At 37.8% G+C, this 72,089-nt stretch overlaps 1 long non-coding RNA gene across 1 annotated transcript; it reads right to left on the reverse strand.

Annotated features, from left to right (window-relative positions):
* Positions 1-18,784: 18,784 nt before the first annotated feature.
* Positions 18,785-56,639, reverse strand: LOC127468341 (uncharacterized). The gene is made up of 3 exons (XR_007903527.1): positions 56,524-56,639; positions 27,079-27,140; positions 18,785-19,593 (listed from the first exon to the last, which is right to left on the reverse strand). It is a non-coding gene; the product is annotated as an uncharacterized LOC127468341 (long non-coding RNA).
* Between the last annotated feature and the right edge of the window lie 15,450 nt (positions 56,640-72,089).

Consider the following 72,089-nt stretch of genomic DNA (forward strand, 5'->3'; position numbering starts at 1 on the left):
TGTGAGAATTAAAAAAAAAACAAATACAAACAAGAAAACAGATTGTGGCATTGAATCCATATTTTTCTGTTTATTATACAGGAACTCCAGTTTACAATTTCGTCTTATGTTATTGGTTAGCCTCCCTTGGATATTTCTTAAATATATCTGCAGCTCACAAATATTCTTATAAATTTTGTTTATTTTACTCTAAGCTCCTTATTCCTTACTAGAAAGAATGTTTTTAGTGACACATTTAGTGTAGGCTTGCTGCTTATAAACATGAAGTTGTACATGCAGAGACAGATTTGCCCAGTTTCCAAATATAAAGACAATAACAACTTATACTCTTCTGTCATTTTCTGTTAAGTTCACCAAAAAGCAGTTGAGTTTTTTCCCTGTAGATCACCAGGAGATTGTATTTTCTATAGCCCAATCCACAGAATGATGTCACCTCATGTTTTGTTTAACACCTGGCATGTTGCACAGTCCTATATATGTTACACATAACTGGACAGTTTTAACGAGTGACTGTCTGAGTGTGTTTCAGTGGTGCAAATGTACAAACTGCAATTCTTGTTAAAGTTACTTCTCTTAGTGAATTTCTGCAGGAAAAAAAACAACAGCCTATGCTGGTAAGATGATAGTGCTGTATATTTTTAATAGAAACTGCAGTGAATAGATACTGCAAGAGAATGGAAATCTATCAGTTCTAACCAAGAGCTAATGGTAAAATTTTCTGGTCATCCTTTGGCATAATTTGGGGAAGTTGGGGCCAATTCACTTGCCATAAGGCATCTCTGGCCTTTAGGTCCACTAGCATTTTTGACACCCATCACCTTAGGGAGCCAGTTCTCACTTTGCCTTATTTACTTGTGGCAAAAGCCCCATTTCTCATTCTATTACACTGCAAGGGGTAAGTGCAAAGCCCTTCTCTTCCTCTTTTTCTCCCATTCATCGTCATGTCCCATAGCAAAGAGCTTGTGCAGGGCACTATTGCTAGAACCATCGGGAACTTTTGCATCTGCTGCCTTCCTGAAGTAGAAGGAAAATATAAATATTTGGCCCCAGGATAATTTATTTATATGGGAGCAGAAATTCTTTTTAGAGAATCCATGTCAAGGACTCCCATGAGTCTTTTAGACTCCCCAGGATTACCTCCAAGAGAGCAGGGACTTCATTTCTACTGTAAACACGCTTGCAGTTCACCACAAACATGTCAATAATGGTAACAAATGGCCCCACGATGTGTCGTACATCGGGAGCCAGGGGAAGCGCGTGCGAAAGCTATTTTTAGAGATGAAGCAGGAAGACTCGTTTTACTTCATGAGTAACACAAAGATTAAAACAACTAAATTGTTAAAAAATTGTACCCAGGTTTGGGGGGTAGTGTATAAAAAATCTGTGGGAGGAAAGGGGGAGAAATAGGAGAAATGAAGTGCTATTTATCCTGTCATTATCTTACCAGTCTGTGTTTCTTTGGACAGTAATCACGGGACCCAGATGCTACGGGTAAGTGATATTTTCCCACAAGCAGTTACTGGCTCGTTGGCAGCTTTTGTAGGCAGTTGTGTTGGCAGCCTTGGAGCTGCCTCTGGCTCTGTTTTGTGGCTTTGCTCTTGATGGGCTGCCTGGGCTGCCCTGTGCTGCTGGATGCCATTTCCCCATGTCAGCCCATGGGCTTTCTGGAGCTTTACACTGTGCAAATCCCCCGTGAAATAGATAAATGGGTTCTTCTGAGGCAGAAAGGGAATCTGTTTCCTGGCTGTTGTAGACATTAGGTGAATTGCTGCTTCAGGTACTTGGGGAAACTTTGTCCGTTTTGCAATTTTTGGCTTCCCTAAACAGTAATATTAGTCACAAAGGCACAGCCAGGTACAAGCCCAGGTGTTAGTCCTTGCTTGTTCCACTCCTCTCAACCCCACCCCAGTATTTTTTCTTTTTTAACTGTCTTTTATCTCTGCTGCTGTATTTTGTGGTCTTTTTAATTGTACCCTATTTATGATATATTAACAACACCACACCATCCGAAAGTAAATACAGTGTCTCAAATATGACTATAAGAGTGAAAAAAAAGATGAGTTCTGTACTTGGCAGCAATGGCAGATTCCACCCCCACCCCACCCCCACTTTACCACTTTACCTGTAACTTGATCATGCTTTAAAATATAAAGGTATATAAAATACACTGTTTGTAAGTAATTCTGCATATTCTGTCTGGAACATGTAAATACAACTATCTTAAAATGTTTTTAAACATTATTCTGTCTTTTAGATACATGTGTGGCTGTGCAGCCAATATACAATATTTCTTTTACATATGTATTATTGAACAGAATTGGAATAATTATATTTATAAAAGAGATATATAAGTAAGACTCCTGGGCTTTTTAATAAATCAGGTAATAATACTATACATGTTTTTGTATTGTTTCCCTTTTTTCCCTGGTTTGATCTACTTCATTTGCAGCTGAATTGAAAAAAGTACATTTCTTGAGTACGTTAACTTCTCCTTTGTGGATTTCTAATTTCCAGTTTATTAATTTTGGAGATTTTTTTTATAATTAGTAAATTGCGTATTTGTCCAATTATGACAAATAAAATGCAGAAAATTCTATTGCAGCTTCACCTGCAAAAGCAGATCTGTAGAGGGTTTTTTTCCCCCTGAGTTCTCTGTGTGCTTTCTAGTCTGCTAGTTCCCAGAAAGCTGTCAGATTACTTGTTAGATTTGACTGGAATTGTGTATCATTTTGAGATTACTTCTGTCCATGGAATCATTTCCTGGAAATTCATATACTGAAAATGTTTATTAATTGGTTGTTCATATCCTGTTTGTTTGGATTTTTAAATAGAAATAATGAACTCACTAGAAATAAGAAAACAAAAACCCTCTCAACCAATTTGTGTGAGCTCTTTTACACTTTGATGTCACCAAATCTGTGTAATTCTATCTGTGTCAGGAAATTACCACATGCCAGAGATTCCTCAATGAAATGCTGATAGTCCATATTCCTAAAAATGTATGATTCTTAAAATTTATTTTTATTAGTCTGACATCAAAGACCACTGTGGATTTCTTGGCCATTGTGAACTGATTGGCAATATTTTTGTTCAACATTAGTTCTGCAAAAATCTAAAGGAAAAAATTAATCCACATGCAAAAGTGTGGTCTTGAGTTAAATTTGCAAATTTTTTTTTTTCTCTTTTAAGTCAGACACCAGTAAAGGCTATTCTAAATCCAGACATATTTAGAATATGTTTTTCCTACAATCCGGTTTTATCAATTTTCTTTCAGGACACTGTGGTTTGTGACAAAATCTCTTTGTGGTAACCAGTCCTTACTGGGTTCCTGCGGTTCAAAGATTTGTGCCCATTACCTAGAGTTTGCAGAACTGGACATGTAGATTATAGACTATTTGTCCCGTAGTATTTAGAAGTTTGGTTTGAAATGCTGTGAGATCAGTGGAAACTGTCATTTAAAATGTTTCCAACTTTTCTGCATAGGTGAGCTTATACTACACAAAACCAAATTAAACAAACAAACAAAGAAATCAACAAACAAAAAACCAAACCAACAACCCCCACCAAACTAAACAAATAAACAAAACCTGCTAAAAGCAAGAAAGCCACAGGGTCTAGTGTTCACCCTGCACTGTGGGCGCAGTTGTTGGACATATCCCTAAACTATTTCTGGATCACTACTTTCCAAACTGAATCCCCCTTTTTTTTAATGAAGTACCTGAAGGATAATATTAGTGTTTCATATTGTCCATCCACATGGCTGCTGGCTCCTGTGCTTTCCTCACTAAACTGATGTAATTAAACAGGGTTGTTCATTTTCCTCCCTGCAGTGTTTCAGTCCTGAAAAGTTTCTTCAAAGAACCTCTCGGCCTGGGACTGGAGCAGCTCTGCAGACTGGAGCTCTCACTGTACTTCAAAGCAGAGAAAGTCTCGCAGCTGCTTGGAGCCCGCTTGCCCCAGGAGGTGTCACTGTTGGGACTAGCAGGGCAAGCTCCAGAGCTGCTGTTTATTTTTTAAAGGCTACATTGACCATGAGGTAGGAATTGACCTGTATTACACCTCCTTCCCTACGCTCAGCCTTTCTAGTGAAAGCTAATCACAGGTAAAATTAGCTGGTGGCTTATATGGCGTGATGGACAAATAAAAATTTTACAAAAAGACAGTGAATGCTAGGTACTGTAAGAAATACAAGCTAATCTAGGCTTGTTAAAATATGTTTTTTCTTTCCTATTCTTTCAGTGCTTGTAAATTATACTGGAGAAATTGTAATGATATAACTTTTTTTTTTTTCATTTTAATAGTCTTCGAGGTGAAAGACAGATGAATTTATGTGATGTGAGATTTATTGTGTATATGTTAAGATCTTCCTAGATAAGGCTCTTAGGATATTTGGTACTTATTAAATCCTTTTCTATTAAGGAAAAAAAAAAGTATATTTATAGATCACCCAAGGGTTGAAAATTTTCTAACCATAAGTATAATGCAAATAATCTGTGTGACTTCCTAAGGATTTATTAGAGACTGTAGACTTTAAAAAAAAGAAAAATAATTAGGAATTACTATGATGTGTATTCTACACACACACACACACACACACACACACACACAAAAGTCTTAGTAAATTAGGCTAAGGTTTTGGAGCAGCCTACCACAATCTGAGGTAAGTTGCTTCCCTGGTAATTATGTTTGCCATCGACATTTTGCACTTTATTTCTAGAATCAGTTCTTCTTTCTGCCTTCAACTTTGGGATTTATTTCACCAGATCTGTCAGTTTGCCCATTCTCCGTGGGTTTTTAGAAGTTTCCTATCTACATAGTAATAAGTTAAAACCTAGTGAGTTGCATTCTCTGCCTAGTAGATATTTCTTGTTCCTGTGGTTTGTGGTTAATAAGTAGAATAACAAGAATTAAAGGAAGAGAGTCAATTTAGTTTTAAGTATCTTCAAACTCACACTTTATATTTTCATTTAAAGGATATAACAGAAACTTTTTTTTTCCCAGACAAAACTGCTGATATTAGCATAAAGCACACCGACCACTGCCTGAAACATTAGATTTTACCTGAATGGGGGATTTTGAAGTTCTTTGTCTTTATGTTGTCACTGTGAAAAGCCCAGAGAAGCAGGGTTCCTCTATCATTCAATAACTTCTTTTTCTTGTGCTCTTTTTAATTTCTCTGACCTTTGATGTATGTTTTAGTCCAGTTGTGAGAAATGCATACATAAAATGCCACATGCATATGAGAATTCCAAATGTAAATGGATTTAAGCCCCAACTTTAAGGGGAGCCCCATCCACAAAGGAAAATGATTACCCATTAATTTTTAGACCTATAATCTTAAAATGTCTCAAAATGTCATAGAGGCAAACACATCACAGCTGGGATAAATCTTGCTAGTCTTCTTACTTTCTTTTAAAGAGCAAAGTTATACCTTACATGATAGCTTCAAAAAAGCACAATTTTCCTATGTTTTGCACCATATATTTATCAGTAATCCGTTCTGTGTGCAACTTTAAGATAAAAGCTTGTAGCTACTCCACTGCTTGCTTTTCCAAGTCACTTAAAAATGGAAAAATTGCAGCTGGAGAGGCTGGCCAGTAGAGGCCTCTCTAGATTTGCCTTACGATTAAGGACTCTGACTGCCTGGAATCAGTCGCAGTGAGCAAAAGTACTTGAAAAGATTCTGTGGTGTGTGTGGGGGGAAAGATCACTTTTTAATGCCCTTTTAAGTTGCAAGATGTTGATTAATGTTGCCCTTTACATTAATGATGTTTCAAGTAAAAGAAAACAAATTTAAAATGGATAAATTCTATTGAGGATGCATTAATTAAACAGAGACTTTACCATATGCTGTGGCTGGAGTGCTTGCTGGCCTTTCTGTTGTTGTTACCTGTGTAAAATCCACCCCATCCTCTACATGAATGCCCAAGCTGAATAGCCATTTGAATGCAAGCTTTAGTTTGATTCGCCATACAAGGGGTACTGTGTCACTGTGTTTTCTTTCTAGGAGTCACTAAGTGATTTCTATATCTGTTGTCATGGTGATATAGCAAAGCAGGGGAAAATGGGGGCAACTCCAGGCTTTCTCTACACCCTCTGCACTAAGAACTAAGATGTTGTTAGCAGGCCTATAAAACATTGGGCTTTATCTGGGCCTTCTTTTTGTTCTCTGATTGTCAATAAAACTCATTTTAAGGGTAACAAGGACATCTAAATGTCATCTGTCACAGTGTTAGAGAGATTAAGTTTGTTTAGGAACTTGTGCTGGACAAAAGGCCACTATTTGTTCGGCAGATACAAAGCGATGTTGGCCATCAGCAATCGTGATTTAGAAGGAGGCTGCGTGGAGCATCCAGGAAAGATCAGCTCAGTTGCAGGTGATATAAGAGGCTCCTTGACACGACAGCATTTAAAACAACACCAAAACAAATATGGTTTTGAGTTAGGAGTGGTTTTGTCAGGGTTTTGTTCTCTTGGGCTGTTTTTTTTTTGTTACTTATCAGCATTGTGGACCACACGTTACTAGAGTAGCTACATAGACCTGAGGGAAGAAAACAGCCATTGACAGTGGACAGCCTGTTTAAAAACATGACACACACACCTGATAGTCCTTGAATGAATAAAAAAAGAAGAGGGAAAGGAGGTTTTTCATGGAAAATCCAACAATAATAGGTGCTGCATTAACTCAGCATTTACTTAATAATGAGGCTAAATGGAAAGTACAGATTAATGAAGACATTGGTGTTATTAAAATCAAATCCTGTGGTTCATATGCTTTTCTTAATAATGAACATTGTGGCTATTGGAGAGGAAGAACAGGATTTTTTCTATTAATTTGGCACACATCCCAGATCTCATTCAACCAGAACCTATCCTGTGCAAAATGCAACCCATGGCCTTTATGTTCCACAGTCTTGCCGTTTAATATTTGCGTTAATCCAGAAAAAAAGCTTTTCTTTTTCCAAATTAAAGAAAAGCAAAGGGTGATCTTTAAGCCTAGACAATAATTAAATAACACAGACCAGCCACGTTGATTTTAGCACAAAAGTTGGTTGAAAAATGTCCCTAGAAAGGAGATGTGATGGTGTTAATTGAACTACAACTACATGTGATTCTAACATTTGTGTTTGGTTAGTAATATGGTGTATAATGCTGACTGAAATATTTTGTGGGTTGTTGTGTATTTAGTGAGACATAAGGGAGAATATTCAGGACATTTATCTTGACAGGTAAAAATATTTCAGTCTCGTTCAATGAGATTACTATAGTTCGAACACCAAACAAGCAGGATTTGAGATGCAGCTGAACAATGGAATTGGCAAAGCTGAGTGCTCATTTTGCAATATGCTCAATGTGAAACGTTAGTTTGACATGTGGAAGGAAGCTGCATAACATACTCGGTGGTGGGTTGTGTGCATCGTGGCAGTTACCAGCTCCCTACTGAAGTATTTCCCATTATGATGACCCAGCCATGCTCCCTGAGGGTCTGCAGACTGAATGGAGGAGGCATACAGCGTGGCACAGGAATGGGGGTATGACCCATGGGAAGGGGTCCTTGTCCTCCTGGGTAGGCCAGTAAGGAAAAGCATGACAGAATGTGGCTTCTCAGTGAATTAGGCTTTTCTCTCTAAAAAGCTGCTCCAGATCAACCCATCAGCTCGGTTCTGCATGTGGATATGAGTAACTCTGGCTGAAGAAGTAAGAGCCCCCAGAGCATGCTGTCTTGTCTTCTGTTTTCCCCATATCACAAATGTGCATTCATAGTGAAATTAAATGCAAACACCACAGTAAATCTCCTAGAAGTATACCTTGTCTGATATGGGAAGTATATTGTCTCATCCCCTCTCTGGGTATGTGACAGTAAAAATTTATCATGTATAACCAGGTGTACAGTAAAACTCACTACAACATTTTCAGCCTTTGGACACTGTTTAAAACAATTTCTTACCTAATTGCTGAAAAGTTGTGTAGAGGACAGAAACTATTGCTATAGAGGACAGAAACCACTCTCACTATTTACTTGAGGCCTGACATCCATCCCTGCTTAGAGGGCAGCCAAAGGATGCCCGACGGGAGAAGATCAGCACTGCTCCTTGTCTCTTTGTGTATCACTATGTCCAGGGAATGTAAAATTGTGGCAGAGAACCTCTCTACCACCTACAGCTTCCTCCTGTGAAGGAGGCTTTCCCATCCAAGCCATTTACATGGTTTTCTGACCTCTCTGTGACCAGGCTCTTGCAAATTACTTATTATCAGGAGACCAGAACCCAGGCTTTAGTATTCAGTATTGGAATCTGTTGACAGCAAAAAAAAAAAAAGAAAACACCATACTGCAAGGATGTTCTGAGAAAAAAAGAAAAGAGTGGGTTTTTTCATTTTCAGATTTCTTTGTGTTCATAACCTGCCACTCTCCTGTTTTCTATTATTTTAGGTATGTAGTCTGCTATTCATTCAGCTTCTCTCCACAGTCTGCACTGACCTTCAAGACCAGACTTGGTCCAGAAGTCAGGAGATCCTGTCTCACTCCTCCCTGCTCTAATTCCACTTGCTTTGAAGGAGACATCTCATTTTTTTCTCTCTAGAGCAGGTGTAGCATTTATGAAATGTTCATGAGACCTTGTTGGACCCTTGTGCAAAGGGCAGTTTTGTGATGTGAAATGCCCTCTTAGTGTGGAGCAAGCTAAGACAAAGGAATGAGTGAGTGATGCTTGACTCAGGTATTTGATCCTTGCCCACTTATCTTTATGTGTAAATTTAGTTTTTACATTTTCTTTCTCTGCCTCTGCAGTGAAAATTCTGTGCAAGCTGTCGCCTTGGCATCACTGGGACAGTTAAGTGCTACTCACTGTGAGAAAGGGCTGCAGAATTAGGCCTCAGTTAGGAAATGTTTTAGGGGCATCAAAAGCCTGACCCCTTCTCTGGCTTCAAAGAAGTTATTGCTAAGTATTATTAGACTGTTCAAACTGGGACACTCGTAATAGTGCCGGGAGCAGAAAGTGCACCAGGTTCAATACACGTTTTACATCGGTGGGGTCTCCAGGAGCAAGGCAGCAGCCTTTGAGCTTCTCGTGAGCTGTTGGGAATAAGTGGGCAAAGGTGCCTGTGAGTCTTCAGGTGCACGAAACTGCTTCATCAAGGCCTGGATGTAGATTCCCTTCCCTGAACTGAGAAGCACCTGGTGTCATTCAATGTATTTTTTTTTATGTGAAGTAAAGCCCAGGAGAATCAGCCCCACTGGTTGGTGGGTGCCTTCAGCACCCACTAAGTGGTCAGGAGCAGAGGGCATTTGCCCATAGTTGGCAAACACAGACCTCTAGTTTTAAGTTAAGAAATTACTTGGTTGTACACCAGCAACTTGAATGTTGTGGGAACATTTTAGATGTTATTAGAGAAACTACTCAGAAATGAAAAGGGAAATAATGAAACTACATTTTGTTCTTACCTGACACAGCTATTATATATGATTATATTTGGTAAGATGATTTCTTTGGTAGCACTTGTTTCCATGTTATTCCTGCTTGTGGTTTAAGTAGTAAAAGAACAATGAATTAACTTTCTACACTGAAAGGAGAAAAATGTGTCACCTTCTACTAGAATAGCAGGGAGTCAGAAAATATTTTTATTATTATTATGACTAATGATTATATGACTGAGGGATATGTGACTGTTCAAATTCCCTTAGTAATGAGTTTAATGTTACGTTTACAGAACCATCCCAGTTAAAGAAGTTATTGCTGTTTAAAGTGAATTATTACAAATAATAAGAAAACATTAGCAAGACAGCAAAAATGAGTTTTACTATGGTTTTATAACTGTTCGGTTACTGTGAATTGCTAAGATTTGTAAAGATCTTTGAAGATGAAAAGCTCTGTGTAATATTATACTGGCTGGGAGAAAGTAAAAGGAAAAAACCCAGTTCATCCTGTTATAATCCTTTTAGAAATTTTAACAAATCCAACAGCTTTCAAGTAGTGGAAATATTTCAGAAAGTGCTACCACCACTACTGCTGTTGCTCCAGGCTATATTATCATATACCATAGTGTGCATGCAAGCAAAGCTTAACTAAGGTCATTCTAATGAATTTTGAACAGTTACATGGACCTAATTTAGCTTTCTGTCCTGTATGAAAGGCAACCTCTTCATGCTGCAGCACCCAGAAGAAACCCCTGAGTCGTCTTATCAACCTCATCTGCATTTTTCATCATCTGAAAGAGCTGCAAGTAATGCTCAGTCTATGAACTCAGTGCACATGTGTGCTTTTTCCATCTTCAGCATAGGGGCCGAACAATAGATTTTTTTCAGCCTGAAAAGAACTGAAAATGTATTTTATTCTGCTATCTCCACTTCTGGCTCCAGTTTCTTTCTTTCGTTTTTGTTACCAGACTGGAGTTCTTGGGTACAAAAGGACAGCATTTCACCAAATTCCTTTGATATCAGCTCTCTGCTCCATTCACAAGAGAGCTACAAGGCTTCAGCAGCATTCCAGGGAGCTGTTTCCCTGTTGTTGATAGAGGAGACAGGTTGAAATCCTGATCTCATGAGTTCACATCAGCACTGCATGGCTGGGGAGCTGGTCTAGCTGGGCCATGAGCCCACTGCACTCAATGCAGAAACCTTTCTACCCGGATGAAGCTTCTTCCAGCCCCACTTCCTTCCTCCTACAGATACCACACAAGAGAGTTTAAAAAAGTTTTAGTGAGTAAACACAGCTCATCATCCCAAGAACCAAGTCAGAGTGTCTGAAAGTAGGGAAAGTCCCGGAGATTTTGTGTTCTTTACAAAATATTAATTCTTATTCTCTCTAATCACTGTGGATATTCTTTCCTTTGTAAAAGTTTAACTGTGGTAAATTCTTGCTCTTAAAGAACTCCAATGTTGATGAGCTCCAGAATAGTTGGAAATGAGAATTTCCTTTTTGAGAAAAATGAAATGCAAAAATGAGAAGAAAAAATTCTCAAGAATTCCCAGTTCCCACTTTTGGTGCAAATATTAATTGATGATCACAGAAATATTTTACTTCAATAGCATTTGACTGTGTCTTTTTATCTAATATATGATATAATGAAAGAAGCTTAATCAACAAATTAAAGTTTAAACTCAGTATTTTACTTTCTCTGAAAAATATTTTTTAGATTTATAACATTTGTGGATATTGTTGTAGATACTTTATTTATAATGTTTCAATTTTTACTACATTGCACTATACAACAGAAAACTGAAAAATATTTTATTTAGCTCTCTACCATAACTCAATTATGAAACAAAAATAAGTTTCTTGTTATCATAGTTGCATTTGCCATCTTTTCACTTCAGTAAATCCTTTGTTCTTAGGTGAAGTTTTTAACCTTTCCCAGCCACTGAAAGTGTTCATACTTGGATAATGTCCTTCTTATGTGTCTCCTTTCCAATGTAAATAACCCTGCGCTTTTAACTTCTCTTCAGGTGAGGTTTTTGGTTTATTTTTTTAGATTCTTGGCTATTCTTAATTTTCTTTCTATTTTATCAGCTTCCCATTTATCTCTGCATTATCCCTTTTGCTCAAAAATGAGTAGAAATAATGATGTATTTTCGAAAGCTCTTTATCATTGATAAAGTCATTTAATGATGTTTTTATTTTCGCTATCATATTCTTGTACCATATTTAGTTTTTTTCACTGCAGTTCAATACTACCATTTGTGTTGTCTGTCTTTCTGAATTGATGCTAAATGAAAACATTTTAAGAATCACTAGAAGAAAAAAAAGTAACTGAAAAAAACCCATATATTTGCACATTAAAATATATTTATTATAATGACACCTCTTCACCCATCTAACTTACATCTCTCTAAGGGTGAATCATAGTCATCTTTGGCTGCTCATGGTTTATATAACAAAACCAGGTGTGTTCTGCATTGCTTTTGATTCTGCAGCAAGAGCACATAGCTGTAATTTTACACAAATCCCCAGCAAGATTTTGCTTAAATTGCTCTGCATTTGTGTACTAGCTTTTTGCATTTCAGCTATCTGCATTTTCTTCAAGGTATAGTGAATATTGCCAAGCTACTAAGATGCTTAATGGATTCTTACTGAAATGTGACTGTCTTTTCCACAGTCTCACAGGAAATTGCAGAAGGACTGAAGGCACCTGTATATGAGACTTTAGAATAGTTTTCCTTAGCTTTAGGCATCCAGCTCTACTAGGAGGTTGATCTCTCTAAGTTTCCTATCCTCCTTGAAGGGGGCTGTGCTCAAGCATCTGGTGGTGGTGGTTTGCAGAGAGACAATAGTACAAGCTCCTGTGAGTAAATCTCAGTGTTACGGGTATGGCCAGTTGTATATTCTCAGTCTTGGTTTGTTTCATTAAGTTCAGTGGACTTTATCACATATGTACTACTAATATTCCATGATGTTTTGGCTTCTTTGTCTGTATTGAGTTGCAAGATCAAGACACATATTCACCTCAAGGCACAGCTGTTATTTCCAATAACAGCAATTTTTTACTTCTCATCTTCCAACTGCGAGCTTAGTCACCCTGATTTTTTCCTAAACATTCCATGGCTTTTTGTGTGTGATCCCTTTTCTCTAAATAATGAGCCCAAAGGGTCTGATCCTAGACTTCCCCTCTCAAGTGGCACCTCAGGAACTTGCTTGAGATTAAACATAATGTCAGTCCAGTGTCTTAGATGTCCACTGTTTGCTACTGAGTCCTCAGACCTGTCCAAAGAATTACATGGCAGTACATACCCTCAACTTCTAAATAGCAACAAATGTTGAGCAAGAAAGATTTGAGAGAGCTGAATTATCTCGTTAAATTAACTGGAACATTTTAATTTTTACCAGAGTTGAGTGAGCTTGAGTAAATATGACGAATTGGACGCTCACTTCATTTAGCAGACATCAAACACACACAGAACGTTGCCCAATTTAATTTAGCCCTGCCAAGCTGGGAAAATGCTTGTACAACATCAGTGAACAAGAAAAGGGCTAAAATTTACTCTCGGTTGAGAGTGCATGCATAAATTCCCTTTACTTAAACTGGTGTTGTGTATGTGTATATAAAACCTTCCCTCAGGGAAAATCCTCCAAACACCTGCAACCAGAATTTGTGCTACTATGAGTTATTCCCAGTAAAGTAAATAATAGCTTTCCCTATTGTTCTAAATAGACAATATGTAACTCCTGTCTTACAGTCCAAGGTTTATCTCCTTTTCCTTTCCTGTCTCTTATCAAACACATGCCAGCACAGTCACTTGTTCAGTCATGCTCAGTAGAGTGGTTGGCTTTTTTTTTTTTTGGCTTTATCCCCTGAGCTTAATGGGCACATTTTGTGAAGAGTGAGCCAACCAGGTAAATAGCTGCTACTATGGAGCTTAAGAGCTACAGCTCTCAAATTAGGAGGTGCTTTTTGTCAAATAGGCCTCTGTAGCTCTAATATTAGTAACAAAACAAGGGCTTTTCAGACAAGAAAAAAATCTTTAGTCTGACTCTGTATCACACTTAACTCTGTTGCCTTGTCAAATATGTCAATGTTCATATTATACAGCAGCATTCATCTGTGGATGCAAAAGTGCTTTACAAATATTACCTCTTGAATAGTTTTAATTTATACTTAACAACCAGGTTTGTGAGATGGTACTCGAAAAGAATCAGAGTGAACTATTTAAAAAGTTAGTATAAATAAATTATAGTGATTTACTTGCTTTCCTGTTGCTCTATAGAAGGTTGTTGGCTTGAGATCCAGAACAAAGCTACCAAAGCATTTTTCAAAGGGATTTTTTTCTCCTTTTGTTTTAACACCATGTCCACACACATCTACATGCCTGTTTAATTCTAATTTTAGCTTCTCTCTTGCTGTAATTTGTAAGTATCTTCTGGTAGAGCACCAGGAAGGAGGTACACAGAAAACAGAATACAGCCCTGTGCAGAGGCATTATGGTCTCAGATACATACATCAGGTAAAAATAGTCATCCTTTTTCCCCAACTTGTTTATGGAATTTTATTACTTTTTTGCATGCTTCAGAAACATTAGCTAGAAACATTACTGAAGGAGTTCCTTGCCTTCAGGCTATGCAACTTCTCACAGTGTTTTAAGGCATTTTTATTGATTTTTTAAGCAAATTTGCTTTGAGCACAGTCTTTCATTTTCTGTTTTCTGAGGACAAGGCTGCAAGCCTGTTTGCAGAAGGCAGATGTCACAGACACATGCTGTGAGTTTTAAACTGGTCCATGAAACGCTGCAGTAGGATGGCTTTTACTATTACCTGTCTGCAACCAAAATAATAGTGAGTTACTTTCCTTCTTACTAATAACAGACTGATGTTAGTCATTCTTTATCTCAATTTATAAGCTCATTTGTTAGTTTAAAATTATTAGGCTTTTTGAATATTCCATTCCCTCAGTATTTCTGTAAGAAATACTAGTTTTGTGTTAAAACAATGCACTGAGGCAAAGAAAAAGCTGCAGGCAAGCTGTCTTTGGTGCTCTGGTTCTTGGTTTCCTGATTACTGTGTTCTAGGTCTTGAGTATCAGAGCAGGTACGTGCTCACAACACTGACTAGAATTTTGGTGCCCAAAGCTGGTTCCCAAACTGAAACATTGAAAGTCAGAGGTCTTTGTTTCGACTGGGGATGTGCACAGACAGTGAGTGAGTGAGTGAAACGGCATTTAAACTGTGTATTGAGGAATGGCTGAGCAACGTCAAGTTGTTGCTGTGGAGCACATTTATTCTTGATGCTAATTTGGTGAGGGTGCTCTCTTGCCTGCTGAGGAATGCACAGGGGCTGCTCATCCTTGGACCACAAGGTTGCTTTGAACTGTTTCGTTTTCAGGTCTGTTTAGGATAACAATTCTGCCGACACCTGGGTTCTGTAAGAAAGCTCCCATTCAGGTACATAAGGTTAAAATAATTAGATGTGTTCCTCGGGCAGAGATAAACATTGCCCTTCTATTTTTTGAAAGCAGATGAACTTACTAGGCCCACTCTAATACTCTGGGGTTGTCTCCTGCCTGATGTGCTGCCACTGAAGCTCTAAAACCTTCGCACACAAAGGCACCACGGGACTCCCACCATCAACACGAGCTCTCTGCCTGCCTCTGGCGCTGGCTGTCAGAACTGCTTCATCTGAAATCAAGGTAAAGAATCAGCAGCACTAAATACTACAGGACAAAGGCATAAACTAGCTTTGTAACCCTGGGCAACCTGGATGTTTGCTGACTGACAGTGTGAATGACAGCCCAGTTGTCAGTCTAAGATATCGTCCTCTAATCATTCCAGATGTCACCCGACAAGATGATGGCTACTAAAAAGGGAATAATTTGGGAAAAGTCATAAAGCCCATTATCTCCTGCTGAAACCATTTCTCTTTGCCATTTCTGAAGTCTCTGCAAAATAGATCCAGAATCCCTTATGTAACACAACTGGTTTATTGAGAGTGTCCACTCAGAACTGCACTGGGTATCCCATTACATTCCTAGAGAAACCTACCCCTGAGCTATACCACTCCATGTCTTGGCAGGTGACTCCAACCTGGCCACACAGTGTAGCTGAAATATTTTCACCTGTTCCAAAATACAACAGAGAGCAAAAGGCTGCTATAGTAGCTGCTCGCAGACACAGCCTAGCAAATCAGAGAAAGAATGGAGTTAATCACAACAGAAACATAGTGCAGTTTCTGGCTAGAATTCTTATTAATATTTTTCTCCTTAACAAAGAAAGAAGTGTCTGAAAACATTGTTAAGGCCTTTCCATTCTTGCTTAATTTATTCAATTGCATTTTAATTTCAATATGAAGAGAGGACTTTATTCTGAACTTAAGGCTGAGTGAAAGGCTGCATATAAAGGAAAAATAACAAATAAAAAGAAAAAATCTCTTTTGAGAAGGACAACAAATTATAGCAGAGGAGGTGGAGGAGGAGAACATAGGAAAGGCAGAACATTATGGTGTCTGAATCTTGAGCTTTAAATTTTGAAAACATAGTCTGAACTACAGAAGTTAGAATACAGTTTGTCATCCAGATAAAACTAGAAATTAACCCCTAGATTGTTATAGCAGGCTGTTTTAAGGGCATAAACTGAAACTGGAAAACATTCATTAATTACTGTGTCAATTCCTTCCAAGATCTATGGAAGGAGATTCCAGACTGTGAGCCAGAAAATTCTGTATCTCATTCATATAAAATATCTCAATGAAATACACTGAAAGATTGCTGCCAAACTTTGGTAGAGAGGACAAAAATGTGTTTAGGGCAACTGTTAAAAAATCTGTCTCCTGTAGGTTGCATTGGGCCTGATTCTGCCATTTTCACTCATACTGGCTGATAACTGACCAATCAATTGCAATGAAGGTAGTGGAATAATTTATGTTGTAAGGAGTTAAATTTGCATGAATTTAGGCAAAAGGTTGTAGTCATTTGTCTTAATGAATAATTTCATGTTGCTTGCTATCTACCTGAGCAATTCTAAAATGGTCGGTATGGTAATGTGGAGAACAGAAGAATCCCATCTAAGAAAAGGTAAATTTTCTGACTGGCAGTTACATTTCTATTGGTACATCATGAAAATAGATTCTTTTCCTAACTAATTAGTTCCCCTTCCCAAAAGGTGTGGTAGTTTTGAAGTTTTAGCTTGTCCAAAGAGCAGCTTGAATCTAGCACCAAAGAATTTCCCAACAGTGACTTGAACAGTTTTACCTAACAAGTTATGGTAAAAGATCCTAATGAAGCCCTTTCCCATGCCACTTAGACAGTATTGATATCTGCTTGTAATAATATTTTGACTGTTGAATTGCATCCATGCCTTGCTTTAGCCATGGAAAGTTTGGAAACACAAAGACTTTGTGGGAGCCTGTGAAATGCTGGAAGGTTGATACACCTCCCATGGAGTATGAAATGAAGGTCATGATTTCTCTTTGTCATGGAGCAGCCCAGAACAACATCACAAAAAGTATTTATTTCAGATTTTGTATAAAATGTTCTTAACTCTCTCTTCAAACTTTAAAAAATTTGGTATTGATTCTCAGTAGCTGCAAATCTTAATTGTAGCATGTTTCACTGATGTGCATGTATACATAGGTGGGGGGGTGTTGTGCTTACATAATCTTGATTCCTTTTAAATCTTGAGTAGATATATTTTTATACAAATCTACATGTTGTTCATTATTATGATCCCCTTTCTAACTGAAATGCAATTTTTTTCTAATATACCTTCTCCCCTGTGTCTCGCTAAGTTATCTAACAGACACAACAATGTGCTAGTAACCAGTAACTTATTTTCTAAGTTGACATATGTGCTCAGATGGTAGGAATTTAAAATTAGGAGGCTATAAATTCTGCCCTTGCTTGGTAATCAAGTCCTGTCTAATAGCAAAATTGTTGCAGTAATTCCACTGTGACATGCTAAAATTAGGAGCCAGTAGAAATAGAATTGTATGTGTGTGTATATACATGTATACATCTGTGTGCCCATAAGTACTTCATTTCTGTGGACTATTCTAGTCCACTAGGTAGTGAATCTACCTAGTTCTGTATATTATAGTAAGGGATTTTGATTTTCTACAAAACTGTACATGGATTTCATGTTTATAAACAGATTTGTCATGTCAACAATAAAAATCCACAAAAAGAGTGAAAAAGTGAAATGCTTCCAATTCATTCTTTAAGTATAGCAGACATAACCTCTTGTTTCACAATATTGGAGGGGCACTTTGTTTTGTTTCAGAAACTTCAATAATTTTATATGTTATGATGAAGTTTTGCTTGAAGTTTTGCTGTTGGTTAAAAGCCTGAAATGCACAGTGAAATCTCAATTTGTAAAATCATTTAACTGGAACTTAGATCAGTGTTTAAATAGTCCCTCTGAACCTATGCATCTTGTGTAGCTCTGGTCTGGATGGAAAGTTTGAAAGGAAACACCAGGCATATAAGAAGTAATAGTGAACAGCAGATATTAAAAAAAGGTATGTGTGGAACCAAAGGGTTATTTTTAAGCTGTCGGTTATTAAATTTATTACTGGATATTGCTAGCAGCAATTAAAAAAAAAACAAAACAAACAAAGCAAACTTCTCTTACCTCTGATATTTCAGCTATTCATTTCATATTATTCTATTCTTTAGGTCATATCATTAATACCACAGCTCCAGTGAAGCTGAAGCAATTCTAGGGCTGACTTGCAATTGTCGTTGATTTTTCTCTTATGAAATTATAAAGGAATTATAAAAAATGCTGTTGGTTATCTTTCATCTAGTCATGTAATGCCCTTAACTCTGGTTTAATTTCTCATTACTATGTTTTAGTGATATGTTTTGAACTGCACATTGTACATACCGCTCAGTTTTCTATGGAAATTTTGTCTGCCTATGCTCAAGACTAACAACTCACTATGTGTCTGGATTCAAAGAAGTGATACTAAAAATTATTATTTTTTTTTTTTTAAATCACAACTAACATTTTTACAATTAGAAATGCATTGCAGTGCTTTGGCATTACACTAAACCTATATGACCTTTGAATCAGCCTTCGGTGACTGAACAAATGCAATTTGCAATTCCTTATGTGGAGTTAAGAACCTCTTCTCTGGTTTGGTCCTTGAGCCAGCACACTGCAATGACTGCTCTTCTAGTGAATATCCTCTTACTCTGATGCCTTAAGGTCCATCTGTATTTTTGATTTTTTCTAATTTTTACAAGCTTTATAAGTAGTTATATAGCAGAAGTAGATTTAGAAGCAGCATGACTTATTCCCTTACACTTAGCACAGAAACTACACACATGCCCCAACCCTATTACCCCATTCCATGCTCCCCATATCAATTCTACCCCCTAAATTCCAGTAGAAATGTCTCTCTTTAAGATAGGCATCTTCTGTTAAAGGATATCTAATCCTGGCCTGAACTGCAAAAGTACAGTCAAAAACTGGGTGAATATATGCCCCCTGTACCCTGAAGAAGATGAAGATTGATGAAGAGGTGGTCTTAGAGACCCTATCCCCAGTTCCCAAGGGGTGTGACTGAGGGTGGTCCAGGGCAAAAGCCAGTGGGTGGACAAAACCTGGGACTGGACAGACAATATTATAAATTGTAGCATCTGTATAGAGGGGCACGTGTGTGTCTTGTATTCTTATGCCTAGGCACAAAATTAAAACCCCTTTCCTTGTCTCACCTTCAAAACTAAATTGCCTCAGAGTTTTTTTCTCTCTGAATTTTCTTTGTCTTTACTCTCATTGATAGTCATTTCTATTTTGTCTCATACTATCCTTTGAGAGGGCCATGAGGGAGCTGTGAAACATCCTGGCTTAGAGCAGTCTCCACTGAAGGAAGCCCAAGCATGCTGGCAGCCAGTGATTGGAGAAGTACAGCCAAGCACAGGAATCTTTATGTACAAGCCTGGTTCCTCTCCTCTTCCTCCCGCCTCTGCCACTGGCTGCTGCTGGAAGTAGGACTCTGCCTGAGAGACCTTTGCTCTTATCCAGTTGTTCTTATGCTAAAACTTTTATGTTGTGCTTTGATTTTTCTTCTGTTTTTGCAGATAGTCAGATTTCTGAAGGATAAAAGGACGAGAAGAAAGTTCCCAATTTTTTTCACACTTCTGTACTTCTCAGTTTAGTCTGTTCACTGCCTAGAAGGAGGAAAGAAAATGAAAAGGAGAACAAATGTCATGGCATTCCTGCCTTCCTGAGGCTGGTAATTCAGCCAGTTGCAGTCTCAGCCTCTTATAGCTTAGTTTTCCCAATAGTTTTAGGAACATTCCCCGCAACCTTGGTTCTCAGATGTCAGAACTGATAGAGAGCTATGGGAAATAAGTTGGTACCTAGCAATCTTTCGTAATTTTTCCCAAAATCTTTGAAATTTTTTGTGAATTACCCATAAAAGACAGTTTTTCTAGAGCAAGTTTATTTATTATCTATCAAAATACTTCTGTTTATCCTTCATTTTCTTAATTTTTGCTTACTTGCTTAAGCACCATGCTTTCCTGTGAAGTTTGGATAGGAATATTCTTGAATGTTTTGCTAGTGTAAGTTCCAAGATTGGACACATTACTACAACGTATGGGTTCTTTTGAAAAATGTGAGATTTTAACTGGTTTTTACTTTTCAGCAGAGGAGTCCAACACAGTAATCCACAAATTAAGAATGATCGAATGCTTTATTTGGTAGTTCCCATTGGACATGTATTGTATTTAAAGGTTTAAGTATGCCTTGATGAAAGTCTTTGCCTTTAGCTGTTCATTGCTATTTTATCTATTTCTTCAGCTGTGAAAAGCTTTTTTGTTTGGTTGAGGCTTGTTTATTTCTCACTGGTAAACTTTTCTAGTATTTTAAAATTCTGCATTACAAACAGGTTTGAATTTTGGCTTCTCTTTGCAGTATTTTACAAGGACAGAGATTTTACACACTAAATTGCTTTCCAGAAAACACAACTGTAAAAAAAAAAAGTGAAGTCACTCTGTCTATACTTTGTCCTCTTGAAACTTATTCCCTTTAAAAAGGGTCTGTGTAATTTTACATAATTATTTTGGCAAGAATGTTTATTGCCCAGCTGGGTGAAATTATTAATGTACCTCTCAAGCTGCATTTTCAAAGATCAGTAATACGTATATAAACCTTTTTGAGGGTCCTTGATATGTAGGATTTTTATTGGAGACCCTTGTTTCACTTCAGTAAAAGGATGACACAAGATATTTACTTTAAAATGTCTTTGACATCCTCCTGAGAATGTTTTGATAGAATGGCATACATTTGGTTACAATTAGTAAGCCAAACAATTTTCCATTGTTATCTCACTGTGTTTGTCTAGAGCCTGTAAGGAGCTTTCAGAAAATATCCATCTCCATGTTTTAGTTAATTGATTGCATGTTCAGTAGGATTATTCATTTTATAAAGCTCCTTGTCCTTTTAATTTTATCACAGGGATTTTACACAAAGGCATGTGGTGGAAAGCAAAAGGGAAATACTGGCACGGTTAAGCATAAAGAGATATTGTAGTTGTATCAAGGCTAATATTCCTGTGTGTGGGAAAAAATTCCAATGTGTTCCTGCTGCTTCTGGGTGCAAGACGTTATACCTGAGGGCTGAAAGTAATAGTTGCTGGTGTGAAAGTATTCACCAATATCAAGTGCAGATGAATGCTTTTGGACCCAACTGAAAGCTGAGTTAGGAATACTTTAGCTTAATATTTGAACTTGTACTTTTAGTATAATAAATGATGGGTGACTTAATTTTATTTAAACTTTATTAGCAGTGTGATTAAAGGACTCAAATCCTTATCTGACACCTTTGCTACATTGTGATTTCTTTGGTTATTTGCCATTTTATTTATAAACTAGAATCTCATCTTTTCTTTTGTATGTTAGCTGAAATACATCTTTCTGTTGAATGTCTTACTTTCTAAACAGAGATTGGCAAGTCTCAGCTAAGATCATTGTCTGTCTTTTTTAGGTAGTAAACTTATCTTGGTATGCACATCCCATCTTACTTACAGCTGTTTGGTGGTTACATGGTTAAGCTGAATATAATGTGAATTAGTGTCTATGTCACAGAAATTCCCCGTGCAATTATCACCCCTTGGAACTGCTGCAGTGCCAGGTTTAGGCCTGATAGCAGAAACTGGTGCTTCTCTACATCCTTTTATCATCCTCTTTTGTTTACACTCTTTTTGGAGAAATCACTGATCACAACTCCTGTAATGGTAGGTACATGCTGGCAGCAGAGAAATCCAGAGCTTATAGTGCTATTCTGCTTGATAAACCTGTGTCCTTGAAGTCTCCTGGATCTCTACCCTGTCAGACTGGTAAAGCCATGCTGCTTTTATGAATTCCTGGTGGGAGTGGTCAATACTGAATTGAATAACTCCCTTTTGAATTATATCTTTAACAAAACAATTCTTGAAAAGCCTGCTCAATTTTGGATGGGTGCACAGGAAGAAAAGGGATGGTACTTGAAGTACTTTCTGCAGTTGCTGCCTCTGCTCCCTCACCAGGGTGGGAAATGACAGAGTTGCACAGGGCTGTCCTCTGATGCTGTCCTGTCCTACACTGCCTCCAGTCAGCACTGCAAGAGGAAGTCACTGTTGTGGGTCTCTGCACGACTGGCACACAAATTGCACCTTGGCCAACTGTGCACCAACACTTCTGTGCAATGAAATCACACTGCCTGGTGTCTCCAAAGTTGAAATCAGGAGTTTGGGCCCCTCAGTGCATGCCAACATCAAATTCAGGCCTTTTAATCTCCTTTTCATCAGAGCTAAGTTATGTCAGTTCATGTTCTCTAGAGCAGTTTGAATTCAAGTTAGCTGGTGATTAAGGTACTTTGAGTGAATTGGATGCTGGTAGGAGTGTTTGTTCAAAGGGTTAACTTAACCTCCCCAAGGTTGTAATGGACACTGGAAGATCAAAAGCTCCTCCAGACTGTCAAAGAGAGGGGAAAAAAAGAATTGCCTGCTTTTACAGTTTTCAGTCAATGTCTTCCTTCTGGAAAGAAAGTCTGTGTTTAACATACTTAAACTTATGGTACGAACTACTCATTTTGTTTCTAATTGTAAACGTAATTTGTTTGGTCTTTCAGTTCTTTGGATTTATGCAGTAGCCGTGTTTGTCAAAGTATTTGGCACCAGTGACATCATTTCTGTTGAAATGCCGGACAGCGTGATGAGTCTCAGATGTTAACGCACACCAAAAGTCGAGAACGAATAAAATATAAAGATCAACTGTAACAGCTATGGAGGTAATAAAAAGTAATTCTGTTTTCTTCTAATATTCAAAGATAATTATTTATATTTGTTTGAGGTTTGTTTTGCATAAATGATCAATTAGGGACTGTGCTCAATATAAGGGCAGACTGAGATGTGAATTTGGATGAACACTGAATAAAGCATGATTTAACTTCATGATTGCACTATTTCCTTTGTGTTTTTTTTCCAATCTTTTACACTTTGCATGTATAGATTATGATATATGCAAAATATGTGTACTGAGACCTAAATGTGCCTCTTTCTGAACTGCCAGAATGTAACGTGTCATTCGGATAATGGTCATGCATGGTTATGTCAGCACATCATGTTTTCTAATGTACTGTAACATGACATGCCAATGTAACCAAGAGTAGCACCATTTCCTAATGACATGTCATGTCTGTGAAATGTAAAAAGGATATGACTTACTGAGAATAGGGCTTGATTTCTTTTTAATTTTAAAATAAAATATCTCTCTGTGTACTTTATCCAGCTCCAAAAGTAGCTTGCATAAAAGTATGGTTTAGGTGCATAAGGGGAAAAATCATAAAGGTACCCAGGCATGGTTCCATATTAACCACATTTCTACCCAAGTGTTTCATGCTTCCCACGTTTGGTGTAGGAAACACTAACAAATAATACATCCAACCATCCAGAGCACTCTCAGATGGATAAGACTTACCTGACTGATATTGTCGTGGAAAATCAAGCAGAGGTGCTCCCTTAATTTTCTTCCAACAATGAACATTTTCTTTAGATCATTCTGTTGTCTAAATACTGTTCACTGTCATGAAAAATTTTCATATACACAGCTAAAAATTTACTTGGAAAATGTCTACTTATTTGTCAAATATGTTTCCTTAATTTATTGCACCAGTTCTCCAGGCTTTATAGGCATAAGACAAATTGTATTAAAGCCACAGAGAGAAAAAAGAAATTTAGACTTTTCATATTGGAGTATTGAGTCCTATAAAAATGAATAATCAGTTTGATGTATAACTCATATGTTGCTGTCTTCTCTTAAAAGACTTCACATCAGAAAAGAAATATAGAAATATATCAAAACATAAGCTTGTTTCAGTTCTCAGTAGATTATTCTTAATCTCTTTATTTGGACTGAAAGTTTTCTCTTTAGTCTTAATACAAGTTTTCTGAAACCTGAAAGCAGAGGCAGTAGTGATGGCATTGTTGTGGTGCAATTTTCACTGTGCTGCTTGGTTTTGAGCCATATGACATTCATATTGCTGAGTATGAGGGAATTATTCTGAAATTACTTGGATTTTTCTTAACTTTTCTTTCAGGCTGCGTGGTATTTTGGGAATAAACATGGAAAAACAGATCAACTTATATTATTCTTTCTGTTTACAGGACTGTACTCAATTTACATTCTGATGTTGATACACAAAGGCTATAGGATTTTGTCAAGGGCTTCTAAAGCTTTTAAGACTTCCAGGTGAGTCTTTCAGATACCCCTACTAAACCCAGCATATCTACAGGATTTTGTTAGATCTCATTTTCAAAATCACTTTTGTTATTTAGGGGTCTAATTCACTGTTCTGAAAGCAACTTGGATGCTTAATACATTAGATCTCCCTGACCTTCAAAGGGACATCTAAGCATTTATGGTCAGATACTGAACATAAGAGAAGCTTGGTAGGACTCTTTTTATAGTGTTTCATCACCTCAATCCCTTTGAAATCACTTTAAACACTTTCCTTCAATTTAAAAAATGGGGCATGAATTTCTAAATCATATGTGTACTTATGAAAATATTACCTGTAATTTATTTAAACCTTGTGAATACCCCAGGAAAAAGATGTGTTGTGGATGCAGTGCGTTAGTATAAAATGTGTTCTATGAATTTTGGGACAAATCCTGGGTTTTGTCACTAATGTGTCATTTTAGTCATTACTTGCTGAGATATATCATTAGAAATCTCAGTCACATAGGCCATGCTTAAATTACATATCAGATGACCCAAATGTTTAAGGCAAGATGGTGTAATTCAGCATCACTTTAAGCAATTTATGCCACTGAAGATCAACACCCTCAAAGTCCTGCATCTTCCTGAGTGGAATTATTTCACCTTCTCAAGTCTTTTCTTACATCTTCTCATTTTAGTCAGGACCCCTTACCTTCCCATCCCCATCTTATCTGACTGGCTTGAGGTACTGATGCAATTACTGTCTCCATATACTCTCTACAATTAGTCTTAAAAACCATAAAAATTTCACCTGAAACACAAACGTACCTGTTTTAGATAGTTTGTGAAAATAGTAAAGGAGAAAATCTCAAGGGGGTAAAGAAATAGAGAGCTTTGCTGAAGGGTGAGCAAAATGTACCTGTTAGTTACATAAAGTTATGATAATACAATATCCTATTGTGTAATGAGATATGACACAATGTAATATTTTTTGTATGCTTTAGTGTCAGTTTTAATTGCTGAACATTTAATAGGTTTGCAAACAGAATAGTTAGATTTGCCATTTACCAGTTTTACTTTTCTTTTTTTTTTTTTTTTTTTAATACTTTCATCCATTTTCCAGCAGTCATTCCCTTTCCTTTCCATTATGGTCAGAAAACTGTGCTATGACATGCTGAAAAATGTTTACTAACGTTATTAAAGGTCACATTCAGAGCTATTGATTACAGATGCAGTGACTTCTTGCCAGGCCACTGTGTTTATGCCAAACTCTGTCATCAGGCTCTCTGCTGACATAGTGCAGTGGCTTTTCATTGTTTCTGTTTAAAATCCATGGCACTACATTTTCCAGAAACCCTGTATGTGATGTTGGGCTCACACTTTGCAGCTGTCTCTGTAGTTCTTAGAAAGGTGAAAAAGCAATGACTTAACACTCTGTACTACCCAAGTCTGATTTTTTTTTTTTTTGTCTAAGGTCACCTTATATTTGTAGATCTTGGAAAAAGATCATGAATATTTATGATGGCATCAAAAAATCAAGCAGCTGCAAATTGTTTACAACATTTTTAAGAATATGAAACCAGCTTCTACTATAAATCAAATACATCTGTTAGAACTGGATGAAAACTGAAAGCTCTTCGGTTCCATCCTATCCTCTGAGCATTGAAAAATCATTGGTAGCATGATTCCAAAACATTAATGTGGACTGTATAGACAAAAGGTAGAACCTGAAGTAATGTATCAAATTAATCATTCTAAAGATAGCACTTGAAATTAGTTTAATGAAATATTAATTTGAAATAGATGCCATAAAACTTTGTGGAAACTTCCAAAATGTAGAATCATGGTCTGCCTAAAATTTTGTCTCATTATGCTTTTTTCCTGCTTTAAGAAAAATTCTTCTGTAACACAGCACCTCAGATCTGCATATTTGAAGTGCACATTAAAAATGTGCACAACATTTTCTTCAAATATTTGTTGAATTTTTCCTGTACAGGACCATGATTTACAATCTGCTGCAAATTTAATAGCTAGCTGGAGAAATAGGCAGAAGTAATCAATTTTAAATCTTGGCACTGCTGGTATATTGGTATTTAGATGGCATTTATTGTATGAAAACATCAAAACATTTGGTTTTGTTCAAACCAGAGGAATAATGTGTGTGCTTTAGATGAGCTGCACTACTTGCCTAAAAATTATCTTGAATGAGAGGGAAAACTGTTCATCCCTTAGGACTATGATTTTCAAACTTTTTCTTGCCAAGTACTGCCATCAGCAGCAGTGGTGACAGCAGCCTCAGCCTGCAGCTCCACACGGGCTCACATCAGGGTGCAGGCTCTTGTGTGTCTCTTGTGATATGCGGGTTGCAACTTGGGAGTGTCTGTATTAGAGCTCTTAATTCATTAAAATACAACTGTGCTAATAAATAAACTCTCTGATTTAGAGAGACTACAATTGCATTTTACCTCTCCTTGAGAGGTTTCATATTTTCCGTATTTGGGGTCTCCATTTCTTCCTACCATTTAAATGGTACTTGTACTGTCCCTCAGTTTTTCACTGAAGTACTTTTGACTCAGAAAGTGTGTGGGATTTTAGGTTCTTCCCATTTCATGTTTAAAGGATAATTCAAAGACCTGTATGGTCAGAGGTACCCCTACACTTTGCAAGAAGATCTTTTTCAACTGCCATATAGTTCCCTCCATTCGACACTCTGAAAAATAAACTCCCTTTCTTTTCCTGCTGCCCAGTGTTACAGATTGTCACAGGCTATCCATCCCTGAGCAGCATTGCATTACAATTCAAGTAAACCTCCTTCAACCAGCATGCAAGACTTCATCAGAAGGCAAAACGCTAGTCTGAGAGGATAATAACTGAGACATTCTTTTAATAAGGACCATTTTTAAATGTTAAGAATGACTTGTTTTAATTGCAGGAGAGGAAAGGAACTCCTACCAAGAGTCAAAGAGATCCCCCAGCGCTCTCTGAAGTCTTCAAATTGTCTTGTATAGAAATGCCTGAGAATCAGAAATTAAAAAAAGTTATAAAAAATTTCCAGCCATTTTACTGTAAAGTTCATCTGAGGAGTTTATTCTCTTCTGAAATTAAAAATTTTGCTTTAGTTTAAAATTAGGATACTTGACTACCCTATTTACTGAAGGCAAATCACAAGACTCATTTTATAGACCCAACTTTTGCTGAGTTTGTGTAAGCAGGGATGCAGAACAATTATGATTAAAACCATTCTTTTCAATCTACTATACAATATCCACCTGTTCTGTCAGACAGCAGGAATGTATGCCACAAATACAGACTACTGTGGTGACAGCAGCAGGTGTATGGCAGCAACAACTAATCAAATCAGCTGAATCGGAGGTGTGAGTCACATTGCACTTCTGTGCAATGAAAACGACCAGAAAGGAGAGAGCTAAATGATGGTGAATTTTCGTTTTGTTTCATTTTTAAGAACTGTCTTTAAATTATAGGCGATGCAACTGCAACAGTACAAGAAAAAAATAATGAAGAATTGAAAGGAAAATGACACTTCGTTGCTGCAAAGGACAGGCAGAGTGAGATAGGTATAAGAGACAACCATTGTAATCACTCTGAAAAAGCAAGGCATGGGTTTTGATTTTCCTAAAGAAGCAAATGCAAAAGAACTCTTGTCTGTACCATATGACTCATGATGCTTCTTTACTAGGCTTAAAGAGAATTGAACTTGAGTAATAGCACCATTAGAGCTCTTTACCAGGAGCTAGTTCCTGTGGTTTCACTGGGTCCAGCTGCTGATGACTCACAGAGGAAGTGGCAGAGATTAGGTGCACAGGGAAAAAATCAGAACAGCTCAGAAATAAAGCAAATCAACCAAGCATTACCTTTTGTGCACAACAGAACAATGGCTTAACAACTAAGGTTCAAAATGATCCGTCTTATTCCCCTCATTTATGCTATTCCTGTTGGAAAGACCACCAGGAAACATGTGAACCACTGTGGAATACACACTGTAATCCATGGAACATCTCAATTAATATTCCCTCTTGACTACAGCTAGAACAATACATAGCATCAAGCAGTTTAATCTCCGGCAATAATGCCTTTTGTAAGATCAAGAGGTCTTTCCCTTGAATTAAGGTTTAAGTGAGGATTTTGAAAATTAGTTAGGTATTCTGCATAACGTCTAGTGGTGGCTACAGGTTCCATAAGTAATAGCTAGGTAAAATGGCTAGACACAGACTGGTTTTCATTAGAAATGTTGTTATTAGTAATTTCTCCTTTGTAAATTCGCATTGGGTTCCCTGTAGAAGAGAGTTAATTCCTCCAGCAGGCTTTGTTATGAACAGATATATAAACAGCTCGTATAAAATTTAAATGTTGCCTCTAGTACTCAGTTCTGAGCTACAAAACTATGTCCCCAGCAGCAAAAAGTTAAAATATGTAACTTAAAAGGGAGGATACGGGAGGAAAAATTCTGGATCTTGTTTAAATTACTAATGTACAGTAGTAGTCCTGCTGTTGGATCACATCACTACAGTCTTGGACACATAGCTCAGGGGATGTTTTCTTCTTGAAAACTGCAAACAGTTAAGGCTCTAAATTCCTTGGGGAGGAGTTCCATCTGAGTTGATATAGATTGATAATGTATCTTATTACAGAAAGATAAGACTACTTTGACGAGATTGTACCACTTCTTTAAAAAAAAAATATTTGAAAAGTATGATTAAGTACTAAAAGCACCCTAGGAAAAAAATATTGCAGATTTTGCTAGGTCAGCAATTTATCCTTGTTTTTAAAAATAAATTGGAATAGATAATTTCACTTACATTCCACTTTCTATTTTGCATAAGAATTTCAGAGGTAAGATCAGTTAGTTATTATACAGAGATACATTTTATAAACATTTGCTTTAGTGATTAATGTAAAACAATTCACAGCCATCTCTTTAGAATATTAAGTAACGCACTGTACTTTATGTGTTTACCATGAGCTGGCGTTTCAAACCCCACAAGGTGACTGTGTGACACTGGTACATGGCCTCTGCCACACAGTTTTGAAGAGGCCCATACTACCTTCAGCTTCAGCTGCACTCCAGCTTATGCAATAAGCACTTGAAAAAGTATTACCAGTAAGAAAGATGCTTCTGCTGGTGTTTTCCTGTATGGAGAACTAAGCACAAATTCACTTCTTGGCCTCAGTTCTCCCGAGGCAGGGCTGCATTATCTGCAGTAAGCAATAAAGGCTGCGTTTAAGATATCAAAGACTGTGCTGTGCATTTGTGATGGCTGGCGAGGTGCCGCCGTCTGCAGCACTGTGGGTGGCTGGGGGTGTGTAGGGTGCTGCCATGGCTGTCCTGGGCACTGACCTGGGACACCGTGGGATTTGGGGAGAGCTGCACCAGCTGTCCTGAAATTCCTCTTCCCTGCATGCAGCCACATGGCCTTCACGCACTCAGAAGTACATGGATGGATCAGGTCAGTTAATTTACTCTTTTTTAAAAGTCAGTTATTTTATGTTTAAATATTTTCAGTCATCTCCTTCACATTGACTCTTTGGCATGTATGTGAAGGTGAAAGGGATGAACCCTTACTCCTATCAATGCCATAAATATAGATTATGGGAGGGGGGAAAAAAGTTAAATGGAGTTAATATGCATTAGAAATTGTTTATTTGATACTATTATACTATCCCTTTAAGATATGCTAATATGAACTGGCTGTCAATACAACATCACTTAGTTGGTTTTCATCTGGACCTTAGAGCACAACAAAATTATTAGTACATAAATCTCTACTAATTTACTCTAGATTATGATTCTTTCATCAACATGCACATATAAATTATATCATTAATCATAATGATTTCTTTCAGTATTCATACATAGTTTCTTGGGAATCCCACTGTAATTCAGCATGAATTAATGTCCACTTATTGGAAAACACTACCTACATTGATATTTCTAGGGAAAAAAACCAACAACTGTGATGCATCTTAAACTACAGCCTAATTGACCGGGGTGCTGGTAAACAACCACCAAAGGAGCGTCACTGCAGGTAAAGGAAAGTTGTCTTAAAGGCAGTTTGTTCCAAAGCTCATTAGGCCAGATGGCAGCCTGTCTTCTAGGAGCACGTAAAGCACTTATGAGGGAACGGGGAACTTCTCTCTCCTTCACCCTGCCCTGGGGGAGAATGGTGTGAATACGCAGAGTGAGGGGAGAGCTGAAGCAGGAGGGCATCACTAGATGCTGGAGAAGGCAGTGCAAAACCATCTGCTGCACTTTTTTGACAGGGCTGCATCAGTCTTAAGGAGTAACACTTTCTAATTGGCCTCAACAATAAATTGCACTGAGAGAAGCAGCAGTATCCATCCACTTTTCTGCAGAGTGTTTTTTAGCCATGAATTATATGCTTGGAAGTGGCTGGCCCATAGATTGAGCAGGTTGAGGATCCATGGGTGGAGTGCCTCGGCCTCAGTTTCCCCCTCCTAAGAAATGCAGCTGCCTCCTTGAGAAGTGCTGTGCCCTTTCTGGAGGTGAAGTAGGATATTACTTAATCTAGCTATCAAATATATAAATGGAACATACATATATACATATGCATGCTTCATAAGTGAGACAGTGAGGGGGAAAAAAAGGAACTTCTGACTACAACGAAAGATTCATTAGGAAAAATGAACTAATCAGTGCTCTCCAAGGAGAAATTCATTCTGTTTAGGAGGCCGTACCCTCTGCTGCTGCACGTACTTAATATAATTTATATTATTATTTAAATCACTGCGTAAATTTTAGATACTTTTAAAAATCAAGTTAATGGACCATACTTTACTGCTTAGCATCATTTATATCAAGAATTAGTGGCTGTGGAGATAATATACGTTAACACAGAGGAGAAAACACAAACAAGCAAATATCATAAAACTCATCTGTAGCACGAGCTTAAAATACAGCTGCAGAAATGAGCCCTTGGAAGTTGTGTATTTTGTGGTACAGCCTTTCCTTTAAGTTGTGTGCACCCTTTTGTGTAAGTACAAGGTATTCTTGAAATTGCCTACCACCACACAGGGGGCCCAGCCTTGCACCAACCTGTTATGGCAGAATATTTATTGTTCTGGGAAATATCTCCCTCTCCTCACTTCGGATACAAAGGAAGACAAGAATACAGCATGGCTTTCCCATAGCCATAAGAGGAAGTGACAATTTAAGGAATTCTTGGGGAGAACACAGGCACCTATAAAAACTGCTTAGGAGCTGAAGAAAGAGTCTGAGACACTTTAAACAGACACAGCCTAGAAACAAAGAAAGAAGGAAATAAAGATAATAGGAAACTGAAAGAGTAAGAGGATTCTGGCAGCTGAAACAAATCCAGGGCCTTCTGCCCCGGGCTCTTTAAAAGGCAGAATATATTCCCTGAAAATATCTTACCTGTACCAGGCAATAAAACAGCTGTGCATCATTGCTTGCTTCAGGATAGCTGTGCTTTATTTCATTCCTCTTTTTTTTTTTTTTTTTTTTTAACAAGAAACCCAGTTGCTTAAGCTTTGACACAAAGTCTTTGAGAGCCCTGGATTCCTGTCAACGTCATGCTGAAGCTCATGTCACCGAAGTGACCGATCAAGCTGCCATGGGAGAGTGTTACAGAGATGGGATGGCCAAGGGGGTGCAACAGGCACAGGGGAGGAGAGAGACAGACCCTGGGAGGTTGGCAGCACCTGTGGCAGCAAGTCCAATGGTACACAGGTAGTGCAAAGGGATGGTGCTAGCACTTCTTGTTTCATACAATCATAAAATAGTCTGGCTTAGAAAATATCTTAGAGATCATCTAGTTCCAAACCCTCTGCCATGGACAGGGACACCGTCCACTTCTCCAGCTTATTTTATGTTGTTCCTGAAAATCAGGAGTGATATACTTCTTGGAGTAGAAAAAAAAACCAACCCACAGCTGTGTCCAGGAGGTGTGAGAGGGAATCTGGAAGGCAATGAGCTAATCAGGGACAGTACTTCTTATCTCACTGGAGAAAGTGTCACTTATCCCATCAATTAGGCATCTCTCTCTGTGGGGAAGATAGAATGTTTCTTCAGATTTGAGAATTACTTTCTGATTAATTACTTATGTACAATTTCACTAAACATGGTCTTCCAATACAAAAGGTTTGAAGCTGAGAATGCTCTGTTTGTGCATCTCGTGACTCAGGCCTAAATTCATCCATATTTCATATTCCCTCATTTGCAGTCTGTTTCTTCCTGCCTGACTTATAAACTTTCTACTTAGTAAAAGTTGTGAGGTCTTTCCATCTAGCAAATGAAGCTCCAGGTATAAATTCTTTGCTGTTACCACAGTGCAAAGACAGACAAAAAAAGTAAGCTTTTATTAACAGATATGAACAGGACCTCAGCAAGCCCTGACAAAGTAGCTGTAGTCAAAATCTAATTTTAAACACAGAGAGCAAAATGCATAGACCACACATTGGCACATCCTCTTAGCATTGACTAAACTTATATTCTGCCAAGGAGACGGTGAGAAAAGCTGTTTACCTGTGTGCTGATTTATTCCTACTTAAGGTTTGTTCCTTTGGGAAATGCAAGTCATTTTTTACAAAGCTGTGTTTTACCTTGCAGTTTGGAACCCAAAAAGTCAGTTAATTCCTGAATGTGATGTTGGATAAAATTGTTTTTCTTTCAAGAAACCTGCAACAATTATGTTTTGGTTGACTCATTTCAGATAACGGTAATTGTTTAAACAATTGCTGTACCTAAATTATTAGTTGCTGCCTGAGTGACTGCCTGCATTGCTGGGTCACCTGACAGTTTCGTAGGAGCATTTTTATTGCCCGTACGTAAATAATTTTCTTATTAATTCACAAGCTGCTGCCTCAGATACTCCCTTTGTATCATCTGTGTATTACTTGGGGTCTGAAGCTAAGTGGGTAGATTGCTCACAGCAACGTATTTCATGCATGTCCTTTGGTTTCGGATGCAGCACGCACTTCCAGCTGTCCGGGAGCGCCTCCATTACCCAGTCTTGTGGTAGAGCAAATAGCATTCTGGCCTCAGTCTTCGAGCAGTAGATTAGTGACAGCAGTAGGCAGACAACTTTTGTCCCCAGGGAATGTTAGAAATCTAGAGCTAGAAATAGATGGATTAACTGAAATGCAACCCAACCTCTGATCTACATTATTGTCTCTGTTCTTTATCTCACAAGGGAAGCAGAGATAAAGAGTGATAGACACTGATAATGATGGAAGTCCGCGATAATACACCGAAGTGATAAACTTCTTTGTGGCCCTCATTGTGCCCAGTTGTCTTCAGCTGGTTATGAGCTCTAGCCTCAAGCTATTTACACCATGATCAGGCTAGTAATTAGCAAAATGTTTAATATAATATAGAAGCAATTAGGAGGTGATAACATGCAATTAAGATGTGTTTTCAGATTAAAGATTTTATAGTGCTCTCTTTCTTGAAAAGATAAAGTGCCTATCTCAAAATGTCAAACTGCAGTGATTTAATCTGAGTTATTTTCAATTAATATGCATGTATTCTTGCGATGTGTTCACCGTTGTTATTGACATTGATAAATTAAGCTCATCCCAGCAGAATTTATCCTTGAGTCGCTCTATATTTCCTGAATGTCAGTTCTTTATTCGTATTTTTTTTATGCCTACAAGCTGTGCACGATCTAACTCTAAGTCCCTTGATTCATCCCTGGGATTACAGTAATGTGTCAGTCTGAGTGGAACAATAATCTGAAAGGGCATTGTTATAAATAGTGTGTTAGAATATAATTGTTTGTCATGTCGTTTCTCCCCTTTAAATTCCTCTGAGTCCTCTTTAAGTAATTTAGACAGCTAGAATGACAAGAGTCTTGAGACTTCACTTATAGAGTTGTCCAACCAGTCTTCAGCCTACCCTGTCTTTTGAGACTGTCTCATCTGCAAAGTAGGAAGTGCAAAGAACAGATGAGTTCCGACTACACTGTGGATTTGTTATGAGATTTTGCTCAGGCCATTTATAGAACAATGTAAATGCTACTGATACTAATTTTGCCCAGGCTAGTCAACAAAAATGCTTTTACAATAGCCATTAGGGTGCTTCCTATCATCATTAAATAAGTTAAAATCCTAAAGATGGTTTTCAATAAAATTCCTAATAAAATAATTTTTAAAAAAAAGACCAGAGACAGGAAAGACATAGGGGTTTTGTTATTGTTTTTAGTGGTACCAGCTTTTTAGCAAAAGTAGTAGTACTTCCAAGGAAAAAAATTGCTAGAAATGAGTGTCCAGTTAGATCATCCAGTCCAGTTCCTGGATCATGCAGTGTTATTCTTTGTAACTCATTTTTCTGCTGCTTGGTGCTCTCTAGGTTTTTCAGAAATGCAGCAAAGCATCCAAATATCAGAGGATTTGCATACAGCATGTATCAGAAAGGATTTTCTCAATTTAACAGTTATTTCTTCTATTTCTGCTAAGTATTTCCCCATAGTTAATCCTAACACTTTCCAAATATTTGTGTTTATGTATCTTCTCTTGTTCTTTCTATGGTTCACTTTATGATATTTAGTTCATATGTGGTATCAAAAAAGCAAGTTAGCTGACAGTCTTTGCTAAGCAAGGCAATTTGTATTTGGCTTTATGTCATCCAACTGTGATTAAACTCTTTTGAGACTATGGATTTAGTAAAGTAAGATGATATAACTCGTCACAGCTTATGCTGACTGGCCAGTCACTGTTATCATTTAGTCAGCTAACCCAGTTCTTCATGGGGCTGCTTGAACACATTGAAATGTTGCTATTTGACAATCCCTGAGTCACTGTTGGTCAACCCAGGCATATTTGATTCTCACCTGTAAATAAACACCTGTAATATTCTTCATTAATTCTGCAGCCCAACTTCCAGCCTCTCAGCGTCTCTCAGGTAAGTCACTTGGGACATAGAACAAAATGCAGCTCTTGAATGTTATCTGTGAATACCACGGTGTTGTATCCTTCGACTCACCTTCACAGAACTTTAAAAGACGGGCAAAGAAAAAACCAACACAATTAAAGAGAGCTGCTAAAATCTATAGAAGTGTCAGCTGATACCACTGTTCATTATACAGATAAAGTTATTGACTTTTACATATATAAATGATCTGGGAAAAGCTACATGAAAACTTGAAAAAAAGACTTTTTTTTGCCAAAAGGAAAAATACGATTAAGAACCTCCGCTGAAATTTGTTGGTGAGTATGTGAACATCTCACTGCCCCTGAATCAACAAGGGATAAGATTAGCTTTACTCAGCTCATTTACCCTATCAGTACTGAGGTCAGACAAAAAGCAGTGACAATGTAGCTGGAAAGTCCTAATAGCCTGGTTTGTCTTTGGTCAGCACCAGAAGTATGACCAGTTATGTCCTGTCTACACTGAAAGCCTTGAACCAAAAAGAATTATAACATTTCCTTCTCCTGGTTGATAAGTAATTCTGTGGGAGTAGTTTTGCTCCAGGGACTATGGCTGGGACTTGCTGGATGCGTCATCCAGAAGGGGTGCAGCAGTGGGTGTGAGGTGGAGTCTGTAGCACGGGGACAGGTATTCCAGCCTGTCCCTGCCAGGGTGCTTCAGGCAGCCTGATGGTGAAGTGGGTCATCTGGACTCCAGCACATGAGATTTTGGGGTGATTCCTTGTATGTTGGCCAAGCAGTGCACGGAGGTCAGGGGAGCAGTCAACGTCACCTTTTCAAAGATCACCCCATTGTTCCTGCTGAAGCACAGGAAAGTCTCTGGTTTCCTATGTTCTCTCCCTGAACAAGTAGTGCAGTACTCCAGAGGTATTGACAGAGGGAGGTAGTAAATAAGGTTGGAAAAGTGCAGGATAGGAATAAAAAAATCTTAATGTTGACCATATAAGATTAATACATAAACAAACAGAGCAGCCACACAGATGTGTTAATGCCATTGGGATATTAACTGAGAGAGGTATTTCTGTTCTGGATTTGCCTCTAGCTACAATTATAAGACCATTTGTACAGTATATTTTAGTTTAATATTTTTCTTTACAGGCACTCCATCAATGTCATATACAGAGTTTACTGAATTATGCCGCTCACATATTTAATAACAAATAATCCTTGCAGGAACTATTATGGATTTAAGTGCGATTATAGTAAGGATGTCCAATAGCTACTTTAACTTATAAAAATATCCATTTTGCAAAGTTGCATACTTAATTATATTGTAGCCTAGAAGTGTATCAGTTTTAATTTAATTAATTTAATTTAATGAGATCTTTGACTTTTTATTAAAAATTATGTGCATTACAAAATTTTCTCAAATAATGTTTGTGGTCATTATATTATCCCCTCATAGATGAGTTATGTGACATTTAAAATAATTTTACAAACTGTGCTAAAGTGAGTTCTGCTTGCTGCTTCTGGGTTAATTTCTGCATTAGTGAATTCAGAATCGGGTCCAATATTTCATGCAGATGGTCTTTCTTGTATGATGTAAGAGGAAAGTGAAAAATTTTCACTTGATCAACAGTGTCAGTCAGCAAAAGAAAAGGTAGTGTTCTTTTTTCTTGTGTTTGTTTCTCTGTTTTCACATTTATGTAATGCACATTTAAGAAAAGAGAGGAAAACAGATTTTTGCAGTGCTACCTTTGAACCTTAGAGTTGCTTTACAACACTTATTGCATTACTAACAAGCCACAGGTGTACACTACAGGAGCGGGTGAAAATGTAATTGAGGGGTATGATGACAGTTAATTGTCCATAATGTATTTATCCCAAGATGCACTTATGCATCTGTTATATATTTAGGTATTTGTTACTGGTAGCTGTGGTGATACTTAAGCAGAGGGGCATCTATATCTAAAAGACAATAAAAAAGGAAAATGCTATCAAGGGGCCCTAAAGTGGCAAGACAAAGAAAGTTCGTCTCTTTTTCACTGTCTCTGAAATGAATAGGTCTATTTATTTCAATGGGATTTTTTTTTTCCACATATGCCATACTAAGGTTTGAGTACAAAACACTTGACTCCTGTTTCTGGGTGTACTACAGAACTGAATTACTTGATTACCTGCAGGCATTTTACTAGTGATGTATTTTGATATTTGCCTTTCTAATATAGTTTCTTCTCTGTTTCAACTTATTGTTGTTATAAAACAGCCTTGCACAATAGACTAAAGTAGTGTCTATTCACCCATTGACACATAGAGGATTTATGTGTGGGAGTAACCCACAAACTTCCCCTCCTCTTTATTGCCTTCCCTCCATGCATGCCTTGAGAATAGATGTGATAATTAGTCATCTACTTTTATCTATATTTGTATGCCATCCAGACATTTAAGATGAGAACAACAAGTTACTGTATTGAAGCAGTGTCCTGAATTCAAAATGCAGTGATACAGCTTGGATGACTTTGGAATATTGTACATTTTTTGGGCCTACTTCTGATCTCTGTGAAATCAACAGCAAAACTCCCACAAGAGTCAGCAGTGAGGCAAAACGAGACTGAAAAAATGAGGTTATGGTTTTTGGGATTGTTCAGCAGGAGTCAAATAACTGAAACCAAACCATGTATCTTTAAAATTCAGTGTAGATTAGACTAATAACAAAATCATTTTAGGGCGGTGGTTGGTATCAGTAAGAGACACTCAGTGAATAGCTGATGCTTGCAAAGGTTAGAAGGTAAATGGACAAGTTGTATGAGGGGATGGCTCACCCCACATCAGGCAGAGCGAGCACCGAGATGCTCACCCTGAGCTATGCAACGTGTTAACTTTCTAATCAGTCTGTCTTTCTTGCTGTGCTGCTGGCCTTGCATTTGGATTTGCTTGCACAGACTCCCATCAACTTTAACAGGATTCTGTAAGGGGGACAGTAGTTCCACTACATATAAGATTGGGGCCCATACAACCACATTATCTTAAAAGACCAGAACTCAGTTCATATCAGAAGCTGTTTGCTCATTTGAAACTGGCTAAACATTAGCATCTTAGAAATATTATCTGAAGTTGCTGAACACTGATATTAACCTACTGCATGCTTGGAGAGCTCTGATAAAATGCATTTGCTGTGGTAATTGTTATATTATGTTCAGAAAAGTGCCAAGAACATAATTGCTTGCAAAATGACTGTGCAGTTCAGCTTTAATCTACATGGCAAAATTGTTTACTAAAATAAAAAAAAAAATCCAAGTCTTTGCATGAACAAATATATTCAGAAGTAGACTCTTTATTAAACTTTAAACACCAAAATTGTACTATTTGTAGCATTTGCTGTTTGTTAAAAACAAAAATGAAAAGCACATAGCACCCGAGAAAACGCAACAAAAAACAAAACCCCCAAAACACAACAAACCTAAACCACCAGAGGATGATTTCCTTAAGAATGTTCTCTCAGGTATGTCCAGAATATTAATTAGGCCCATCTATTTCTGTCGGATAATAACAATGTCCAAGAACTGAATAGAATCTGTGACCTGTGAAAGGGCCATTCATATGCTTTAGTCTGCCTTAGCGCATTCCTTAACAAGTGAACATAGACCTTTTTCATAGTCATCCTAAATGTTTCAACTGTGTGTTTCATGGTTTGGTTCTTGTGTCTCCAAAACACATAGCTTTTCCCCCCCCCTCTTTCTTTCTTTTCTTTTCTGTCTCTTTACTCTCTCTTTTTTTTTTTTTTTTTCAGTCTAGTGGGAAGTATTCCATGCTCTCCTCATTTAAATGCTTATGCCTTTATGGTTATTTTTACTGCCATACCTATGGGGCTTCTTACTGTATTGCCTGTAGCTGAATGATATTTTAAAGGAATTAAATTTATTCAGTTTAAACCTTCAGGGGGATACAACAATATCTTAAACAATTAGCAATAATTAAAAAGCATCTATTCGAACTGTGCAAAAAGCAAATAGATTTAATTTAAATACAGTAGTCAGGCCTAAAGGTTTTTTTCATTAAAACCGGGAAGGGTCTTGGCTCATTCCAACCCGTTCTTTTTTTTAGGCATCTTTTCAGCAGTTACTTTTTTAAAGTTTTTTGGCAGTTGTTGGTTCAGAGCATTTCCCAGAGGGTTTGTGTTAGGCATTCCCAAAGCCTCCACAGGACTGACCTAGGTATGCTGCTTCATTGCCTAATCTGAGACCAGAGGTTGAGCTGCTTTGGAGCCTTAAGAGCCTTCTCTGTTTAATGAGACTTTTCTGTGTTCACACTGGCTGTACAAGCATATCTGAATTACCATAATCTAATGGAGATACAATCAAATATATGTAATTACTGTGTATCCCAGTAACTATAATTACAATAAACACCAAAATGACATTAGAAATATTTTAAGGTCTTACCAACAAATCTCTGTTCAGTGTGTGATCCTTGGATTTGGTTGGATTTGCTGTAGTGACTCTCCTTTGACACAGCAAAATGTGTGATCAGAGCCATTTTCACAAGAGGCATCAGTGCCAGAAGCAGTTTCTCCTGCTGCCGGTCACCAGACACAGTAGAGGGTACCTTCAGGTGGGACTTCAGAAGCTACCTGTGGCTGGACCTCAGTCAGAGCTCCTTCACAAGGCAGCCCCAAGCCATCCTGCTTGATTATAATGCATGTTTGGGAATGTAAAGTCAGATACGGGATGGAACCAGGACATTTTAATTTGTGCTATTATGACTGAATTAGGGTCATCCCTTGCTTGTCTCTGATTTTCTCCCTCCCTCTCTGTTCAAAATTATGTTCACATTTTTCTTGGAGACTGTAGCGCCAAAAATGCTTCTGGGGTACAGTGTTACTGAAGTATTTTTGGTAGCAGTTCTTAGTTAAAGGTGCTCATCCCTACCTGAATACTCTTGGTCTCACAGCACAGCTTATTCAACAGAAAAGAAACGTACTGACACATAATGGAGATGAGTGCATGGCAGCCAGGGACAGGGAGGATTCCAGAGGGCTAAGCCTGAGCAGCAACTGCTCGTGCCAGTGGAGAACTGTACTTGTCCTGGATTATAATCAAAATAGCATAGATTCAAACTGACAAAGTTTTGTTTGCATAGTTTATCAAGATGCTTAAAGACACTTGGATTCAGGTAGCCTTTTTTTTTTTTTTTTAATTTATCCAAAAATGCATATATTCTATTGTGGTTTGGGGTTTTTTTCAGCTTGAAGTCTGAGAATATTTTCATAAGGAGATGTAAGGGAAGAGATAAATTCTAGACAGTTTGTTGTAAGTGCCAAAGAAAGTGACAGCTATCTACATGAGCAAAATTTCTAACAGTGCCTCACATCCAGTGGAAAATGCTTAAGAGTCCACAAATAGAAAAAGGTTAAAAACTACTGACCTAAATAATTGGTTCAATTTTCAAGACTGCTGAGCATCCAACTGTTCTCATTGATTATAAACAGATGATGATAACGAATAACAGCTCCCATAGTTCATGAAAGGCATCTTTTCTGGGGAACTTGTCCACAGATGCTTAGAAGAAGGATACATCTAATACAAGTCTTTGATAAGGAGGAACATTTCTCCCTTGGTTGTCTATTTTGTATGCATAGTGTACATAAATATTTTTGCTTTCACACTATCTTATGTTTCTTAGAACTCAGTTTAGAATTGAACTGTAGCTGATAAGAGAAAGCATAAGACAAGATCTTAGTTTCATGGATTGTATGCTGCCTCATGCTTCAGTCTTGAAACTGCTTTCATATTTACTGTATTATTTGACCACCTTTTTAAAACTTAGTAAATTCAGCATCCTGTAATACAGAGGCGTTAGAAAAATGTATAAATAATCTGTTAAATTTCATACAAGCTTTAGATCTTTTCTTGGTTGCTGCATCCAACAGGTTTTGTGTTTTGATTTCATATTTTTGTGGTAAATACAGAAGAGCTGTGTTGTTTACTGGGAGAAAATTTATACCAAGTGTTACCAGGAGAAAATTGAAGCTTGCATTTTAATTTAAAATTCTGAACACTCTCCTTAAAATTTTTCTTTTTGATGTTGTCATTCATATACTTCAGATCTCTTGGATTTTAATTAATTTTAATTAATCTTTTGAACGTTTTTGCAGGATTGATGTGGGCAGTGAATTTTTTCAGTCTTGTTATGCAATAGTAGTGCTTTTGTCTGCCAAGAATCTAAGCTGAAAATGTCTACAGTTGTTTGGTCAAAGAGGATTGGATTAGAGAACACCTAGGCAAATTTGACATCCACAAGTCTCTGGGTCCTGATGGGATTCATTCACGAGTGCTGAGAGAGCTGGGGGACACTATAGCGAGGCCACTCACAATCATCTTTGTAAGCTCGTGGCAATCAGGAGAGGTGCCTGAGGACTGGAAGAAAGCAAATGCCGCCCTGCTCTTCAAAAAGGGCAAGAAGGAGAACCTAGGGAAACTACTGGCCAGTCAGCCTCACATCAATCCCTGGGAAGGTGTGGGTCCAGCAGAGGGCAACAAAAATGATTAAGGGACTGGAGCACTTCTCTCACAAGGAAAGGCTGAGGGAAATGGGCCTGTTCAGCCTCATGAAGAGACGTCTGAGAGGGCACCTCATCTATGTCCATAAGTATCTGAAGTGACAGTGTCAAGAGGACGGAGCCAAGTTCTACTCTCTGGTGCCAAGCAACAGGACAAGAGGCAATAGGCAGAAATTGATGCATAGGAAGTTCCACCTGAATATGAAGAACTACTTTACTGTGCAGGTGACCACACACTGGAACAGATTGCCAGGAGAGGTTGTGGAGTCACCCTCACTGGAGGCCTTCAAGAACCATCTGGATGCAATTCTCTGCCATGTGCTCTAGGATGACCCTTCTTAAGCAGGAAGGTTGGACCAGATGACCCACTGTGGTCCCTTTTCACCTCACCCGTTCTGTGATTCTGTTAAAGGCTTATCAGTGTATTCAAAACATCTGTCTTGTAAAATAATAACCTTGGTCCATCTTGTAATATTCTATACCACTCTGATCTATCAGTACTTTGGATAGCTATGGTTACACCAAAACTAGCTTCTTGCAAAAGGGTGCACATCCTGTAAGTGAAGGCATTAAGTTGCAGTACTGACATTAGCTGGAACCAGTTTAAGTTATACACAGATGAAGCCATCTGATTAGAACCCCACTAGGACAGTATTTGTATAAACTCTTGATTAAATCAGTAATCTACTTTCAGGAACTTTTAAAGATGTTGAGCTGAACTCCTTCCCCCAAAATCCTTAAGACCACTGCTTAAAAACAGATATCCTGCATTTGGAAGCATTTATAGTCAGTGTCCCATTTTCATACAACTTGCTAAGCCTGTCTATATGAGCAGTGCTGAGCATAGCCCGTAGCTCCCAAGCCTAGTGGCATATGAAGTGGCAAAGTAGAATAGGATCTGGACCTAGTTAGTCACTGACAAATCATAATGGAGTGGAGCAGCAAAAAAATGCTCAGATGGAGAGGAAATCTCCAGGCTGCTCCTGGTCCTTGTGTCCAGCAAGGGAATTAAGTCATGCAATGGGTGAAGGCAATGACAGCTCTGCAGGTACTGCATTGGCTCTCCTCATGTACTGCTCCTTTTCGTGACACCCAAATGCACTTTAAACCATCACTTTCACATTGTGACTTAATAATTAAAATAAAAAGAAGTTGTTTAATAACTATATATGATCATCCTCTCTGTTCAGAAGAGGGAGCCAGAAAACCAAACTCAAGGAATCCTGAGGGCCATAGAAATACGAAGACTGCTGAGAACACACACATGCAAATGGCAAATTTGATTACAACGATGGGCTGTCTGCTTTGCAGCTCCTGGAAGCCCACCCTCAGCCATAAAAATGCAAAAATAGTGCAACAGGCAATGTGGCAGAACAGGGCTCTCTGTATTCATTCACAATTAGGTGTTCTATTCTGTTGTCACCAGATGCTGCCACGCACATTACACAACAGAAATGGGATTAGCAGGAATAACAAAAACCTGTCAAAGCACAAAACCATGGCCTAGTAGTCCTGACAAATTAAACAGCCTACAATGAGTGCCAGAGCATGAAAATCACTCACCCTTCCTCTTCTATCTCTCAGAGGTAGGCAGTGAATGCCTTCTTAAAGGCAGGCCACCATGCAACCAACACTAGAAGTAGAGTTAAAAAGGCATTTTCATTTCTGATTGAGCGTAAATTAAGGACAAACCACCTGACTAGTGAATATCTGAAAGATAGATGTTTCATTCTGTTAAATACGGAATAATTTACATGCTCCTGGTATGTCCTAAGTAGCCCATGTTAAAAACCCCGTTATGCCTAACAATCCATTTTTTATATGTAGAAGCTTCTGTGGAGTGCTGTTAATTTATTTGTGTTTGTGTAATGCAAGATCAAATAGGCCCAATAGCTGTGTAAAACTCATGTTTTGCTAACGATGCTCATGCTGGTGGGTCATCAACATGGGATGCTGGAGGATTCAGAGGATGAGTTCTTTATGTATTGCTCTAAGATGACTGCAGTCTTTATATATTTTTAAGGTAAGAACAGGAAGCTCTGTTATAGCCTGTTTTACTTATCTAGAGTTTAATAATGGTGTAATTAAGCTGAGCAGCCAACTATGCCATCCACTTGTCCATCCTGCACTCTTGTCAAAAGTGGTGACTTGTAACAACCTTTTTCATGTGCAAGGCATCTCCAGATTTTGTGGGTTGCCTGTTACTCATCCTACCTTAATATTCCCTGTAGATGGTGATCATTGTCCATTTCTATTGCATCTGTACAGCTCTTCAGCTAGACATTTTCCTCCCAACCACCCTCAGATATTGTTTTCTTGTCCTAAACTTGGTGAACTTTTATTCTTGCCATAATCTCAGCTGTGCGGTTCTTAATTTTTGCTATGTGTGATTTCTAATAACAGAAGTTGTGTCCACATCCACTGTAGGGAAATAGAAGATAAGTAGCTGAAAGATCAAAATTTTTAGGCAGCTGTCTAGATGATACTTTCACAGTGTTCTTTTTTTCTCCTTATACTTCTTTATCCTCACTTTTCTTCCTCCCTAAGAGGTGGCAGATAAGTCACTCAGCTTTAGTGCTACTGTAAGTTTAGATGACCAATTCAGCAAGGGTGACAAATGCTACTTTCTTGCCTCTTTCCTGACCCCATAAGATTTCCAAGATTTCTTCTGGGAATTACTTACAGAAGATGTATTTCTTCATCTGTGGCACAAAACCCATTTTTCCCCTTTATTTCCGCCCTCTGAGAAAGTCCTTGGAGTAATAGGTAAAATGTCAGAAATAATTAAGAAAAATACTGATATACACTGTGGCAGAGAATTATACCTTTTGAGATGGTCGTTGCCATCATCTGTAATCAGTCCCCTGACAATATAAATACCAGCTTTATCACTTGGTTTAGATGATGATGTGTTGAATCAATGTTGATGAAGACTGTATTTTGGTAACTTCAGTTAAAGGGAAAGAATAGTTTCAATTGCGAAGCAGAGAACATAAGTTCAAAGTAGAGTAAGTAATTGACACAGAATACAGACATTCCTTTATATAGTATATATTTGATGCTAAAATCAAATCCTATTTCATTTCATTTCATTCATAAGAAATCTCCCTCATCTGTTTCATTACTAATTTTTCTTTTACTTCAAAATTGGATACCTCTATACATGGAAAGTAAACTCTGTAAGAGTGCTTTGGTATCAACTGTTAATATGTTTAACATATTAAACTCCTAGAACATCATGTCTACAGTGGTAGGAAAGTGGCAAGATCCAAACTCAAGATATCATTTTAATATTGTGGAGTTAAAAGTAGGTAGGTGCTGATTACACCTTAAGGAATTTTCTGTGATATGGTGTGTCCGTAATATATATATAATAATATTGTCACAGACATATGGTATGGTACATTAAAAAAAAAAAATGGACCAGAGTCCTTTCTTATGGCATATCTAGGAAATGTGTAGTATACCTTGGGGTTTACTATAAAAGATGACAGCCTTGGAGATAAAGGGGATTGGAAGATAAGAAATGGAGATTTGAAGTTAGCATGATAGAAAAGGCAGAAGACAAGAACTACAGGAAGAATAGATATGTCAAGAAAATATGGGGAAAGGGCTGACAGTAGCACAGTTCTGTCCCTAAAAAATTTCTGACTAAGAACTTGCTTTTTGCTTGTCGTGGAGACCATGTATCCAGTGACTACCCATGTCCAGGAACAATGTCTTTACTTTTTGGGCTAAGTGGCTGTTTGGTTTATTAGGTGTCTATGTTCTTAAGAAAGAACCTTTTTGTCCTGCGTCTTAAAAGAAAAGGTCATATTTATTTTCCAGGGAAATCATGTCATGACTAGATTTATAGTATCATGTACTCAAAGATCAAATCGCATAACCGCAAGCATTTATATTTTTATTTATAGGAAATAATATAAAGGAGCAAGAAGCTTATGTGCAGCTTAAGTGTTGGACATTTATCTTTTTCAAAATGCATTAGAAAGGCAAATGGACTTGCAATGCCAGTTAAAAAGCTAGGATCACTCACTGTAGTTTATTACTTTTTACATTTAGGTAGATTCAAAGTTATAGTGCCTGCAGTTCAACTGCTCTACTATATTTTATGAGGTACAAGGTAGCAATTGGTTGCATAAGGGACTAAAGATCTGGTGCTAAATCCTCTTCAACTTTTAAATAATACTTCCATATTCTTTGATTTTTTAAAAAAGCCTTAACAGCTATGTCTACATAGTAAATAGATACCTTAACATGCTTTGGAATGGATCTCCATATAAAAAGACTTGCATCCACATGCAAACCTCTATAGATCACTCAAAATAATTTTGCAGACCTCGAGAATTCTAGGATATTGGGACAGTGCTCAGGGCCAGAGTTCTCATGGTCTACATGAGACTTAAAAATTAGCTAGGTCCAAAATTTTCAGCAGGAGTATGCTGTGTTCACATGATGTACGGTCCCTCAAGCCAAAAGAGTATTAACAAACTAATCTACTGCCTCCAATCTTTTATATAAAAAAATGCCTATTCTTCCAGAAATTTTTCTAGAGTTTTTCTGGTGTATTTTGACCTCTCTCTTTCTCTGCCTTTAAATTTCTTTTCTCCTTGTCTGTCTATTCAAAATAAAACTAACAGAGGAACAATTGTCCTGTTTGCATCACAGATACAGCAGGTCTCTGATGACAAGCAATAGCTCAATGTTCATTTTCATTACACAGCCATGAAAATCCACTGAAGCTGACTTGAGAAGTCTACAAGTTGCTGCCTTCATAGACTTCTGTGTTCTGGAAGCATGGAAAACTCCCTGATGCCTGAAACATGCATGCACTCTTATGGAATATGATATGTGAGTATAATCTAATATGTGTATGAAGGAGCTGAAGAGTACATTGTCTTTTCATGTAAATGTATCAGGAAAGTCCCCAGAACTAATTTCTGGAAGCAGTTAGGAAAGCTGACAGAGCATAGCAGGACTGGAGACTCTTTCTTGTTGCTCAGCAGACTGTGTTGAATGGCTGGGCTCAGCAGAGCACCACACACATTCAGTCAGTAAAAATTGTTGGCATCACCTGAAGATGATTGTTATCTCTGGAAGACTCCCTGTCATGTGGATAGCTTTCATGCACAGTATGATGTGTGGTTTGAAGCGAGTTTTGCATGTTTTCAGCCAGAATGCAAACCCAAGAGCTGCAGAGCATATCTGTGCAGAAATAGCTAAGGGCACCTGGCAAGAAAACAATGGTTCCTGGTGGCCCAAAACCTAGTTCTGCTGGAGCTTCTGGAAGTGCCTCATCTCCTCAGCTCACTGCTGGCTCCACACTTGGAGTTCAAGATTGAACTTCTAAGTTAAATCTTGTGACCATCTCCATTGTTTATGCTTTTATTCATGTTGAGGAACTGTCTCAAGTGCATGAACTGGAATTAATTTTGGATAAAAGTAAACCAACCACATCTGACACACTGCAGATAGAAATAGGTACTTGATCTGTGGGATTAAACAAGAGACAGTCCGAAGTAAAAATAAATAAATTAATTAAAATTGCCAGTAATGTAGATTTCTGGTCCTTACTGTCAACTGTTTTGCTCTGCAGATCCACTTCTTCTGGTCTGCACTATTTGCCAATGTGGATGTAAGCCTAAAAGTTCAACTGAGCTTTTTTTCTCAGTGTAAAAAGAACTTTCTGATGGCTTCAGAAAATGTTCAGTCTATCATGATTCAGTCTTAAAGAGTGAAATGGGAAAGATAAAAGTTTAACATCTTTATCAAACAGTACACATCCGAGATAAAAGCCCGAGCAAGTCCAGACTGTAGTAATATTTTAGGTGTTACTACATCTCCAGGATCCTTTAATTGTCTTTAATATATACATGTATTTTAAACTTGCATATCAGAACTGTAAAAATACACCAAAGCTGATGGCAGTGCACATGATCAAATCCTCTTAGATATAAGCTCTGCTTGGTTTCCCATATGATTTTTAGTGCCTGCTAATTGTTTAGGGATCAGTTTCTGCTGTGATGCTGCTTATAAGTGTATATATAAAGGTAAGGGAGAACATCACCTCTCTTGATGTGGCAGACAGTTGCTAAATAAATCTCTACTAGATGGGTGCACTGTCACCCTAAATAAGGCATAAATCATAAATTAAATTTTAGAAATAACTATTTTAACTAGGGCAGTGTGGTGCTGTGAATCTTTTATGAGAAAGGAAAAATACATTTTGTAGTGTTTTGTTTCAGCAGTTTTAATAATGCTTTTTATTTTCAGTGAGGACTTCAGGTCATTTGGATTATTTTCATTGAAATGAGAAAGCAAAGTACTCCTGCCCAAATGAAAATAGATTTAGGGTTTTTCTCCCTTTCTTCAAAAACAAATGTACTTAGTAAACAACATAGGAATTGCTTAATACACTGAGATATCAAGCTATTTTTGCAGAATTGCAGGAAAACATGATAAAACACAATTTGCTATTACTGCTGTTGGCAGTACTTTGAACTGGTGAAAGAGATGCATTCCTTATTTTTCAGATGTATTTTGCTTTGTGTCTTAGTAGATGACAAATATACAACCAGTTCTATAAGTCCTTGAAAGATTTTATATTCTCTTCAGTATTTTAAAATTAAGTTTGATCCATCCTAAGTTTCAGCATGAGTTCTCATTGGCAGCATGGCGTTAATAAATCATCAGAGCACCATTGATCAACTGGCTTATTTAACACTGCACAAACAGCAAGAACTTATACTGGGCCACAAACCCCACTCCATGCCTTTGCCATTAGGAGAGTTAATTATTTCACACTGACAGGTTATTAAGTTCTCTCTAGCTCCAGAATTAATATGAAAAATACTTAGAAGAGACTTTTGGGCAAAGAGCAAGTTGGGTCAGATCTGATCCCAGATCAGGTTGGTCTGTTCTGGGTGAGACAGTCACTACTAGAATAGTAGCTCTATTCAGAGACTCAGCTTCTACACCTGAAAAAGGGGGGAAATTATCCTGGTCCTTACCATGTGGTTACAGATTGACTGGGTCCCATTCATTTTCAACCATTTTCTATTCCTGCTTTAGGATAGCTTTCCCCAAGTAATCCTTAGGCAATTATCTTAGACTTCAGCCTGACTTGGCTCATTACATTTCTCTGCTCTCCATTCCCTGTTCATCTTTCTTTGATGTTGCATTTTTATACATTACTTTCCCCACATGCACTTGTAGGATTCAGCCTGTATTGGCCTTATTATAACTTTCACTATCTTCATAATGAACTGGCTCTGTTTTCTCATTTCATGTAACGAAAAGAAACCACTGTCAAATAGCAACCATTAATGGCACAAATTTCTATATCTCACTAAACAGAAACACTCAGATCTTCAACTGATAAATTTAGTGCAATTCGATCTAACTTTGTCTCCTTCAAAACAGCAGCCTGGTATCCAAATTAGGTCTTAGATTAGAATTGTCATCAAGACTGTCTACTCTAGGGAAAACCAGAAATATTTGGAGAATAATTTAGCCCATACAAAGTGAATCCTTAAGTACAAGGTGAAGGTGTGTGAACACCCTCCATGGAGCCGGAGAGCAGCCTTGGACCCCTGGAGTCCTGACTTCATGTCCTTTACAGAGGAACATCAACATAGGCCATATTCTTCAGTCTGCCAAAAAGGTAATGCAGAGAAGATAAGAAAAAGGATCAGAAGATCATGATTGCCATGGAGAGGAAGAAATACCCACTATTTTTTCTGATACCAGAAGTGAGGGGATTAAATGAAGGCAACATGCACAACCTCAGAGGGGATCACGATGGTTCTGCACAGTGGGGGCCCTCATGCTGTGGGTATTGATCCTTTATGGGAGTGTTCAGTAGGCAACTAGAGAAGTTCATGGAAGAGAAATCCAGCAAGGTCAGCTAATGAGAATCCTCTAAGATGCAAAGTTTTGGCGGCTGGCAAAGTTTTCTGGGTAAATATCACTAAATGTTTGTTCCTTGCTTGCACTAATTCCCAGGCATCCACTTGGTCACTGTTAAGGCCAACTGGGCTGAATGCATGTCTTGCACAAGCTGGTGAGACATGTTTTATACAATTCAGTACCTCAGCTGTCTGTCTTCAGTTGGTTGAGTGAATCTGTGTCTCTGTTCACAAACTGTGGTTGTGGGTTCCCTGTAGAGGAACATCTCTCCAGGCTTACCAATGGGCCTGCTCTGGTGAGCCGAGATGCACATGTGCATTAGTGTTTGTTAAAGCAAAGTTTCTAATTGAGTTTTAAATGAATGAGCTGGTAGAAATGCTATCCAAATGATCACATTTCAGTTCAGCAAGACTGAATTTCTTTTCATTTGAGAGAGCTCTGATCTAATTTTGTGTCTTCCCGCCGGATTTTTATTCCTCCCAGTCGGCAGTGTAATGGGTTACATTCTGGTAAAAGACACAAATATTTTCTGACTGCAAACCATCATGTTTCAGTGGTTTCAGCTCTTCAGATTGTTATCAGCAACTGTTATTACTACACTATTGTAACCGCCACTTTTTTCCAGATTGAATGTGCTGCTATTTGAACTCTGATCCCATGGATGGAGCGTGAACAGCACCTTTAGTAGGATGGCAAATGCTATCTGTTAAACTGTGACCATTAAATGGACATAAATGTCTTTGTATACATTGATCACTGAAAAGAGAAAATAAACTCTCTCTTTTTACTATGAATGAAACATGAATTAAAATATTTAACTATTTTAAAGCATGGAGAGTGTATGTGCTAAGTTGTTTGTGGAATTGATTTCTATTAACTTTTTTAATTGGAGGTTGAATTCAGGTCCAAATGGGTAATTCTTAATAACCATATAAACAACTAATCACACCACCAGGCAGATCTTGGTGTATCTTCAATAATTAATTCAGTCAGATATCCTTAAATAATTCAGTGATTTTTAATTAAAGAAAATACAGTATTTAGTTGATTTTTTTTTAGTCTGGGGAATATTTATCAACATGATTCCATGCCTTTACATTTCTCTAATATTTTTTTCTTTCCCTACTTGGTATTTTATGGCTTTTAGATTCTTTCTTAGCTAAATATTTTTCTAAAAGCAGAGACTTTGATTTGTAAATGTGAATGTGATCAATAAAAACCTATGGCTTCAAAGTGTCCTTATTTATATTTAAATCCTTCCTCTCACCTGCTGTTTGTTGCTTTTTAGTTATGTCACCAATCCCACTGGAGCTCAAAAAATTTAACGGGTCCTCTCTAAACTCCCAGACATGTTCTTTTCCCATGTACTCTTCTGTCCCTGCAGCTTCTGATGTAAAACAGATTTAAGTTTGTGTAGAGCAGAGGTCAACATGAAAGCCTAAAACAAAACAAAAAAAAAAAACTGGCATTCAACTTTTAGCTCTGGTTCTTATTATAACTCAAAGCTCTATTTTAGTAATTTAAAAATGGTAGTATTGTTCTACATCCATACACTACCTTTCACTGAGTTTCTTAATGATGGTGATACTGAGTTTAGATAAACTTCTAGACTAGTTAATGGCCACTTGGATGAACTTCAGCCAGTTATGCCACAATGGTAAAATTTACAAGTATTTTTCAAAATAATCTCTGTGAATTTTACAATTTAGATTGTGGCCAAGGGCAAAGCTGTGAACTCATTTCTCCCATTCCTGAGAAGTTATTTGCACAATCATGACTTTGGTGAGCCTTTGGTATGGGTAATGGAAGTAGTAGCTACCTGAGATCACTTCAGTGACATATTTCCTAAAAGACTTTTGCTAACTGCTTGAAATATTTTTTTTTTTAAGCATCACAACCTTTTCTCTTCTGTAGTTTGCAGTATCACATTCCTTTCTGAATGGCTCAGTAAATAATCATGAGTTAAATGTTGAATGAGGATTAAATATGGCATGCTATGGCTCAGTGTGTTAGTCCACTTACCAGTGTTGTAGATATGTACCCAGCCTTCTGCATTTTTTTGGTGTTAATCAGATGGAAATAGCAATTGGAGGTGTAATTCAGTGTTGTGCTTAAAGTCATTAAACCCTGTGGTAATGGATAAATCTAGACCCTGCTGTGGCCTTATAAGGCAATTTGGCAAAGAAACCGGTGCTATTTTACTGAACCGATTAGAGTTGGACAAGGACTGTGTCCCTGCTAAGGGACAAAGCCCCACTGTATGAATTTGCTGCATTTTAACATACGTGGAACATGTTTAAGCTGACAAGGATCTATACTGAGTGCCCACCAGCCTCTCCTCTTCTTGGGAGAGGTATGTACCCAGAACAGCCCTAGAGCTGCTCCTTGGTGAGTGCCAAGTGTTTGTCTTTCTGCTCTTCAGTTCAAAATCCATCTTGAAATTAAATTTCTGAGGAAAAACTAGTTTCTTTCACAGGAGTTTCTTTCATGGAAAATTAATCCTGAGATGAGATAGAAGGTAAATTAAGGTATTCACTGTAATAATTAATTATAAATCAAAAAAAGAAAAAATACTGTAAAGGTTTAGGCTTTATCCCATAGTGTGTTGGTAATTACACTGAAGTTAGAAGGATACAATAGATATGTGCCACTTTGTGGGAGCTCAGTAAAGACTGTAATCTATATTCTGCTCATACCAAAGTCTAAGTCTAGGTCTTAGCTGTGAATTTGATGTTAATTTAGCACCTCTTTTGCTTCTGGGTAAATGTGACCACTCTTTCCTCAATGGTCATTTATTACCCTTCTAATAGAGAGGCTTTTTTGTGGAGGTGGAAGATGGAGTAGAACATGGAGAGCAGATAAAAAAGTCAGTGGTGAAATGGAGTCCTCTGGAAAAGCAGAGGGATGTTTTTTTATGCCTGATAGCTAAAAAAAACATCATGGCCCTAGGACCTCCAAATGTGTTTTATTCTTTTGTCTGCGATAAGGAATTCAAGCTCTTTGAGCATTTTGGGGAAGGTCAGGTGGTTAATTTTGAAACTGTTTGCCACAGCTGTGTAAATCTTAGAGAATCCCGTGAGGCCTTGAATTGCATATTATAAACTCAGAAGCTCTGAGGTGGGCGTCGTAAGAGGCAGGACTTTTTCACAAGAAAACCGTCGATGGCGAGGTAGAGTCAATTAGAGATGATTCAGAGATGGAAGGAGAGAATAAACTGGCATGCAATTTGGATCAAGGATGCCATGCAACAGATATTCTTTAGAATCCACAGAAAATTTAAGATTATTTTAATATTCTCATTCCCTGCACAAGAGCTCTGTAAAGCATGCCAAAATGTAGAATATTTGAGAAATTTCAACAAATCCTATTGTTAACCCTGAAGTGCTTAAAAAGCATCAATTCAGTTCCAAAAAAGCTTTAGACGAAAATAATAGAAACAATACATGCAGTGCGTGTGTGCGATAGTGTGGCATATTTTCAAGCATTCTGATAGTATTATAAACTTTGTCTTTTTATTGTTAGACTTAATGTATTGCATATCCTCCATTGTTACATACAAACACTAAATAACTGAGACTTGCATATAATTTTAAGCTAACATATCTTTTTCCTCCAAACTCTGGCAATTTATCTTCACTCTTGTTTCCATAATAATTACTCATCCACTTGTTAAAAAGTTAAAAAGTTCCAGTCCTATTCCTACCCTTTTGCACTACAATATTGAAATATGGTTGCTCATAATTTTGACTCTTTTTTTGTGATGAAATCTCCATAGAAAAATTCTGGTGCTCTGGTTAGAGTCGAAGGTGATCACATACAGTCTTGCATTTGTGCAGTGGACTTGTTTGGGCAATGCGGAGGGTTACCATGTGAAAACAGGTAAAGTTGAAGGACGTGGTAAAAGATTTTTTAGTTGTTTTGGGTTTTATACATAGGAAAACAAAATCTTCAAACTTTGTACCTTTGTTGTTGATACCATTGTTTTGTGGGATATTCTGCACAACTCTAGAAGTTAAGCTTTGTATTTCAATGGACTTGCAATTCTTCCTTTGGAAATACAAGATACAGCCCCAAAACTGCTACAGGTCTTCACGTAAGTATTAGATCACATGCCTGTTGAAAGAAACATTCTCTCAAGAAGGTTGTTCATAGGCTAGATTTCCTCAACATCAAGGGTTCAGGCTTTAGAGTTGTCATATTCTAGGTGCTGTTGCGTAGAAACGTGGCAATGCATTTCATTTTATTTGCTGGAGAGTCAGATTCTGTCTCCTTCTCTGTTGTCCTTACATAACTACTTTACAGAGGTTCACCAAAATAAATATGGGTACTGCCTGTCTCCACTCACAAGCAGGATAATCAAGACATTATTATTTTCATGCAAGTTCTTGTAATGCTTAAAAAGCTGCATTATAATTACTTAGATCTCTTTTTCTTTTCTTTTTTTTTTCCCCTGCCATTGGAGTTAAGCAAGTGAAAATTATGTCTTCAGAATCTCAAGTTTCAAAAGAAACATAACTCTGAATTTTGGATCATCTGACTTCCTTTTCCAGTGATGTGTCAAGTCTAGTATTTCAGTGTGAAACACTGATGTGACAGACTGCCATAATGCAATGTGTTTAACCACCTCAGTGATGCATCAAGTGAAAGGAGTTCCCAAAGATTCAGTTCACACATGCACACACACACAAAAAAAATGAGGGATAAACAGTCTGGGGAAGCGGAACATAAATCTTTTTCACATAGTTTGGCACAAATTCAATTATAATTTGTAAATGTTCAATCAATTAGACCACTCAATTGTTTAACTTATAACTTTGAAGGCAGATTATCTTTTCCAAGAGAAAAGCTTCTCTTAACCAAGAACTTTTATGCTAACTGCTCCAGAAGGAAAATGCTACATTTGCCATAGAATATGAATAGAGTTGCAGGAGAAAAGTGTGTAATACTGTGACGTCTTTGGCTGAATTTCAAGATTTTCATAGGAATAGGCTAGTTAAACCTTCAAAGTTCCAAATGACACACAAACATTTCCCTTCCCCCTCAAAGAAAGAACAACTCGCATTTTTTTTCCTTTACCTTAGAAATAGTAATATGGGGTCTTTATCCTATTTAACATTTATAGTGGTAATTCAATATTAATTGAAGGTACATTCACATTTAGAAGGGTTTTTTCCTTAATTTTCAAACATTTTTCCAGAGTCTCACACTCATTTTACTTGTAGCCTATTTAAGTTCAAAGCCTGGCAATTCCTGTATGAGATATCGTAATCTTCATGCATTATCAACAGTCACTTCACAAACATTGAAGACTACGATGGCAACTGGGTGCCAGGAAGGGAAGACTTGAAAACATGGAGATACAGAAAGCTGAGTGAAATGGGAGGGAGATACACACCAGGTGAGTACACAGTGTGCACTGTTGTATTTTTTGAGTTCCAGCTCCACCACTGGGGGTGAAAAAAATCTTCTATTAAACATTTTTTCCTGCTGCAAGGACAGCACATGCCTGCCAGAGAGCAGGAATACTGGTGGGTTTGGCAGCCTCATGATGGCACCAGAAGAAACACTGAGATACTGGTGCTATGTCCCCTCTGCTAACTTGCAGGACAAATTCGTTGAACACGTTTTACGTGGACAAACCAGAACTGTCTGCAGTCTGGGAGCAGTTCATGAGTGGCTGTGGTCCACTGACAGAACAACAACTGAAATATTGTTTGAACAGAAAACGTCGCATTTGCTCCCTTTCCTGTTGAAGGCAGTCTCTGTGTTGGCTGCACAACAAGTTTGACTGAGCACTGAACATGTAGACCAAAACTAAATCATAACCAGAGTCTGTCTGAAATCTTGTCTGCCAGCAAGCACAGCAGAAATGATGTCTGTCCAAACACTGCTGCCTCTGGGTTAAGACGTATTGTAACCATGAGCTGCCTCACTAATTATAGCTGAATGCTGGAGTCTTGGCTGCCTGCTGGTGACTGCATGTAACCTTTTCGAAAGCACCCAAATATCTTAGGAGCCTGAGTCTCATTGAAAGTCAGATAGCTGAAGGGTGACTAAATAAAAAACAGTCTAAATGCAGTGAGATTGCCTGGAATGGTCTCATAAATTTCAGAGCTCTCCTTCTACCCAAGTTTTGGCAGTTGTACTCTGTGGAAGTTACATAGTGGCTGGCTGAGTGTTAAACAGTGTTTAGTTGGCCAAATCTGGCTGATTCTTGGAAGAGTTAGTGACTGCTAATTTTTCTCAGCCTCCCATCACCCACGCCTGTTGATCTGCTGGGGGACTTTGCACTGGCCATGTGACACTGGTCAGTAGGTGTGTGGTGCTGCATGCCTGTGCCACATGCTATCTGAGGTAGTGGTGAGCATGGAGTGCTCCCACAAAACGTGCAGCATGCCAGCTCTCTTTAGTTCAGTGAGGACTGGAGGATTTTTTCCCTGTGGATCTTTTACATGCAAGTCAGGCTCCACATAGCTCACAGTCAAAAAAAAAAGAAAAGAAAAAAAAAATCCTTCACTACAGAGACAAATAGCAACATGTGGCTGGAAGATAACAGAAATGTACATGCAAGTGCAAGAATTAAATATGGAAATATGAAAATGAGGTAGGGGTTTTTTTTAAGCGAAAGAACTGATTCACTTCTCATTGCTAGAAATTACATGGGGTTTTATTTCCTTTGCAGCCCATCTCAGAAAAACAAAATACGAAAAAAAATGTCCATAGATAAGATGCACCACCACAGTACCCTCCCTTTTTAGTTGCCTTTGTTAGTGGGAGTCTTTTGCAAAACTTTGCAGCCGGATGGAGAAGCAACAAAAAAAAGATAAAGGTAAAAGAGCACATTAGAACCAAATGTGTAGAATGCAGATGTGCAGCCTTTCTGCCTTCCCTTCTCTGCCTCCAGTATTGCTGCAGTGTCATACCTTCCCAAGAAACACTGAATTTGTTTTAAAAGACTGTTTCTTCATCTTTCACTGTTCTATTCTGCACCTCCTCCCTCCCTCTGTGTCCCTTCTCCCTGTCCACAGCCCACATCTTTGCCAGATATTTAATGCAAAAATGATTACCTCAGCTTCTTGCAGGCTCTGCCCCTGCTCTGTGGTGGTTTAAACAATCTGCCTGGTTGTAGAAAAAAAAAATCACAGTGCTCAGCAATGAGACTGGTTGTCTCTGAGCCACATCATCCTGGAGGTGGCTGTTAAGAGCTGCCTCCAGGAGCAGCAGAGAGATAGAGACACAGTGTTCAGTGTTAAAGATGCAGACTGCTGGGATCACTCTGTTCCTTCTCCTGTTAATGACTCAGTCTGTATTTACAGAGGAATGAAGTAGGGAAAAAAACATCCCTGGTCCTGTAATTTTCATTAGTCCCCAAGAAATCAAGTTATTGAAGTATTCTTTGGTAGGGAAGAAAATTAGTTATCTATGCTTCCTCTTCCTGTGCAAGGATTTTGTATGAATTTTGCCCATATTGCATTTTAAAATGTGTAGTTATGGGACTGTTCCTCACCAGGGGTCTTTGCTCTGTCAGGTACAATTAGAAACCAAGGCTAATTGAGGTCAATATTCCATTATATGAAGCACAGTGATAGGGAAAGGAGTTTTTATTTAAAGGTAACTGTCCCTGGCCTGTGTGTGGAGGCAGTCCTGACTGGAAAGAAACACAGGCCCATTTTGAACTTATACACAACAAATTTTTGGGGCACAAAAGTAAGCAGTGACTTATTGAGTTTTCCTACCAGAATACATCCCAAAAACTTCTAGCGCTCCAAGTCTGAGGTGCATTTTTTTTCCCTTTAAAATACGAGAAAACACTTTCTATTAAGAAAAAAATAAATCTATATAATGTGATAATTAATTAACTTCAACATTATCTAAAAAGACAGCTTTGGCAGCTTTCCATTAAAAAAAATAAATGAGATAAAATTGGGGTGATTTATCAGTCTGATACTATACAACATGAGCCTCATGACAGCCTACCATTTATGGAGGGGAGCAGTTCACCAGGAAAGGCCATTAGAAATAATTAGGGAATCTGGTCCCATCTCTTCCCCATCTGACTAATAACAAGTTGTGCTTCAGAGCATGCTGTTTCAAAGATTGGAGAAGGCAGGACTGAAGTTAAGCCTATAGGTGTACATGCCAGCGATGCTCAGGCAGACAGGGAAAAGAGAGAGAAAAGAATCTGGTCCTTTTTGTGTGTGTGCTGTAATACCCAGACTCCAAACAAAGCAGAACATGAGAGCCTTAATGTCCTTGGTGAGCTAGCACTAGGTCCTGGCTAGCACTCCCTTGTTTGGCTATCATTACTGTTATTCTCCATGTTTTTTGTTTGGTGAAATCTGGAAGAGTCAGTCCCAGCTGATGGTATGACTGCGGCTCGAGGCACCCAGAAGAGGTTTGTGCTCATCAGGTCAGTGTCTGATGGGCTTCCATGGTGATGTATCCTGGTTAACGAGGTACTCAGGACCCTGAGCAATGGGTATATGAACACAGAAGGGAATAATCAGAGACAGAATTACACATTTTCTTATAATTCATATAAGTCTGAAGAAAAGAGTTGTGCCTTTTTTTTGACAGAGTAATATCATTCTCCAAATGAGGCAGGCATCGTTTTGTTGCCCTCCATTTGTTTTTCATCGTCACCCATGTGGCCTGCTCCCATAATTTGTGCTTTACTTTGCACAGATATTTATAATTCTGCAGTTGTTTCCACTACTTTGAGAATTTATTTTCTCTCTTCTCGCTTTCTGTAGTTACTTTTTCTTTACAATGCTTCTCATTAAACTTTTTTTTCCAGTTGACTAGCTCCTTTCCAATAACTTTTACTCTCTAGAGAGCACCTATAATTTTTCTGGACTATTAACAAACTTCTGATTGACCAGCTTTGAAGAGTGTCTTTTACTGTCTCAAATATACAAATTGTGTAGTTTAACTTATCTTCATCTTCTTCCACTTTACAGTACAGTGCCTCTAACCACTCCTCCTGGTTTCCTCAGGTCAACTGATCGTATTCAGAGAAGCCGGAAGGGTAACCTGCCTTGAAGATTAATGCTACCTGCTCATTTCCTGATCAGGACACTGTTGACTTTCATCTCCTCCCTACCACAGGTAACTCTGGATATTCTTTCAATACTCAGTATTGTATGAGTCAGAAGGAGATTATGAGATAGACGGTTTCTTGCCTTTAAAGGGGGCACAAAATCATAAATGCTGTTCATTTTGCCTACTCCTGATTGGCTCCAGAGAGGTGGAAAAGTGGAGATACAGACACCTACATACCTACTTGGAAGGTTTCAGTAATGAGAGGGGGTCAGTCTGGTCCATCCTACACCTCGCCATTATGTTGTGAGGGCAGTGAACATCTTGAATTACTGTGAACACTGGAGTAGATTATCCTTCCCTAGTTTGCCAAGGGCTTGGTGGAGACCTAATCAAAGTACTGTGCACACTTTGAAACCAAAGGCAAATCAGATCCCTTCTTTAATACACTGAGCATTCATTACCGGAGTTCAGACCACAAATTTCTTGGAATGATGGCTTAAAGAAGACACAGATAAAAAATGAAGGAGACCATTTCAGGTATATAATGTATTCTTTGTATATGACTCCTCTTGAGAAATATGGGGAGGATGTAAAAAACTGCACAGAATTAACATGCAGTAAGTATGCTCATACCTCATATATTAAATAAATAGCTGCTCTGCTAGAGAAGTATATACACAGAGTATATGTTAATGTTCAAAAAATATACAGATAGGAGGTTGTTTCATGTGCCTGTAAAGACTTTGTTGTCAACAGACCCACAGAATATTCTGTGTCATTCCAGAAACGAGATCAGGGATCAAAAATGTTTTCACAGTTGCAAAAGTAATAAAGAAAAGCCTGCAATCTCTGCCTGGTGGCAGCAGTAAATCCTGGCGCCCACTTTCCCTTTTAATAGGGATGGGTGTTACTGGGTGGGTAGGAGTATATTTTTATGTCAATAATACAGTCTTTGATGACTTGTGGGAGTCTTCCATGGACACTATGACCAGAAGAATTTTACCAGTTTTTATGAGAGCAAAATGGGCTAGATGATATTTACTCAGTTCTTTGCTCTATTTTGGAAAAACTTTGTAGTTATCCATCTTAAAAAAAAAAAAAAAAAAAAAAAACCACAACCCACCCCAAAAAAAACCCAAAAAAAACCCCCAAAAAAACCAAACAAAAAAACCCCAACAAACAACCAAAGGAAAAGGAAAAAAAAAAAAACAAACAAACACACTTTCTGCTCTCTAGTTCTTGTAGTTTCATTTAAAAAAATAATCTATGAGTACAACCCAATGATGACTAAAGGTGAAGGATATTATTAGCAATGCTACAAGGTGAGAATTGCTATATTGTATCAGGGAGGAGTCAACATATTGCTGCACCATATCTCTGGCAAGAGCCAGGGTCTAAATATTCAGAAGACACAGAATTTTGTGATAGCAAATGAGGACTATACTGCTTCAGACCCGTGTCTCTTGTTATTTCCCAGTAATTCAAATTGACTATTGTAATGCTGGAGATCCTTGTATCATATAAGCATCAGATTTCTGTTTATTCTGTTGGATTTAGCCTGACTTTGGTGAAATAATATGATATGGCATATTGACAGCCTAAATACGCAAAGTGAGGAAAAAAAGGGATTCGTTTTATTGTGTTTACATCTCTTTATTATCACTCTTTGTCCTTGTGTTTATAGAACAAAGAGAACAGAAGCACTAGGTCTATATTCTCTGAACCAGCCATGGTTTCACATACTTTTATTCAAGTTCTAGAGGATGCTGTGTCATTGTTTTATACAATCCCAGTAGTACCACAGTACTTCAAACAGGCATGTGAAATGCAATTCCTTCTATCCCCACTATTGTCATTTCCTAGGATATTAGAAAATATCTTGAGCCCAAAAAGTGGGATTAAGATCTTCTCCACATCTTCAACAGCTGAGGTCATTGGCTCCTGTCATTTGGTTTGCAGTTCTTCTTGCTCAGTCTGAGACAGGTTACAAATAGACTCCCCCAGACTAACAAGCAAGCAGGTCTAGAGGCAGCTGTTTCTGCTGTTGTGTCCTAATGAGTGAGCCCTAAAGAAGGTAATTTCTTTTCTCTTATCCATTATGTAGCATCAAAAACTGAATTCAAAACTTCCTTAAGTTTTAGGAGGTCTTCTGTTAGTGCTGGGGTGGTTTTTTTTTTTTATAAACTGTGCACCTGATGCAACTCAGACCCTAATTACTGTAAGTCAGGCACTTATTTCTTTCCAGGACAAACCCTTTTGTGTTATTAAAATACAAAAATGTCTAACTGACTGACTTCCACAGAAAGGGGGAGGGGAAGGAGCCACACATAACTTGAGTTACTCGAGCATAAGCTATTTTTATTCAATTGAGCCCTTTAGTTCAAATTAGGATCATAGCTTCCTTTAAATGTACAAGCTACTTTGAGTTCTTAGTTCAGTGTTGAAAAACTAACACTTCCAGACATCCCTGACAAGTTCAAATAAAATCCATTAGGTTCTTCTGAATATAAACCTCACTGAAAAGTTGAATTTACAAAAATGCCTATCTACAGTGTATACGAATCTTTACAGGAAAACAGGAATACAAGTGAAGGCAGCATGGGAAAGGTCTTGTTTGTATTTTGCATCTTAATACCAGGAGGAGTTGTATGTTATAGCAACAAATTTTTAATGAATTCTAAGGAAACAGTGGAAAGTTTGTGATGATGAAGAGTGGTATGTGCATTTTCTCTTTTTATATCCCTGTGTAGTAAGAGGCAATTGCATCAGTGTCAAGTTCTCTTAGAAGACTATTGATTGGTTTATTTATTTGTCATATATAGCAAGGAAAATATATCATATTTCTTTATAGATTAGTATTCGTATAATAATAATAATAAATGACACAGGTTTTATGCTTTTATTCCACTGTCGTTATAAGGAAAGCCACTGTTTTAACAGATGGGAAAGTCAGAACTGACCAGGAAGAAAAAAAAAAGGGCAAAAACTCTTGTCTGAATCTAATACATCTGAAGATGGTTGTAATTATTTCCTTCTCTGTGACTTACAGCAACGTATTGAAAGTTAATAAAGATAAATGTAACATTTACTGAGTAATAAAAGATTGTGGAAGGAAATAAACAAACCTAGGATATAGTGCATCTAAGTAAACACAAAGGTTGTAAAACCTTCAAACTCAAATATCAAGAGCACTGCAAATTAATGCTGCACACAATAGACCCTTTGGAAGCTAACTTAATCCACCCCCATGTATCTACATGAGGGCCATGCATAACAATGCATGAGCTGGATTTCCATTAGAGTTTCCTCTGCAGGCTGTCAGTTGTTTGAAGAAATAACAATTTCCTAGGCATGAAAGCTTTTTCAGAATGTTCCCACTGATGTGTAATAAAAGTGACTTTACTTTTTTTCCTTCCCCCCTCTGCTTCAGCCCCTCCCCCCGAGATGTGACTCTGGGGGGGAAAGAGGATGGACTTAGACCTTCAGCCCCCTACCAGTTTACCTTGCCTGGATTATCAGTGCAGGTGTTAAAATAATTGAAGGTGTGGTAGGAGATACAACCCCTAATAGCTTTTCCTATATGGAGATTACCTAGGTAGAGAATGCCAGAGTACCTGAAGAATAGGCAAGTGAGTACCTTATTAACATAGCACCATTCAGCGGCAGCTGCATATCTGGAAAAAAAAAACCTTTAAAGAGCCTATTCATCTATGTTAATGGGCCCATTGCACAGTACATTGTGTGGGAAATTAAGTCTCTGGCTGTGAACTTCCTGTGCTGTGCAAGCTGCCTTGACTCTTTTTTATTGCTTCAGTGTTATTATCTCCTCCTGGAAATAAAAACAATCATGTTCTCACATTTGAGAAGCCAAAACATTCCCAGATAACAAACTGGTTGAAAGTTTCTTTTGTTTCCCTTATTAAGTGAAAAAATATGTTTTGAAATTAAAGTAAACCCTAAATTAACATCAAAGCCCATCAAATTAGCTGAGCTGTCATACGCATGACAATGTTGGGTTTTCTTTTTTTTTTCCCCTCCTCTGTAAAATACACAATTTAAATTGCTTTCCTATTTATTGTTCCTTCCTTGGAATTAATTTTTGCCACAAAATATGTTAATTTATTCAAATGAGACATGATTTTTGAATGTTTAACTGGCAAAAGAACTGCTTTCCTGCTGAAAGACTGAGGTAGAAAATAACATTTTTTTGAAAACATTTCTCAAAAATATAGCCCCTTTCCATTTTAACGCAGAATGGACCAATTCTTTAGGAGTAGGTCTGGGAAGGTATATAAAAAAACCTGCTTATTCAACTTCTTTTCAAGCTTTGTCATGAATTTGAGAGTAATATCTCAGAGTTGCGCAGCCTATATCACCTTCAAGAAAGAATTATCATCAAATATTTAAACAATTTTCCATCCTCTCTTTAGGATCCAAGTGCTGCACATTGCATCATCGTCATCATTATCATCATTATCTTCATCATGCTCATAAAAGAAAGGACTAATGATCAATACTAACTGATTACAACTCAATTAAGGAGGATCTTTTCAGTGTAAATTTTTTTTAATCTTGCCTCTTCTAGTCCTTCTACATTTTCAAGGTAACTTAATATGTTCCGCTATTTAACATGTTTAATGAGCATATTGCAATATAAGTAAAATTGTTATTTAATGTGCTGTATTTCTTCCACAGTACATATTCAACCTCCCTTGGGCAAAGCGAATATATAAAAAGCAGCCAAAAAAACCTCCAAATCTTGCAGTTAGGCAATGGAAGTTCTTGATGTAAACTATGATAGAATTTAGCTCTTCAGATAAGCAACTATCTAGAAGCCCTGTAAAGATGGCAAGGAGAAGCTCCAAATCAGTTACCAGGCAGTAGAGAGAGGGTGTGAGAAAGCCAGTGTGGAGGCAGCCTCCTAATACAAATCATCATTTTCTCGTCTGTTTGCACAGATGTCCTTTGCAACCATCCTATTATTTTTCATCAAAATTTTAGTGAACTCTTTGGGGCAGGGGTAGTTTGATGCACATGGTACCTTGCTCTGTTTTCTATGCTTGATAGTGCTTGACAGTGTTATCATAATGCAAATTATTGTTGTTGCTGGTAGGGACTGCACTGAGTGCTCTTCGAGTATCTGCATGTCTGACAAGCTGTAATACAGTAACATCAGAGAGGAAATCAATATTTCATATTAGTTAATGATTTAATTATGGAAATTCTTCCCTTAATGCCATTTGTTAACTAAAGTCACCATAAATTGTATTCTGTTCAGCTCATCTTTCAGTGGCACTCTGAATGACACCTTCCTGACATTTAGATATTGGAATATTAAACAGATTTCTCTTTCCAGTCCAGTCCAACACTTTGTTCACAATGCAGGCCATCTGGGAATGTGTACCCATTAATGATCTGGGAGGCACTGTTAAGAGTTTGCATATTTTAAAAAGTCAGAGAAAATTAGAACTGCAGGAAGACCAATGTATCGCACTCTCTTTACACCAGTAGATTTGACATCCACATGATTACTTTTTTCCATTGGTATCTTGTATGTTTTTCCCCTTTGTTCATGTATTTATTTTTTAAAATAACTTGCAAGTTTTGGGATTTTTTTAAGGCTAGTATTTTGCTGGTTTTTTGATGTGCTATTGGGACTTTAAAAATATGGAGTGAAGTTCCAGGCTAGCCATTCCCATGTAGTCACTTCTAAACAGTAATATTGTTATTATATAGCAAGTATGCTGTTGGCATTTCAAGAATCACGGGGGCGCCAGTAATTTGGGTGCAAGCAAAATTTTTTGAAACAGTTCCTGTAAAGATAATTCAGATTAATGGGCCATTTACAGTCTTGCTAACTTACTAACAGGCTATGTGCTCTAGGTAATCAGGGTGACATTACTGCCGGCACAAAAATGACATCTCGTCATCAGAAATTTTCTTCATTGGCACAGAAAATGCCAGGCACATCACCTCTGACTGTGTGGCCACCACATCTATTAACCTTATTGATTTGGAGTCATGCTGTGCCACACTGGAAAACTACTCCCTGCTGAAAGACTCAAGTGGATCAATCCTGAACCATGAACAAAAACTCAATAACTAAATGTAGTAGGCACCTTTCTCCATTAAGTATTCCTCAAAGTAAATCGCATTAGAGAACATCACCATGAGGAACTTACCTTGGGATTCTGTGATCTCCTGAAAACTAACAGGGAAAATAGCAAAATAGGAAGGAAAAGATGTGCATATTGCTAATCATACTTTATATCACTTGATTTTGTTGTCAAATATCTGTCTTCCTGTCATGATAATTTGATTGTACATAACTCAGTCCCCCTTTCTAAACCTTAAAAATCTACCTTGCTGTTTGTTTTTCATTATAATTGTCCCTAGTAAGTCGTCCAGTGACAGATGATTATGCAAAAGAAAGTTTTCTATCCTTTATGAACCCTTCATCATTTTCATGTATTTATCAGCATTCATTTTTGAGGGCCTCATTGTGATGGAGCTTGAAAATGAAACAAGCCATCTAACTCCTTTCAGCCTCATACAGTTAACAAAGAAGGCAACAAAAGGACTTCCAGAGCTTCATATTTCCTGACAAAAGATAGAGGACTGCAGCAAGCTCCATTCATATTTAAATGTTCCTGGCTTTGGAATTAAAAGTCCATCTTTCATGTTACCATTTCCGTTCCTCACTTTTTTGTTGGTGTTTGCTGGCAGTGAAAGCTCTGCCCCAAAACATTAGTGTGACTCTTCAGTTCAGTCTGCAGAACTCCTGTTCTTAGAAAATATCCCTTGTCACAGACAACTGAAACTTTCTTAAATAGCATTTGTGCATCACTGTAGCTTTGTCCTGGAAAACTGATTTAAGACAAGAAAAGTGTGGGTGCAACAACTGTCTGCACATGTGAGTAGTGGCTGATTACAGCTGAGTAAGTTTACTAAAGCCAGCAGGACCCCTCTCCTCAGGAAAAAATTACTTACATAATAAGGGATACAGGAAGGGACAGGGTCAATTCTGTTGCTCAGTACAGTGGAAGCAGTTTTTATGCCCAAGGATCTGATCTGAAAACTTGACAGCTAAAACCAACACACATAGGGTTTAATTTTGCATTGATTTTGGTGCCAGTAAACAGAACAAAGTTCAACAAAAATACTCCTTGCACTGTGTTCAATCCTGCCTATAGTCTGTATAAATACCTATATTACATATTTTAATATTTTATTTCAAAGAAAATTCTAGATTATGCAAAAAAGGCAAAAGAAAATGCAATGACATATTAGAAAATATTATCAGTTACTTGGGAAAAAGTGACTTCTCAAAGCCATGTAAAAGTCTGCAAAGTATTCTTTTTATTCCTTAGGAAATAACCCTGGGTTTCTAATTAATATCATGAAATTAAGGCCATTTATCTGAAAAACTGAAAAAAGATCTATATATGCTCCAAAGTTCAGTGTTTGTCCCTGAGCTCTAACATGGGATATACTGTGTGAAAGTCTAACATGGGATACACCATATATCATCTCTATTTAGAGCCCCTAGGCAGGAAGTATGGATAAAAAAAATAATCAAAATTACTGTTTTTCTTTACTGAAAGCCCTCTAAGGAATTCATTGGAATGAGTTCTGTCTGCCCATCTAATTGATAATTATTTAATTAGCAATTTATAATGATAATGGGATTTTACCCCCCACCAGTCCATCTTGTCTGTAAGAAAAATATAAGACAACCTTATGTATTACTTTACCACTTTTGGCAGTTGGCGCAAGATATTGTGGGCCAGCGTTGTGATTCCCTACAGTTAAACCATAAAAGCAATGTATTCATATATTTCCTTTGCCCACAGTGTTTCCTTTTCTCATTACCGTGGGTGACTGGCATTCTCACAATGTGTGTGGGTGCACAGGCTTGTTGTGTCACCGTGGACAGTTCTAAGAGCAGCTTCATTAGTTCTTTTTACAACAAAAGCTAGGTTTTTTTTCCTGCCTTCTCTTTCTTTCCCTTAGTTGGCATGCGGGTTGAATTTTTCTTGGACCCCCTGCTTGACTTTTTTTTTAGAGCTCCTTTTGAACAGTGCAGCAGTGTGAACACTAGGAATTGTAACTGATAGACTGTTTGCAGGAGAACTCATGAAAGTTCTCTTTGTTCACTTCACATCAACCAGGTTTATGCAGACCCTCCCCCATCTCAGCCAAACAGGGAAAAGGAAATCCACTTTTAATTATACATTGATGGGAATCACTGTATAGTGAAATTGCATCAAGTGGAGAATGCCCACTTTATTCTCTTTTATCTAAGAATCCAAAAGAAGCACTGGTGTAAAAAAAATAGATATGCAAGCATAGACTTTGCAATATAGAGCCAGGCCTGCCTAATTTAAATCAATCTGCCAACTCCACTTCCAGTCTTGATTAAAATTTTCAGCTGAATCTTTGCACTGTGAGAGTGTCTTGTCTTTAGTCCTTGAGCCTTGAAGGTCTTCTTTCTGAGATCTTACCAAAACGATTTCCCCAAAACAATAATTTTTTAATGTGAAAAGGCAGAGTTGTAAGCATAAGATATTTTCAAAATCTGAAATGATAATATAGATGTTTTTTCTCTCCCTCAGACAAGCATATTGAAATTGTGTAGAAGAATCCTAAGGGCAGAAAGAAAGGAGATATATCTGGTGGCAGAATTAAAAGATTATGTAACCTGGCAAGAAGTATAAGCAAACAAGAGAAGCACTTTTTGTCATTTTATGCTGTTGTGCCCACTGAAATTAATGGAAAAAATTTCAGCATTACTTACAGGAACCTCTGAGATTATAAATCATTTTAGTAATCTGCTAATAAATATGTAATGTTAATTTTCTTAGATTTTTTAAGATTAATATCAGAAGATACCATTAACATAGAGATGATGAGGCAGAATATTCATCTTTACTTTGTGTACTGTTAAAGTTTACTATGGTTATATTTTCCCTTTGAATATTCCTGTACAGAAAGGAAATACTGGCATTTTTCTCAAACATTTAATCAGGAAAGGAGTATCTTTGAAAATGTTCTTGAAGGTCATTTTTTATGTTCTTTTTTAAATCACTTTATCTTAGTTGTTCCAAATTAATTTTTTTTTATACAATTTAGTAATTGGGTTTTTTTAATATTTCCTGACAAAAAATGTTAACATCTGCAAAAGAAGTGTTGTGAAGACCAAAGAAAGAGCAGAATCTTATGATTCTGTCCTTACATGTTTAGGCAGAGTCATATAGAGGGACTGGGATAAGACAGAAAAGTTCTCCATGTATATTAGGAGAAATTTTGGCCTGGGGAATGAAAGGAACCAGGCGATGCTGATAAATCTCAGCTCAAAGACATAATCCTGATCACCTCAAGGTCAAAGACAACTGTGCAGTTCTGTCTTGCAGAAACACCAAGGATGTGTTGAGCTGTTGACCGGCCCTTATCTTAGGGAACCAAATCTAGACACTACATCTAAGCAGAGCCTAGGAAAACTCCACCCATTTTCCACCACCAATACTAGCATACACTCCTCTGCTGCATGACCAAGTCACAAATGTGTGACTAATAATCCTTCTGGCCCTGTTCAGACTGGGGCTTCTACTCCTCTATTGTCTCACCACTGTCCCAGATTTTCTTCAAAGGACCTTCAATAATAAGTTTATTACTTCCTCAGCAAAAGTTTGCACAAGAGGAAAGCATGTGGGTATAGCCAGGAGGAATGAGGAGCTGAATAAGGCAGAGATTAAAAATTATGTTGGCTTAAAAAAAAAAAGACCTGATGGAACTGACTTGGAACTAGTTCATGACTAGTCTTCTAGTTTAGATTAACCAGTAAACAACAGAACAGCCATGAGCCTGATCAGTCTCCTCTGAACTTCATTTCTTTCCTCATCTGCAGTCCTCCAACTTATCCGCAGAAGTGTGTAGTGACAACTGAAATTCTAACAAGACCAGGAGTTTTCTACAGCTTTTTTGATTTATTTATTTGCCAGAGCCATGAGTTTCCAATTTCAATGTAACGCTGTACCCAAGTTTGTGAGCTTGCATGAGTCAGTCCATCAAGGGTCTACTACACCAGAATGGGAACATCATAGCTTCCCAGATGCTCGTAGTTTCAAAGAGTAAGGAAAACAGGAGATATGTAACAGCTAAATACTAATTATTTTGGATATTTTTTTGGCAAAACAAATGCACCTTGTGATGTTATACCACATGAGGCTATTTGAAAAGGTTCATTAATCACCAGGAAAAGAAAGGAAGGACTCTTAAAACACAAGATCCCAGTCAGATCCCAGGACCAAATATAAAATAATTCAGAATAGGCAGCAGGTCAGCTTCCAATCAAATGAGATTTCACTGTAGCCAACCACTAAATGACACAGAAGCATGGAAATTGAGGCCAAAGTAGCTGGGAAGGCTTAGCCATGCAAAGGAGCCTCAAGAAAAAGAGTACAGTGGAACAACTGATGCACAGCAGGAGTTGCCTGGAAGTGGTGCCTCTCTGCCCGCTGTGAGGCAATCATCCAGGGAGAAAAAGATGGGAATGAAACTGACTTGGGAAAAGGCTGAAGGCAGGGACCTGAGAATCAAAAAGGTAGCTTAGAAATATGGTGAAAAGTAAACCTTAGGTTTGATTGTTCTGGTTTGCTTCCTTTTTACATCTACTGGAGGTTATTTAAGAGAGTCCTCAAAGACCAGTCTAAGGTTTGCTGCTGAGAATAAAGCCACTGAGATGGATAACGTTCTTACAACAAAAGAGTTAAAAAAAAGTAAGTGGGAACATTTTCTTGTCCTGACTTCGTTGTCTGGATTCTCTATATCTCTCCTAGAATAGACTAGGGCCACTCCTTGCTTTCAGTGAAGTTGTTCATTCATTTATTGCTGAATGAGTTCAGTTTAGAATCAGGACTTTTTTCTTTAAAGTTCAGAAAAATGTAGTTCAGCAAGTTTCCTTCTGTGGAGAACTTAGGATCACTGTTTGAGAGAGAAGCCCTTGAGGCTGACGTGCTTTAGTTGGAGTTCTGCTGAACTGAATTTGCACATTAAGTACTGTACCTTGCTCTTGCCTGATGAAGCATCCCTTGTTTAAGACCACATGTGTGTGTAAATAAAGGAAAATGGGATACAGCCTCAGGATTTATGCTGTGTCATCTGTGAACAGGCCATTTGGGCTGCATGGGGAGCCAAGAACTGCTGGGTTGTGGATATGCAAGCCTCAGTTCTCAGTGGTATGCAGTGGAAGGCAGTCCCATACCACTAGAAAATTCACCAAACCAGACTTCCACAGCTGGATTTTTCCAGTTTAAGCTTACTTTGGGACTAGGGCTAGTGTAAAGATGATTTAAAATATGTAAGATATAAATCTAGAGGTTCTTCAGTAGTCTTAGGTCTCTCTGCAAGAGCAAATAATGTAGTATTATTAATAATGAGGGGATAGATTTTTCCTGCTTGTTCATATTGATGAAATGTTGCTCAAGTGCGTTATCCTTACAAAGGTAAGGATGTGTAATTGGGCTTTAGATTGACAAGCAGCACTAACAATTAAATGCCCATCTTGAGCAGATGTCCTGAATACAATCACTTCAGTCTTTAGTGACGGTTTTCACACAACCATCACCAGGTTTGTGGACATAGAAATGAGATCAGAATGTGCTCACTTATGTTTCTATACTCTGCTTGGTTGTGTGGAGCTGCGAAGACTGACATCTATTAATGGAAAAGCCTTTGACAATGACACGTCTCTTTTCGCAAGAATCTGAATAGCAGTGACAGATCAGGAACCTCATTTTGATGCTCACTGCATATTTTTCTTTTCTCCTCAGTTGAGACATACTCGTTTCATTAAGTTGGGTCAGTTAGGTCAGGCAGCCTTATAATTATCTCCCAGAACCAAAGCTCTGGCTGAACTTTTAGTTCAGAACATTGTGTCTTTGCCGGGACCTGGTGAGGTTATCCTCCATTTCACTTCAAAATTACGAGGATGGATTCTTCTGTGCTTGTGTATACTTTGTATACCTGCCAAGTCCTCTCCTTCCATTCCTTCAGGTAGTCTCAGAAGTGACTGATTATAAATGCTGATCTGACTCTGTAAGCTTTCAGCAGCACACCTGAGGTTCCCATTTCCTTTCATGGTGAACAGTTTTTCTTTCTTTCTTTGACTTTTTTGAGGAACTGATTCCAAAGATTTTATTCACAGTAGTTAACAGGTGTGAATTGGTGTTTGCTAGCATAAGTGTCGTGCTGGGTAGCCCTTTGTTCCCTTCCTGCTGCTTCCCTGCTCTATTATGGCAAAACTTACTTTAATAGGAGTTTTTTTAATGGTTTTTACAGTGTGTATTTTTAAAGTATATTATGGAATAAAAGTGAATACCTATCAGAACAATGTGTTCCTATGAACCTCTAACAATTGGGCATATCTCTTGATTTCAATGGACACACTCCAGAACAAGGGACTTATACCACCTGAGCAGGAGTGCTAGAATCTGGCCCTCAACAGATGCAGTTTTGTTTCCACCAGCATGTGCCAATTAAAATTATTCTGCTGTAATAAAATATCAGGAGACAGAAAAGTAACCGCCGTGAACTGAGGCGATGCTGAAGAGTTAAGCCCCTTTTCAGCTGACACAGATCCCCTGCTCCATTGGCGATCAATGGTAATAATGACATTTGCTTTCCAAGGTAGTGCTGGGCTGCTGAGGGCTGATTCTGATGCCAGCGGCTGGTGCGAGTCGTTGAGGGATATTAAAAGAGCATGTTGGATGGGCGGCAGGAAGATCTGAAGCCACTAGAGATGTGGAGCAGAAATAATAGTAGGAGTGGTAAGAATGGCACCATTTCCAGAATGTCTGAATTAAGAAGGAAGGCAGGAGAGGCTGAGCTGCTTTTGAAATACTCTGTCGGCTCAGTACCAAGTGACTGTAGATCATTTCAGCTATAAGTGCCTCAGAAATTAAAAGGAACTACTGAAAATTTTAGTTCTACAAATCTTAATGAGAGTGGTTTTAGCCAGCAAACAAAGCCAAAAAAATGTTCCTTCTGATAAGTATTTTCCTTTCAATTGGAAGATATAAACTGCAAAGTCTTCACACCTGTTTCATGCCTTTGTAATATGACCCAGCCATGGGTGTTCCTCCCAATGTCCATAATTTGAGAAGACACTGAATTCTGGGCTGATATTTAAAGAAATCTCTTACTTTAAAAAAATGGTATTTTTTTTTATTTTGCCTGTTTCTCTTTACTGTGGCTAATGTGGCTTGTTTTAATAAGAACTGCAATCCTTGTATTTCCTGAGCCTTTCAGTAATTACAGCTCAATTTCTGAGCTGTGACACAATTTCAATTGATTGCAGTGTTACAGAATTTACAGGATTTTGCTACTTTAGTTGTGACATTTGTCCCTCACAGCTCAATTTGTTTCTGTTTTCCTACTTGAGGATTGTAGATCTAGGTTTTTATTTTTCATACATCTATTTAAAATCTCATTGGGATGGGAGAAATTCAACATCAAACAGTAAAAAACCCCAAAACCAACCAACCAACTGACCAAAAAACCCACCCGAAACAGAAGGGTTTTAAGAGCAAAG

This window comes from Manacus candei, unplaced genomic scaffold (assembly GCF_025592945.1).
Source record: "Manacus candei isolate 608988 ecotype Guabito, Panama unplaced genomic scaffold, ASM2559294v1 h1tg000015l, whole genome shotgun sequence".
Taxonomy (NCBI): domain Eukaryota; kingdom Metazoa; phylum Chordata; class Aves; order Passeriformes; family Pipridae; genus Manacus; species Manacus candei.